The sequence below is a fragment of the Rhinoderma darwinii genome, unplaced genomic scaffold (assembly GCF_050947455.1).
Source record: "Rhinoderma darwinii isolate aRhiDar2 unplaced genomic scaffold, aRhiDar2.hap1 Scaffold_3377, whole genome shotgun sequence".
Classification (NCBI taxonomy): Eukaryota; Metazoa; Chordata; class Amphibia; order Anura; family Rhinodermatidae; genus Rhinoderma; species Rhinoderma darwinii.
The window spans coordinates 34,057-106,145 of NW_027463422.1; the positions used below are offsets into that span (position 1 = coordinate 34,057).

At 44.1% G+C, this 72,089-nt stretch overlaps 2 long non-coding RNA genes and 1 pseudogene across 2 annotated transcripts; all 3 read right to left on the reverse strand.

Moving 5' to 3' along the window:
• Positions 1–3,948: 3,948 nt before the first annotated feature.
• On the reverse strand, positions 3,949–5,233 carry LOC142704768 (uncharacterized). The gene is made up of 3 exons (XR_012868174.1): positions 4,446–5,233; positions 4,253–4,358; positions 3,949–4,164 (listed from the first exon to the last, which is right to left on the reverse strand). It is a non-coding gene; the product is annotated as an uncharacterized LOC142704768 (long non-coding RNA).
• Positions 5,234–7,337: 2,104 nt separating this feature from the next.
• On the reverse strand, positions 7,338–50,115 carry LOC142704766 (Fanconi anemia core complex-associated protein 100-like; annotated as a pseudogene).
• Positions 34,270–35,813, reverse strand: LOC142704767 (uncharacterized). Its single transcript, XR_012868173.1, has 3 exons — positions 34,767–35,813; positions 34,576–34,681; positions 34,270–34,487 (listed from the first exon to the last, which is right to left on the reverse strand). It is a non-coding gene; the product is annotated as an uncharacterized LOC142704767 (long non-coding RNA).
• Positions 50,116–72,089: the final 21,974 nt, after the last annotated feature.

Genomic DNA, 72,089 nt, shown 5'->3' on the forward strand with positions numbered 1-72,089 from the left:
CAGAAGGAGTGAGAGCAGGGCACAATCTAGCAGCAACATATTGTGTGTCACGTACAAGACAAGAGAGATGCCACACCAGTACCCATGTACCTGAACGAGGTACCAGTACAGAGACCCCCAAACCAGACTGCATCCTGGACTACAATAGGTACATGGGAGGGGTGGACTTGTCAGATCAAGTCCTGAAGCCCTACAGCGCCATGTGGTGTGGTATAAGAAGCCGGCCGGGCACCTCATACAGATGGCTTTATACAATGTGTAGGTGCTACGTCGATGTACAGGCCAGAGGGGAACTTTCCTGGAATTTCAAGAGGTGGCACCCAGTACTTCTGGAAGCGAGGCCACACGCATCGTACCAGGGCGGCAACACTTTCCAGGAGAAGTTCCCCAAACTGGCAAGAAGGGAAAAAGTCAAAAGAGGTGCAAAGTCTGCTATAAGAGGGGGATAAGGGAGGACACAATATATCAATGTGACACGTGTCCCAAAAAACCAGGGCTCTGTATGAAAGAGTGTTCAAATTTATCATCCATCCCTTGGTTTATAATCTACCCTGACGCACTCCGCACAGCTTATCCCCCTCATCTTTCCCCTCTGGGCCCTGCTGCGTGCCCAGGCAGCTGATAACAGCCACATGGAGGGTATTGCCGTACCCAGGAGAACCCACATTACAGTTTATGGGGTGTATATCTCCGGTGGCACATGCTGGGCACAATATATCGGACACTGACATGGCATATATGTATAGGAAATTGCAAATCTCACTCTGCACCATCTGCTGCGCATTATCTTTTACACAATACCTGTGGCGTCAAAATGCTCCCTACACCTCTAGATGAATGTCTTAAGGGGTGTAGATATTAAAATGGGGTCACTTCTCGGGGGTTTCAACTGTACTGGTACCTCAGGGGTTCTGCATACATGACCTAGCACCAGAAAAGCTCCAGTAGGCCAAATGGTGGTCCTTCCCTTCTGAGCCCTCCCCATGGGCCCAAACAGCAGATTATCACCACAAATGGGGTATTGCTGCACTCAGGAGAAATTGGGCAACAAAATTAGAAATGTTATTCTCTGTGAAAATAAGAAATTGTGGTAAAAAATGACATCTTATTGAAACAAATGTCATTTTTTTTATTTCACAGCCCAATTCAAATACGTGCTGTGAAAAAACTGTGGGGTCTAAATGGTAACAACAACCATAAATTAATTCCTTGAGGGGTGCAGTTTCCAAAATGGGGTCACTTCTGGGGGATTCCTACTGTTTTGGCACCTCAACACCTCTTCAAACCTGGCATGCTGCCTAAACTATATTCTAATAAAAAAGAGGCCCCAAAATCCTCTAGGTCCTTCTTTGCTTCTGGGGCTTGTGTTTTGGTCCATGAGCGCACTAGAGCCACATGTGGGACATTTCTAAAAACTGCAGAATCTGGACAATACATATTTAGTCGTGTTTCTCTGGTAAAACCTTCCGTGTTACAGAAAAAAATTAACAAAATTGAAATGCAGCAAGAAAAATGAAATTTGCAATTTCACCTCCACTTTGCTTTAATTCCTGTAAAATGCCTAAAGGGTTAAAAAACTTTCTAAATGCTGTTTTGAATACTTTGAGGGGTCTAGTTTTTAAAATGGGGTGTTTTATGGGGGTTTCTAATACATAGGCCCCTCAAAGCCACTTCAGAACTGAACAGGCACCTTAAAAAAAGGCTTTTGACATTTTAAAAATATGAGAAATTGCTGTTTATGTTCTAAGCCTTGTAACGTCCAAGAAAAAGAAAAGAATGTTCAAAAAACGAAGCCAATCTAAAGTAGACATATGGTAAATCTGAACTAGTAACTATTTTGGGGGGTATAACCATCTGCCTTACGAGCAGGTCAATTTAAATTCAGAAAAATGCTATTTTTTTCAAATGTTCTCTAAATGTTGCTATTTTTCACAAATATACACTGAATATATCGACCAAATTTTACCACTAACATAAAGCCCAATGTGTCACGAGAAAACAATCTCAGAACCGCTTGGATAGGTTTAAGCATTCCGAAGTTATTACCACATAAAGTGAAATATGTCAGATTTGAAAAATGGGCTCTGAGCCTTAAGGCCCAAACTAGGCTGCGTCCTTAAGGGGTTAATAAAATGTACCGTTAAAAACAAACTTAAAAAAATGCAGACCCCTAGACCACTGACCTCTCCAGATCTGCAGATCATTGCTCTGTCCTCTGTACCTCCTGACAGATACATAGTGATATATTCTGCAGATTATTACACCACTGACCTCTCCAGATCTGCAGATCATTGCTCTGTCCTCTCTACCTCCTGACAGATACATAGTGATATATTCTGCAGATTATTACACCTCGGACCTCTATAGAGATCTGCAGAATATTGCTCTGTCCTCTCTACCTCCTGACAGATACATAGTGATATATTCTGCAGATCATTACACCACTGACCTCTCTAGAGATCTGCAGAACATTGCTCTGTCCTCTCTACCTGCTGATAGATACATAGTGATATATTCTGCAGATTATTACACCTCGGACCTCTATAGAGATCTGCACATTGCTCTGTCCTCTCTACCTCGTGACAGATACATAGTGATATATTCTGCAGATTATTACACCTCGGACCTCTCTAGATCTGCAGAACATTGCTCTGTCCTCTCTACCTCCTGATAGATACATAGTGATATATTCTGCAGATTATTACACCTCGGACCTCTATAGAGATCTGCAGAACATTGCTCTGTCCTCTCTACCTCCTGACAGATACATAGTGATATATTCTGCAGATTATTACACCACTGACCTCTCTAGAGATCTGCAGAACATTGCTCTGTCCTCTCTACCTCCTGACAGATACATAGTGATATATTCTGCAGATTATTACACCACTGACCTCTCTAGATCTGCAGAACATTGCTCTGTCCTCTCTACCTCCTGACAGATACATAGTGATATATTCTGCAGATTATTACACCTCGGACCTCTATAGAGATCTGCAGAACATTGCTCTGTCCTCTCTACCTGCTGATAGATACATAGTGATATATTCTGCAGATTATTACACCACTGACGTCTCTAGAGCTGCTGAATATTGCTCTGTCCTCTCTACCTCCTGACAGATACATGATATATTCTGCAGATTATTACACCTCGGACCTCTATAGAGATCTGCAGAACATTGCTCTGTCCTCTCTACCTCCTGACAGATACATAGTGATATATTCTGCAGATTATTACACCTCGGACCTCTATAGAGATCTGCAGATCATTGCTCTGTCCTCTCTACCTCGTGACAGATACATAGTGATATATTCTGCAGATTATTACACCACAGACCTCTCTAGAGATCTGCAGAACATTGCTCTGTCCTCTCTACCTCGTGACAGATACAGTGATATATTCTGCAGATTATTACACCACGGACCTCTATAGAGATCTGCACATTGCTCTGTCCTCTCTACCTCGTGACAGATACAGTGATATATTCTGCAGATTATTACACCACGGACCTCTCTAGAGATCTGCAGAACATTGCTCTGTCCTCTCTACCGCCTGACAGATACATAGTGATATATTCTGCAGATTATTACACCACTGACCTCTCTAGAGATCTGCAGAACATTGCTCTGTCCTCTCTACCTCCTGACAGATACATAGTGATATATTCTGCAGATTATTACACCACTGACCTCTCTAGAGATCTGCAGAACATTGCTCTGTCCTCTCTACCTCGTGACAGATACATAGTGATATATTCTGCAGATTATTACACCACGGACCTCTATAGAGATCTGCAGAACATTGCTCTGTCCTCTCTACCTCGTGACAGATACAGTGATATATTCTGCAGATTATTACACCTATGGCTTTTCTACACCCTTATGTTCCCCGTAGAAGAAAGGTTCCCTGGATAAATTCTCCAATATAAAAATGAAAGCACAAAAATGTGTAAAACAAATATATTTATTGTAGAATGTGGTAGAGTTGCTGCGATGTCTTCTGTGGCTCCGGCCCCTTAACAAGCGGTGATTGGTGAGATGAAGAGGGGGAGGGTCCTTCTTCACACGTGGATATGGCCGTCAGTCCACCTTTACACAGCTCAGTCCTGGATCAGAAGAGACCGGGACGTTTTTCATGTTTCTCACATTTTTCATAGTCGAATCCTAGAAAAGAAAAATCCAATAAGCAAAAAACATTCAAAAAACCTTCACCACCAGAAGATGAAGACGGAGCAGAGAACGTCAGACTTACCGGATCTCGCTTCTGTTCTGCTCGTCACTGCTTCTCAGCACTGGAGGAGTCTTCATGGGAATTTCAGATGGTTTAGGTGGTAAAGGCCACGATGTTGGGGTGACAACTGCGAAAAAAAAATATCAGAAATTCAGTGCCGAGGCGGCTGTAGAAGAGATGTGAGGGGAGAAGATCATCAGTGGACGGCACTTACCTCACCTAAAGATGGTGAATGGGCCCTAAGTAAAGGATGGAATTAAGATGGCCGTTTTCTCTCCCAGGAATTTCGGGACCCTGATGGTAAATGGGCCCCAAGCGACAGATGAAATTAAGATGGCCGCTTTCTCTCCCGGGGGTTTGGGGCCCTGATGGTAAATGGGCCCCGAGTGGCAGATGGGACTAAAATGGCCGCTTTCTCTTCCGGGGGTTTGAGGCCCTGATGATAACCGTAGCCCCCAAAAGGTCCTCCATCTCCACATCATCAGGAAATTGGCATTCACCAATTTCCATTTTGTCACCCTCATCCTCCACGTCCTCCATCTCCACATCATCCGGAAACTGGCGTCCGCCAACCTCCATTTTTTCGTCTTTGTCCTCCACGTCCACCATCTCCACATCATCCGGAAGCCGGCGTCCGCCAACCTCCATTTTCTCTACAGTACTCATCGTGGGAAACGTCTTCACCAACATCCTCTTCTTATGCGACACCTCCATGATGAGAGCCAGCAAGAGAAACTGACACCGTGGTCAATGTGTGACCCCAATTTATAAACTTTCTGATGTCATAACTGGTTGGCCATTATGTGGAAACGGAACACGTCCAGATTACAGACCACGCCCCTCATGACATCACGCTCAGGTTCTTCACAGTGCAGAGAAATAGAATCTGCCCACATTCTGGATGACATCACAAGAAGCGTATCCCAGTGAACCGTTACACCCGAGCGGCCATATAAAATGTAATATGGTACAAGAATACAGGCAGGAGGGTCACACTACACCCTCTGGGGAGGTTTCTATCACCTCAAAGAATTCCCAAATCAATGTGGTCAATTCCAGACTTTCTAAAATGTAGAATCGCACCCATAAAACATACAACACAGGCATTTACATACGTGTTCATGGACTCTCACCCAAAATTGCGTTCATGCCAAGGCCAATGGTGTAATATATGACCCCAGAGAAGAATCGCTCAATGTTTTCACAGCTAATGTAATCGCCACATGGGAAACACCCTGCACCATGGGTTATGGGTGCCAAGTGGAGAGGTGTCACATGGTCGCAGCTATGTCATGAGACGTGTCATCATCAAATTTACCAGAATGGGGTCAGATATCAAAAACATGCCATGGGAGTTGTAGTTTTGCAACAGCTGAAGACTACTGATGTGCTGAACCGTGTCTGAATCCTAGATGAGGACATCACTGGAAGTTTCAGTATCGGCAGGGGCCCAAAAGGACCCACCAGCAGAATGTATCAGAGCGTCGCCCTGTCTGCGGCCTCTAAACAATAATATGGCGCAATATACAGCACACAATACTGCACAATATGGAGCACAATACAGCTTCATATCACACACTAATCGCGGATATTGATAGTATACACCACAAATGCTTGATTAGAGGAGCCTGACTGCAGGTATAACCACTAATCATGAAAATGGGGGTGTCTGATCCCCCACTGTACACATTAGAGCAGATAGTTAAAAACCAGATAGCTGGCTGCACTTCACTCTCTATTATAGTCTATGGGAAGTAAGGAGTGAGTGTGCTCCTGTATAATCTAGGAGAGGTAAGGAGTGAGCGTGCTCCTGTATAGTCTATGGGAGGTATGGAGAGAGCGTGCTCCTGTATAGTCTATGGGAGGTATGGAGTGAGCGTGCTCCTGTATAGTCTATGGGAGGTATGGAGAGAGCGTACCCCTGTATAGTCTATGGGAGGTATGGAGAGAGCGTACCCCTGTATAGTCTATGGGAGGTATGGATTGAGTGTGTTCCTGTACAGTCTATGGGAGGTATGGATCGAGCGTGCTCCTGTATAGTCTATGGGAGGTATGGAGAGAGCTTACCCCTGTATAGTCTATGGGAGGTATGGAGAGAGCGTACCCCTGTATAGTCTATGGGAGGTATGGATTGAGTGTGTTCCTGTACAGTCTATGGGAGGTATGGATCGAGCGTGCTCCTGTATAGTCTATGGGAGGTATGGAGAGAGCGTACCCCTGTATAGTCTATGGGAGGTATGGATTGAGCGTGTTCCTGTATAGTCTATGGGAGGTATGTAGTGAGCGTGCTCCTATATAGTCTATGGGAGGTATGTAGTGAGCGTGCTCCTGTATAGACTATGGGAGGTATGGAGTGAGCATGCTCCTGTATGGTCTTTGGGAGGTATTGAGTGAGCGTGCTCCTGTATGGTCTTTGGGAGGTATGTAGTGAGCGTGCTCCTATATAGTCTATGGGAGGTATGTAGTGAGCATGCTGCTGTATAGTCTATGGGAGGTATGGAGTGAGCGTGCTCCTGTATGGTCTTTGGGAGGTATGTAATGAGCGTGTTCCTATATAGTCTATGGGAGGTATGGAGTGAGCATGCTCCTGTATAGTCTATGGGAGGTATGGTGTGAGCGTGCTCCTATATAGTCTATGGGAGGTATGGTGTGAGCGTGCTTCTGTATAGTCTATGGGAGGTATGTAGTGAGAATGCTCCTGTATAGTCTATGGGAGGTATGGATTGGGCGTGCTCCTGTATAGTCTTTGAGAGGTATGTAGTGTGCGTGCTCCATGTACTTCATAGGATGTCCCAGAATTAGAGCACTAGGGTAAAAAGTAAGACCCCTAAATTATTCAGACCTCCTAAATTAATCAGACCCCAAACCAGACCCTAGAAAAAGTACAGACCCCAGCTTAGACCCATGCTATGACCACCGGAGGCCTAACAATGCCCCCCTGGTCTACTATGTACGGTAGCCTACTAGGCCCTGCCAGAGGCACAATGCAGTGTATTATACCAGCGATCAAAACGCTAGACAACACTGAGGACAAGGACGGGCGCGTTTCTTCAATAAGAAGCTGCTTGTCTTTTTATAACATTGTCATATTTAATAGAAACGTCTCCATACTGTCAGGCGGCGCTCAGGAACGTGTCTGATCCTGACAGATCTCTGGCGGCCGCTTCCATCCTCAGCGTAGGAATGAAGATCACAGACTCAAATGAAGAGCAGTCCTGGATCACGTAAGTCTCTATAGATGTGGAGAAGTCTCTGGGCAGCTGCACTGGAGATGATGTCTTCACCACACCCAGGCGCTCTCTCAGGTTCTTCACTTCTTTTAGTAAAAGCTGAGAATATAGAACGATCTCTCATTAGAAGACGTGTAAACTGAATATTGACCTTCAATTTCTAAATCCAACAAGCAAACCTGACTAAACGCATCTACTTCTTAGGTCTTGTTCACACAGTGCAGATTTGACCTTACAATGTTCCTCTGTTTATTATAAAATGCAGATGCAAATTAAAAACGTTATCCAAGAGTCGGACAAATCACCTCAAAAGCGCCAACCTGTGTGTAAGTTAATGTACCCTAGGACTTAATGGGGTTGTCAACTACTGGACAATTGATGACCGACACCCAGACCCCACACCGTTAAGCCGCTCCGGCTGCCTCCGAAAAAAACTTTCTAAATGCTGTTGTGAATACTTTGAGGGGTCTAGTTTTTAAAATGGGGTGTTTTATGGGGGTTTCTAATACATAGGCTCCTCAAAGCCACTTCAGAACTGAACAGGCACCTTAAAAAAAAGGCTTTTGACATTTTCTTAAAAATATGAGAAATTGCTGTTTATGTTCTAAGCCTTGTAACGTCCAAGAAAAATAAAAGAATGTTCAAAAAACGAAGCCAATCTAAAGTAGACATATGGGAAATGTGAACTAGTAACTATTTTGGGGGGTATAACCATCTGCCTTACGAGCAGGTCAATTTAAATTCAGAAAAATGCTATTTTTTAAAAATTTTCTCTAAATGTTGCTATTTTTCACAAATAAACACTGAATATATTGACCAAATTTTACCACTAATATAAAGCCCAATGTGTCATGAGAAAACCATCTCAGAATTGCTTAGATAGGTTTAAGCATTCCGAAGTTATTACCACATAAAGTGAAATATGTCAGATTTGCAAAATGGGCTCTGAGCCTTAAGGCCAAAACAAGGATGCGTCCTTAACCCCTTCCCGCTCCTGGACGTACTATTAGGTCATGGCAGCTGTATCGTTCACGCTCCATGACCTAATAGTACGTCTAGGGAGTAACGGCCGTTTCGGCCGTCCTCCCGACTCATACAGGAGCTGTGACAGCTGCTGTCTCGTACAGCAGCTGCCGCAGCTCCTACAGCGGGGACCGATCGCTGTGTCCACATTGCTTAACTCCTTAAAAGCCGCGTTCAATAGAGATCGCTGCTTTTTAGGGGTTAAGCTACCATCGCCGGCCTGCTACACGATAGCGGCCGGCGATGGTGACTATGGCAACCGGACACCAAACAATGGCGTCCGGCTATGCCATCGACGGAAGCCTAGTGGGTCCTGACAATGTCAGGACCCACTATGCTTGCTGTCAGTGAGTAGCTGACAGCTCTGATACACTGCACTACGCATGTAGTGCAGTGTATTAGAATAGAAATCAGGGCCTCCTGCCCTCATGTCCCCTAGTGGGACAAAGTAATAAAGTAAAAAAAAGGTAAAAAAATATTGTGTAAAAAAGAGAAAATAAAAGTTTTAAAAGTAATAAAAGTAAAAATCCCCCTTTTACTCCTATCAGTCCTTTATTATTAATAAAAATAGATAAACAAATAAACTATACATAATTGGTATCGCCGCATCCGTAACGGCCTGAACTACAAAACTTTTCGTTATTTATCTCGCACGGTGAACGCCGTAAAAAAAATAATAACAAACCGTACCAGAATCACAATTGTTTGGTCACTTCACATCCAAAAAAATGGAATAAAAAGAGATCAAAAAGTCGCCTGTACCTAAAAATGGTCCTGATCGAAACTGCAGTTCGTTACGCAAAAAATAAGTCCTCGCACGGCTTTATTGATGGAAAAATAAAAAAGTTCTGGCTCTTAGAATAAGGCAACACAAAAAGTGAATGATTGTTTACAAAACGTATTTTATTGTGCAAACGCCATAAGACATAAAAACTATAAACATCTGGTATCGCCGTAATCGTATCGCCCCGCAGAATAAAGTGAATATGTCATTTATAGCGCACGGGGAACGCTGTGAAAAAAATAAAAAATAGAATAAAAACTGATCAAAAAGCTGCATGCACCCCAAGAAAACTGCAATGGATTCCTCAAGGGGTCTAGTTTACAAAATGGGGTCACTTTTGGGGGTTTTCCACTGTTTTGGCACCACAAGACCTCTTCAAACCGGACATGGTGCCTAATAAAAAGGAGGCCTCAAAATCCACTAGGTGCTCCTTTGCTTCGGAGGTCGGTGCTTCAGTCCATTACCGCACTAGGGCCACATGTCGGATATTTCTCTAAACTGCAGAATCTGGGCAATAAGTATTGAGTTGCGTTTCTCTGATAAATCCTTTTGTGTTATAAAAAAAAAATGGTATAAAAAGAATTTTCTGACAAAAATAAATATGTAAATTTCACCTCTACTTTGCTCTAAATTTCTGTGAAACACCTAAAGGGTTCATAAACTTTCTAAATGCTGTTGTGAATACTTTGAGGGATCTAGTTTCTAAAATGGGGTGTTTGATGGGGGTTTCTAATATATGGGCCCCTCAAACCAACTTCAGAACTGAACTGGAACCTAAAAAAAATCAGGCAATACTTCGCTTCTCCTAATGAGCAGCGCCCACTCCAAGACGACCCCAGTTTTGACCATTTGTATAAACGGAGACCCCTATTAGATCGTTTCAGTGCCCGGTTTTTCCAAGCAAACACCCCCGAGACGTGTATTTCTATTGATGAGTCCTTGGTAGATTTTAAAGGGAGGCTTCAATTCCGCCAGTACCTGCCGGGTAAGAGGGCAAGGTATGGTGTGAAGATGTATGAGCTGTGCGAGAGGGCATCAGGGTATACCTACAGATTTAGGATACATGAAGAGAAGGACACCAGTGCTCAGCCCCCAGAATGCCCCCCCCCCCCTTACTGGGAGTTAATGCAAAAATTGTGTGTGATTTGGTGCACCCACTGCTGGACCAGGGTTACCACCTCTACCTGGATAATTTTTATACCAGCGTCCCACTCTTCAACTGCCTCGCTTCCAGTCCTGCGGCATGCAGCACTGCTAGAGGATCTGAGAGGCCTCCCTAAGACTCTGCAGGGCAAACAAGAAGGGGTGAGCGCAGGGCACAATCTAGCAGCAACATATTGTGTGTCACGTACAAGACAAGAGAGATGCCACACCAGTACCCATGTACCTGTACGAGGTACCAGTACAGAGACCCCCAAACCAGACTGCATCCTGGACTACAATAGGTACATGGGAGGGGTGGACTTGTCAGATCAAGTCCTGAAGCCCTACAGCGCCATGCGGTGTGGTATAAGAAGCTGGCCGGGCACCTCATACAGTTGGCATTATACAATGTGTAGGTGCAATGTCGATGTGCAGGCCAGAGGGGTACTTTCCTGGAATTTCAAGAGGTGGTTATCAAGAAACTAATTTTTAGGGACCAAGAAGGGGGGGCACCCAGTACTTCTGGAAGCGAGGCCACACGCATCGTACCAGGGCAACACTTTCCAGGAGAAGTTCCCCAAACTGGCAAGAAGGGAAAAAGTCAAAGATGTACAAAGTCTGCTATAAGAGGGGGATAAGGGAGGACACAATACATCAATGTGACACGTGTCCCGAATAACCAGAGCTCTGTATGAAAAAGAGCTCTGTGTTATAAAATTTATCATACATCCCTTGGTTTTTAATCTACCCCAGTTTTACTTACCCTGACGCACTCCGCACAGCTTATCCCCCCTCGTCTTTCCCTTCTGAGCCCTGCTATGCCCAGGCAGCTGATAACAGCCACATTGAGGGTATTGCCGTACCCGGGAGAACCCACATTACAGTTTATGGGGTGTATGTCTTCGGTCAAAATGCTCACTACATCTCTAGATGAATGCCTTAAAGGAACAGTGTCATCACAAATTATTTTTTTTATATGTTAAAGATGTTAGTGCTTTATTAAAAACGTTTATATTCATTTGTGTGTTTGTGTTTTACTTTTTCTTATTTTTACACTTTTTCTTCCCTATGGGGGCTGCCATTTTTTGTTCCATTTCTGTATGTGTCGATTAACGACACATACAGACATGGAATACGGCAGCCACAGTCCCATAGGGACTGCGAACGGCTCCCGTCCCATTGACTTCAGTGTACGGCGTCTGTGTGGGAACTGCGCATGCGCCGCTCCCACACAGTCCAATTCGAAATTGGCGCCGTCCGGCGCCATTTTCCTGTGGACCGGAAGTCGCGGCCGGACAGTAATATTACTACTTACGGTCGCGGCTTCCGGATTTGTGCACTTGGACCAGCGGCAGCAAACGGAGCGGACAGGCCGGAGGGAGCCGCGGCGGCAGGAGCAGGTAAGAGATTTCAATGTATGTTCGTGTTTGTGTGTGTTTACTACTGTATGTAAACCTACTACACTGTGTGTTAGCTCAAAAAATGGTGACACACAGTGTAGGAGGTTACACCGTTCAAACCCCTCGTTTATCCCGGCACTAGCCAGGATAAAGGAGGGGGGGATGCTGAGAGCTCACTAGAGCGAGGGCTTTTTACCCAATTTTGCAAAGCTGCAATTTTGGGAATAGCTCCATCTAGTGACCAAAAATGGGTAGTATTATAAATTAGAATTAATTTATAATATTTCCTGACTCGTGAAAAAAATAAAAAAAATTTGAACAATGTTTAATCACCCACACACTAAATGTTTAATTAAAAAAAAAACAACATGTTTTTCTGGCAACACATTGCCTTTAAGGGGTGTAGTTTTTAAAACGGGGTCACTTCTTGGGGGTTTCAACTGTACTGGTACCTCAGGGGCTTCTGCATACATGACTTCGCACCAGAAAATCCCCAAATGGTGGTCCTTTCCTTCTGAGCCCTCCCATGGGCCCGAACGGCAGTTTATCACCACAAATTGGGCATTGCCGCACTCAGGACAAATTGGGCAACAAAATGGGGTATTTTATTTCTTGTGAAAATAAGAAATTTTCAGCCAAAACTACATATTATTGGAAAAAAATTATTTTGTTTGAATTCCCAGCCCAATTCAAATACGTTATGTGAAAAAACTATGGGGTCAAAATGGTCACAACACCAATAAATTAATTCCTTGAGGGGTGTAGTTTCCAAAATGGGGTCAATTCTGGTGGGTTTCCATTGCTCTGATACCTCTGGGGCTCTGCAAATGCGACATGGCACCCGAAAACCAATCCAGCAAAATCTGCACTCCAAAGAACATGTAGCGTCCATGGCCGCGGGCCGTCGGGTTTACTCACCTCCCGACGCCCGCAGCCATGGATCCGTGAGCGCTGGCCCCTGTCTCCTTCCTAGGAGATACCAGCGCTCACTTCCGCTCCGTCCTGCTGTGTCCCGTAGTGTCTTAAAGGGCCAGCACGCGCACAAAATGATCGTCATCATCATGAACTGCCATGGCTTCCTGGTCTATAAGAAGGCCCCAGGCCTTCTGATCCTTGCCTGAGCGTTGTTAGTCTATCCCAGTCTGTCTCGCAAATGGTCCCTTAGTGTTTCCCCATTCCAGTTGTTACCCGTGCCCTGTTACCCGTTCCTGTTTTCCGTATTGTTCTAGTTCCTGTGCCTACCAGCGTTGGAGTCGTGTCTACTGCACCTGCTGTCGTTTACCACGTCCAGTGTCTTCTGCCACGTCCAGTGTCTTCTGCTACATCGGATACTGCCCGGCAACATCCGGCGCCACTTGTCGCACCAGCCTCCATCCGTGCTGAAGCCACAGCCACCGTCTGGACTATTGCAGGTACCCAAGCATTACTGTCTGCCATTGACTTTCGCATAGACTGTGACCTGGTTAGCTGCCTCCCCGCTATGGCGGAGCGGCCTAGTGGGTCCACATAACCTGTGCCCGTGACAGTACGCTCAGGCCATGGAACCCGCTGGCCAGCCCAAGACCGCAGTCCAGAAGATTCAGACAGAGATGCATGACCTACGCACACGTTAGGATCAACTCCTTGAGGCAGTGAATTCTATCATGGTCCGCCTGAATCGACTCGCTGTTCCACCTCCGGTTCTTCCTTCTGAAGCGGTTGCTGTGCCACTGCCCGTTGCTCCTCCCGTTTGTTCCGGATCCACAGTTCCTCTGCCTCTTCCTCCTCGCTACGACGGTGATCCCAGAGCATGTAGAGGATTTCTCAATCAATGCACGGTTAATTTTAGGCTACGGCCTCATCTCTTCCCCTCCGAGGAGGCCAAAGTGGCATTTATTATCTCCCTCCTCGCTGGCAAGGCCCTGGCATGGGCGAACCCAATCTCGGATCAACAAGGACCCTTTATCCGCGGACCTAGCCTTGTTCCTGCAGTCCTTTCGTGCCGTGTTCGAGGAGCCGGGTCGAACATCCTCTGCCGCAGCCACTCTGTTGACCCTCAAGCAAGAAGGCTCCACAGTAGGGGAGTATGCTATCTCCTTCCATACCCTAGCAGCCGAGCTGGCATGGAACAATGAGGCACTGGTGGCGACCTTCTGGCAGGAACTGTCCTCTAACATCAAGGACGAACTGGCGGCCCGCGACCTTTCTTCTACCTTGGATGCCCTCATCCTGTTAGCCACCCGGGTTGATATGAGAATCCGGGAGTGCTCTCTAGAGGTTGGACAGGAGAGCCGGGTCCACAGACCAGCACCCTCGGTCCAGAGACCACTATTGTCCTCTCCTAGCGCTACCTGAAGAACCCATGCAGGTAGACAGAGTCCGGTTATCTGAACAGGAGAAGCAGCACTATGTATGTATTGTGGCCTCAAAGGTCATTATGTGCGCCAATGCCCACAGAGACCGGGAAACTCCAGTACCTAGGGTTGATTGGAGAGGCAACTCAAGGTGGAAAGTCTCCAAACGTTAAAACGTGGGCGCATGCGCGCAGCTGAACATGGTGGACGCGTTCTAGCCAGGCTCCGCACCTCGTGAAGGCATCCCAGCATATATATCGCTAACAGCAGACATCGAGACCCATAAAAGATAGGAGAAGTACCTTAGATGCCCGGGCATCCACCTATGGCCAGAGGGAGCGGCAGACGGGGTAAGCAAACCCAGGCTCAGAGGTCCGTGGCAGACATGCTGATGGCGGCGCCGAACATGGCGGAGCAAGGCCTGCTGCAGCAGCAGCAGGAGATACAGCCCAGCACAGCGGTGTTATCACAGGACTATCCTGTGCTCCTGCGGGAGCACGGCAGTGCATCACCATCGCAGGCAAAGGAGGATTTACAGGCAGAGGGCCCGATCCCGGACCTGGGAATGCCGCAGCCAACGCCCGTTCATGTACCACAGCACCCGCTCATGCCGCCGGCCATTACTTCCAGATTGACAGAGGACGCCATCTTTTCATGCATATCAAGAGCCATGCAAGCTCAGATGGGGGAAATAAGCTCCAAGATTTCCGCTGTACACCAAGATCTACATAAAGTGGGGGCTCATATGCAGGCTATTGAAACCAAAATGACCTCCATCACTGCAAGGGTCAATCAGAATACCAGATTTATGGAGGACCTGCAGGAGTAATTGGAGGAGGCGAACACCAGAATTGAGGACCTGGAAAACAGATCCCGACGCTATAATTTCAGAATCAGAGGGGTCCCGGAATCTCAGACGGCGGTACCGGCGGTGGTTCGTATGCTACTCACTACCTTGATACCTGATATATCGGAATTACATATGGAAATTGACCGGGCCCATAGAGCACTGACGGCCATGAGGCGGGATGGAGAGATATTATAGTGAAACTCCACTATTACTCGGTTAAGGAGAAAGTGATGGAAAGAGCTAGGAAGCTTCCGGTGATCACCATTTGTAATACAGCGGTTCAGATATTTGCTGATCTGGCTCTCCAAACCATTCAAAAAAGGCGGATGCTTCGTCCTATCCTGCAGACCCTCAAACACCATGCTATCCCATACCGGTGGGCATTCCCATTTTGTCTCCTTTTCATGCGCAACAACAGGCAATATGGCTTCTCCACGCTACAGGAAGGGGAAGATCTGCTGAGGGACTTACATATTCTACCATCCCAGGATAAGTCCAGTTCTCCCCGACTCCCCATACAAGATCCCCCGTTGTCACCACTATGCCGCACCCAGGGAGGCCATCCAGAGGTGCCTAGGGAACAGAGGGTGGACTCTCGTCGGCAACAATTGAATCCTCCATGACGGGTAGAGGGCCGAATATAGAAGCACTCATTTTATTTTTCTTTATTCTTCATATCGGCCGGAGATGTCTTCAAACAACACTGATGTTGAGTTTCAGCCTGATACCGCCAGTTGCAGTTCTCAGCGGACTGGGAGCCGTGGCCCCATACGTTGGGGTAGTTATGGGGATTTTTGATTCCCACTTATAGTAATGAAAGTTTGTTTATAGGCTGGCCCGAACAAGGCGAGGACGGTTCTTGATGTGTCGAGGTCGCAGTGAGTTGATATCCCGGACATAGATATGTTCGGTTCAAAATGTGAAGTTTGCTTTACCTTATTATTAACATGTGAATGTCTATTACGCTCAGGGATGATATAGGTTAAGGGGTTGAATGTCTGAGTACATATTTACGGAAATGCTGTGCCTTCACGACGGTCTGCTGCCCCCATTTTGCAGTCTTTTCTTGACTGCCTAGTCGGTAGACTATGTTCGGTATTACTGATATTTTGTGTCTGTCCTATTTTTGTTCTGTCTCTCACTCCCTTCCCTTTCCCTTCTTTCCTATTTTTGACCTTTGTCTCTATGGCTGGATCCCAATCAGCACATGGTTCTACCTCCTGCTCTATGATGGCGGTCCTGGAATCTGCTAAGTCCTATAGTTTACTCACACATAATGTGCAGGGCCTTAACTCCCCGATCAAGCGTCGAAAAGCTTTCTTGTACTATAAATCTTCTCATGTTGATATACTATTTTTACAGGAAACGCATTTCTCTACCTCCTCTGCTCCATCGTACTTCCATAGACACTACTCACAAAATTTTTGGGCTAGTGCCTCTACTAAGCACAGGGGAGTGGGCATATGGCTGTCTCGGTCGGTCCCGTTTACATCTCACAAAGCGATCTCTGATCCAGATGGCAGGTACATCTTGGTCACGGGTCTGTTACACGAATCTCCAATAACCTTTATTAACTACTATGCCCCGAACTCTAACCAACCGGCGTTCTTCCAAGGCATGTGGCGCAAGCTCCACTCATCGATAGAGGGCCCGATAATTAATGGGGGGGATTCTAATATAGCTTTAGACCCGTCCATGGATAAATCCCACGCATCCAGGGTGCGACTTATTCCTCCTACGTCAACCAGCATACAAGTAGCACGTTTCTTCAATTCGGTGGATGTCAGATGTCTGGCGGGATTTTAATCCCACAGCAAGGGATTATACTTATTTCTCCTCAGCCCATAATATTCACACCCGCATTGATCATGTTATGTTGTCAACTAGCTTACTCCCTAAGGTCACGGATGCTAGGATTTTGGCTACACCCTGGACTGACCATGACCCGATTGTGGTTCGGCTGTCAGATTTATGCGGGAGACCTCCTATCTCCTCTTGGAGATTGAATGAGTCACTACTATCGGATCAGGAGATGGTCAAAGAAATCCAAAGGGAATTGGACACATATTTCCTACTTAATAAGGTACCAGACACCTCGATTATGTCCAATTGAGCGGCACACAAAGCAGTGATTAGGGGAAAATTCATTCAGATAGCCTCGCGTAATAAGAAACGGTCGAAAGAGGTACTTGCGTTAAAGGAAAGGAAGTTTGCGGATCTGTCCAAGCAATTCAAAACAGACCCATCGGCAGATATTAAAGCGAAATTGGCGGAAGCTAGAACAGAATTAAATTTATGTCTGACAAGCTGGGCGGAAAAGAGCCTGCGATGGTCACAACATAAGTTTTTTTCACAAGGGGACAAACCGGGAACATTACTCTCCAGACGCCTAACGCCCAGATTTAACGCCTCAACACCACCGAAATTGCGCTTGGCGGATGGATCTCTATCACAGAACCCCACAAAAGTTTTAAAGGCCTTTCAGAATTTTTATTCAGCTTTGTACTCGGCACCACCTCAGTTTGATAAAAATAAGGCTAAGGTCTTGCTGGAAACAGCATTCCCTACTAAACTTTCCCAAGGGGATAGAGAAACACTGGATGCTGAATTTAGCTTGGAAGAGGTATTGGATGTTATTAAAAATCTGAAGGCTCACAAAGCCCCGGGGCCAGATGGGTTTTCCTCAGGTTATTACAAACACTTTAGGGAGGTCTTGGCCCCACACATGGTTGAACTGTTCAATGCCTATCGGGAGGGTAGTAACTTGCCTCCTTTTTCGAATTTAGCTTACATACATCTCATTCCCAAGCCTCATAAGGATCATACAGATCAGGCCAATTACCGCCCGATATCCCTTCTTGATGTCTTAAGATTATGACAAAAATTCTGGCGGTTAGATTGAATTCGTTCCTCGCCACATACAGTGAAGGAAATAAGTATTTGATCCCTTGCTGATTTTGTAAGTTTGCCCACTGTCAAAGACATGAACAGTCTAGAATTTTTAGGCTAGGTTAATTTTACCAGTGAGAGATAGATTATATATAAAAAAAAAAAAAAATCACATTGTCAAAATTATATATATTTATTTGCATTGTGCACAGAGAAATAAGTATTTGATCCCTTTGGCAAACAAGACGTAATACTTGGTGGCAAAACCCTTGTTGGCACGCACAGCAGTCAGACATTTTTAGTAGTTGATGATGAGGTTTGCACACATGTTAGATGGAATTTTGGCCCACTCCTCTTTGCAGATCATCTGTAAATCATTAAGATTGAGGCTGTCGCTTGGCAACTCGGATCTTCAGCTCCCTCCATAAGTTTTCGATGGGATTAAGGTCTGGAGACTGGCTAGGCCACTCCATGACCTTAATGTGCTTATTTTTGAGCCACTCCTTTGTTGCCTTGGCTGTATGTTTCGGGTAATTGTCGTGCTGGAAGACCCAGCCACGAGCCATTTTTAATGTCCTGGTGGAGGGAACGAGGTTGTCACTCAGGATTTGACGGTACATGGCTCCATCCATTCTCCCATTGATGCGGTGAAGTAGTCCTGTGCCCTTAGCAGAGAAACACCCCCAAAACATAATGTTTCCACCTCCATGCTTGACAGTGGGGACGGTGTTCTTTGGGTCATAGGCAGCATTTCTCTTCCTCTAAAAACGGCGAGTTGAGTTAATGCCAAAGAGCTCAATTTTAGTCTCATCTGACCACAGCACCTTCTCCCAATCACTCTCAGAATCATCCAGATGTTAATTTGCAAACTTCAGACGGGCCTGTACATGTGCCTTCTTGAGCAGGGGGACCTTGCGGACACTGCAGGATTTTAATCCATTACGGCGTAATGTGTTACCAATGGTTTTCTTGGTGACTGTGGTCCCAGCTGCCTTGAGATCATTAACAAGTTCCCCCGTGTAGTTTTCGGCTGAGCTCTCACCTTCCTCAGGATCAAGGATACCCCACGAGGTGAGATTTTGCATGGAGCCCCAGATCGATGTCGATTGACAGTCAATTTGTATGTCTTCCATTTTCTTACTATTGCACCAACAGTTGTCTCCTTCTCACCCAGCGTCTTACTTATAGTTTTGTAGCCCATTCCAGCCTTGTGCAGGTCTATGATCTTGTCCCTGACATCCTTAGAAAGCTCTTTGGTCTTGCCCATGTTGTAGAGGTTAGAGTCAGACTGATTAATTGAGTCTGTGGACAGGAGTCATTTATACAGGTGACCATTTAAGACAGCTGTCTTTAATGCAGGCACCAAGTTGATTTGGAGCGTGTATCTGGTCTGGAGGAGGCTGAACTCTTAATGGTTGGTAGGGGATCAAATACTTATTTCTCTGTGCACAATGCAAATAAATATATATAATTTTGACAATGTGATTTTCTTTTTTTTTTTTTATATATATATATATATATATAATCTATTTTTCACTGGTAAAATTAACCTAGCCTAAAAATTCTAGACTGTTCATGACTTTGACACTGGGCAAACTTACAAAATCAGCAAGGGATCAAATACTTATTTCCCCCACTGTATATACATAAGGACAAGGCGGGGTTTATACCCTTCCGCCAGGCAGAGGATCAGACAAGACGGGCTGTGGATATTATCTCAGCAGTTCGCTCGGGGTGGGATGGTACATTCGTACGTCAAAGTATGTTATTAAGCCTTGACCTACAGAAAGCCTTTGACTCGTTATCCTGGGAATACTTGTTTTATGTCCTAGAAAGGATGGGCTTTGGCTCCAGCTTTTTGTCTATTCTTAAGATCTTATATTGTCTCCCTACAGCAAAAATAAACTCTAGGGGATTTATGTCGGGAGCCTTTCCAATATGCAGAGGAACGCGACAGGGGTGCCCGCTATCGCCTTCCCTGTTTGCGCTGGCTATTGAGCCACTGGCCAATCTCATATGAAATTCTCCCGACATTAGGGGAGTGAAGGTGGGAGGAGTAGAACATAAATGTGCATTGTTTGCGGATGACATTCTGCTTTTCATATCGACACCTCTCACATCCTTGCCGAATCTCTTTCATATTCTTGATCAGTTTGGCAAGCTGTCTGGGCAAGTCGGTGGCAATGAATCTTACATTGCCAATTGGGGTAGTAAAGCTCTTAAAACTTAATTTTGATTTTCATTGGGATGCACGCAGACTGACGTATTTAGGTATCAAATTGACGCCCACCATAGAGTCCCTCTACAAGGACAACTTCCCTCCACTTTTTCAACAAATAGCTACAGATCTCACTAGATGGTCCCCTCTTAATCTCTCATGGTTTGGTCGCATTGCCTCCATCAAAATGACGATTTTGCCCAGATTGCTCTACTATTTTCGCACGCTCCCTATCGTGATCCCTCAGAAGGCGCTTAGACAAATCCAAGGGCTGATTATGTCGTTTATTTGGGGTTCTAAAAGACCGAGAATACAGAGACAAACTTTATTCACCCCTAAAAGTTTGGGGGGGGTCTGGGGGTTCCCAATATCCAACATTACTACCATGCAGCACGTCTGGCGCAGCTTACAGATATTTATGTGAGACCATACTGCCCTCAGTGGACGCAAATTGAAACGGCCGCATGTACCCGTTTCCCGCTGGAAACGCTATTGTGGATGGAGTCCTCGGACAGACCACCGGTTCTCTCCCCTGTGCTTTCTCAGATGTTACAGCTGTGGGACTTGCTTAGAAAGAGATTCCATATTAAATCACCCCATAATCCGGTTATGACTATCACGGGTAATTCTGCCTTTCCTCCGGGTTTGCGTAGAATGGACTTCCGGTGGTGGCTCAATAAGGGGTTTTACAGGATTAAGGACTTCTCTATAGGGGGGGACATTAGAACTTTGGACTACTTTAAGGACTCACACTCGATGCCCCCATCGGAGCATTTTAGATACATTCAGATACACCATTTCTTGCTGGACTGGAAATCCAGGCAGGGTGACATCAGTACATTGACCACTTTTCAAAGGCTTTGCTGGCTCTCTGGCCTACGACGTAAAATATCCACGATATATTCCGATCTGGTTACTCCGGAAGGTAAACTCCCTTACGTGACTCGATGGGAACACGATTTAGGTACGGGGGTGGAATTGGAGCAGTGGCGGGAGATGGCATGCATGACCTCGAAATTATCTATCAATACATCCTTGGTGGAAGCGGGTTATAAGGTATTAATGAGATGGTATATGGTCCCCACTCGTATAGCTCGATTTAATCCATCTGTGGATTCGCACCGCTTTAGGCAGTGTGGGGCGGAGGGCACGCTAATGCATATTCTATGGGAGTGTCCAGTGGTTGCCGCCTTTTGGAACCAGGTACACCAGCTCATTAACACAGTGATCCAAGTCAAACCCCCCAATGATGTGATTACGGCACTGCTATGCGGTCCTATTCCGGAGGTTCGGGCCCCCGCACGTAAATTTCTCCGATATGTGTTCCTGGCAGCTAAAATAACTATTGCTAGGGCTTGGCGATCACCTACGTTGTCTATGGATATGTTGATCGCTAAGATCTAATGGATAATGGTCAATGACCGCCTAACACATCTTCTGGCTAGTACATTAGACAAATTTGATGCCATTTGGGACCCATGGAGGAATCGCACACTTTCGTGAATACATAGAGATGGTTACGAAACCCTTCTACCCTACACCTTTCCTCCCCCCCCCCCTCCTTACCCTTCTTTTGGTTATTATGTGTGTCTTTTTCTTTCTCTCCCATAGAACCCACGTTATGGTACTCTATAAAGCAATGTGATGTCAAGGGTAGTTACCTATGTTAGCAATGAATATATTTATATGCTCTATATTTTGCAAAAGTTGTGACATCATGACAGATATGTAATGTGAGATTTATTGTAGGCCATGTTGGTCTAATACTTTGTTTAATTGTATTACTGAAATGCAAAAGCTGAGACTCTGCGAGTCTGAGTTATTACTATATTATTATTGTACAAAACTGCTTAATAAAAAACTATTCAAAACAAACGTTAAAACGTCTTCCAGATTATCGATTCCTGTGGCCATCGTCCCCGGAGAGACATCACATCTTTCCTCCGCCTATCTTGACTCTGGAATGGCTGCTAATTTCATCCAGCAGGATCTAATGGATCGTTTTAGTCTACCCACAATCCCTCTGGAGAGACCCCTGGCAGTTGCCTCTGTGAATGGTCTACCATTGCCTGATCCGATCATGCTCATCACTGAGCCATTGACACTACAGGTCGGAGCTCTTAATTCAGAACAGATCACCTTCCTGGTACTACCTAAGGCTATCAATCCTATCCTGCTGGGTCTGCCATGGCTCCGTCTACACGCCCCGACCCTTGACTGGAATTCTGGAGAGGTTCTTCAATGGGGTTCCAGACGCCATAGCCATTGCCTGTCACATGTTCGTCCTATTGTGCCCCCTCTGCCTCAGTCACTTTCCGGGCTACCATCTCAGTATGCCAGTTTTGCGGATGTCTTTTGCAAACGTGAGGCTGAGACGTTGCCTCCACATCGGAATTATGACTGTCCCATTGAACTGGTTCCTAATGCTTCTCTTCCCCATGGACGAGTGTATCCTCTCTCCTTGCCAGAGACTTTATCGATGTCAGCCTATATCAAGGAGAACTTGGAGAGGGGTTTTATTCGAAAATCTTCCTCCCCGGCTGGGGCAGGCTTCTTCTTCGTTAAGAAGAGAGATGGATCTCTTCGACCCTGCATGGACTACCGTGGTCTCAATCAGATCACGGTCAAGAACAAATATTCCGGGGTGACGAATGGAAGACGGTATTTAACACCCGCGATGGGCACTACGAATACCTAGTGATGCCCTTCGGACTGTGTAACGCTCCCGCAGTATTTCAGGAGTTCGTTAATGATATCTTCCGAGATCTCCTCTATATGTGTGTTGTAGTTTATCTCGATGATATTTCAATTTTCTCCCCAGATCTGGTGACCCATCTGAGGCATGTTCGTCAAGTTCTTCTGCGACTAAGAGAGAATCGCTTATATGCCAAGTTGGAGAAGTGCACCTTTGAGAAGAGGTCTTTGCCCTTCCTGGGCTACGTCATATCGGATCAAGGCCTTAAGATGGACCCTGAGAAACTAAAGTCTATCCTGGAATGGCCACGTCCTCAAGGCCTAAGGGCCATACAACGGTTCCTGGGATTCGCCAATTTCTACCGGCAGTTAATTCCGAACTTTTCTTCCCTGACGGCTCCCATCTCTACCCTTACCAAGAAGGGCGTAAACGCCAAGGTGTGGACTCCAGAGGCAGAGTCCGCATTCATTAGCCTCAAGAAAGCCTTCACTTCAGCTTCAATCCTCCATCACCCTGACGTATCTCGGCAGTTCTCACTGGAGGTGGACGCCTCTTCTATTGGTGCTGGTGCACTCCTGTTCCAGAGGAGCTCCAAAGGAAAGGCAGTGGTATGTGGCTACTACTCAAGACTTTTTTCTTCTGCTGAGCGCAATTACTCCATTGGAGATCGGGAGCTACTGGCTATCAAATTGGCCCTGGAGGAGTGGAGACATCTTCTAGAAGGCGCAGCTCACCCCCATCCTGATCTTCACCGACCACAAGAACCTCACCTACCTTCAGTCCGCTCAAAGACTGAATCCTCGTCAAGCCAAGTGGTCGCTGTTCTTCACCCGTTTCCAGTTTCTGCTCCACTACTGTCCCGTTGACAAGAATGTGAGGGCCGATGCCCTGTCCAGATCATTTGAGACGGAGGACACCGTGGAGTCCCTTCAGACTATCATAGACCCATATTCTTCGGGTGGCAGACAGAAAAAGAATTCTCCGCTGGGGACACAGTTCTAAACTGGCTGGACACGCTGGTGTCCGTAAAACCCAAGACCTGATTGCTCGTCACTTTTGGTGGCCCACGCTACCTAAAGATGTTCTGGACTTTGTCTCTTCTTGCACGATGTGTGCCTTTAACAAAGTGACTCACTCCAAGCCTGCCGGCCTGCTTCAACCTCTGCCTGTACCCAGTGCCCCTTGGCAGCACATTGCGATGGACTTCGTCACAGACCTTCCTCCCTCTGCAGGATGCAACACCATCTCGGTGGTGGTGGACCGGTTGTCTAAGATGGCTCATTTTAGCCCGCTGACCGGCCTACCTTCTGCTCCCCGACTGCCGAGTCTCTTCATTCTACACATCTTTCGCTTGCATGGCTTGCCTCTTCACATTGTGTCCGACCGGGGGGTTCAGTTTACCTCTAAGTTCTGGAGAGCCCTCTGTAAACTCCTGGATGTGAGTTTGGAATTTTCCTCTGCCTATCACCCCCAATCCAATGGGCAAGTTGAGAGGATCAACCAGATCATGGAAAATTATCTCCGCCACTTCATCTCTTCACAGCACGATAACTGGGCACAGCTTCTTCCATGGGCCGAGTTCTCATACAACAACCACACAAGTGAGTCCACCACTTCCACTCCGTTCCACATTTTGTACAGTCAACATCCTAGAGTCCCTCTTCCGGTGTCGACTTCATCTCAGGTACCCGCTGAGGACTCTGCATATGGGGACTTCCTGCAAATCTGGCAACAGACCCGGTCCTCTATTTTACTGGCAGTAGATCGCATGAAGCGAAAGGCGGATACTAAGAGAAGAGAGCCGCCTCAGTATCTTCCGGGGACTAAAGTCTGGCTGTCGCTTGAGGGTACCCTCATACCAGTTTGCTCCCAGGTTCCTTGGCCCTTTCGAGATTCTGCAACAGATCAACCCTGTCTCCTATAAACTGCGGCTGCCTCCTACCCTCAGAATCCCTAGCTCCTTCCATGTGTCCCTCCTGAAACCAGTGGTCCTGAACTGCTACAGCAAGACTTCTAGTTCCACAGTTGCTCCCAGCGGTCCCTCTGATGTATTTTATTGTTTATTCACCTCCCGACGCCCGCAGCCATGGATCCGTGAGCGCTGGCCTGTCTCCTTCCTAGGAGACGCCAGCGCTCACTACCGCTCCGTCCTGCTGTGTCCCGTAGGGTGCGCGCGCTCGCGCACAGCCTTAAAGGGCCAGCGCGCGCACAAAAGGATCGTCATCATTAGAGATGAGCAAACTTATCAAAAGTTTGGTTCGGCTAGTTCGCCGAATTTCACAAAAAAAGTTCGGTTCGTACCGAACCTGTCAATTCCGTGCGCCGAGCATGCTACTGTCCGGGGTGCTGATAGAGTTAATGGGCTGCACTAACTCTTTCAGCAACCTTGACAGTACATGCTCGGCGCGCGGAAAATACAATTTAAATGTAATAAAAAAATAAAAATTATACGTTCGTACTTACTTTCCTCCTGTCCGGCCTCCAGCGATGACGTTTCATCCCTTTCGCCGCTGCAGCCAATCACAGGCTGTAGTGGCGGTCACGCACGTCAGGATGACGCTTCATCCCACGTGACCGCCTCTGCAGCCAATCACAGGCTGCAGCGGCGACATGGATGAAACGTCATCGCTGGAGGCCGGACAGGAGGAAAGTAAGTATGAAAGTATTATTTTATTTTTTTGGCATGTATGTATGTTGGCATGTATGTATGTATGTATGTTGGCATGTATGTATATCTGTGCATGTATGTTGGCATGTATGTATATATGTGCATGTTTGTATGTATATTTGCATGTATATATTTGCATGTATGTATGTATGTTTGCATGTGTGTATGTTTGCATGTATGTATTTTTGCATGTATGTTGTCATGTATGTATGTATGTTCTCATGTATGTATGTATATATGTGCATGTGTGTATGTATATTTGTATGTATGTATGTATGTTTGCATGAATGTATGTATGTATGTATGTTTGCATGTATGTGTGTTTGCATGAATGTATGTTTGCATGTATGTATGTATGTATGCATGTTTGTATGTATATTTGCATGTGTGTATATGTATGTATGTATGTATGTTGTCATGTATGTATGTATGTATGTATGTATGTATGTATGTTGTCATGTATGTATATATGTGCATGTATGTTGGCATGTATGTATATATGTGCATGTGTGTATGTATGTATATTTGCATGTATATATTTGCATGTATGTATGTTGTCATGTATGTATGTATGTATATATGTGCATGCATGTTTGCATGTATGTTGGCATGTATGTATACATGTGCATGTTTGTATGTATATTTTCATGTATATATGTTTGCATGTGTGTATGTATGTTTGCGTGTATGTATGTATTTTTGCATGTATGTATGTTGTCATGTATGTTTGTATGTATGTTGTCATGTATGTATGTATATATGTGCATGTATGTATGTTTGCATGTTTTTATTTTTGCATGTATGTTTATATATATGTGCATGTATGTAATTATGTTTGCATGTATTTATGTTTGCATGTATATATGTGCATGCTTGTATATATGTATGTATGTATCTTTGCATGTTTGTTTGTATGTATGTATGTTTTCATGTGTGTGTGTATGCATGTATGTATGATAGTTTGCATGTATATATGTGTGTATGTTTGCATGTATGTATATTTGCATGTATATATGTGCATGCTTGTATGTATGTTTGTATATATGTATGTATGGCCATGTATGATACTGTCTGCTGGCGCCCTGTATCTAAGTCAACTTCGCGGCAGGCTTCTATACATGGTATAACAGTCAGTATCACACATTAAACTGAATCTAAGCCTACGACATGTTTTATTTCATTTTTTTTTTTTTTTTTACAGGTTTGGTGTTTGGACTACGTCGGTTTCGAGGACTACTTAGATGACGTTTTTTTTTCTACAATAAAATGGTTAATGAGGGTTGTGTTGGGGGTGCTTTATTTCAATAAAATATTTTATCTATATCTTTGTCTTTTTCTTTTCAAATTTTATTACTACCACTTTAGTAATGGCCGCTGTCTGAGTGACAACATCCATTACTAAGGCGAGGCTTAGTGTTAGCCGGTGCAGAGGCTAACACTAACCACCATTATTACCCCGGTACCCACCACCACCAGGGGTGCCGGGAAGAGCCAGGTACGATCCAGTACCCGACCATCTGTTGTGATGGTCGGGCTCTGGGGCGGCCGTAGGCTGGTATTATGAGGCTGGGAAGGGCCAAAAACAGTGGACCTTCCCACCCTTGTAATGCTAGGCTGCTGCTGCTGTGTTGTATCGGGCTGGTTATAAAAGTGGGGGGGACCCCACGTCATTTTTTTTAAATTTATTTATTTAAATATTTTTTAAAAAAAAGACATGGGGTTCCACCCAATTTATCATAACCAGCCACATACAACAGTGTTATTAGCCTGGGAATGGACAAAACCAGTGGCCCTTCCCACCCATGTAATGCCAGACTGCTGCGGCCTTGTATATGGCTGGTTATTAAAAATGTGGGGGACCCGTCTATTGTTAAATTAAAAAAAAAAAACGACGTGGGGGTCCCTCCACTTTTATAACCAGCCCGATACAACACAGCAGCAGCAGCCTAGCATTACAAGGGTGGGAAGGTCCACTGTTTTTGGCCCTTCCCAGCCTCATAATACCAGCCTACGGCCGCCCCAGTACCCGACCATCACAACAGATGGTCGGGTACTGGATCGTACCAAGCTCTTCCCGGCACCCCTGGTGGTGGTGGGTACCGGGGTAATAATGGGTGGTTAGTGCTAGCCTCTGCACCGGCTAACACTAAGCCCCGCCTTAATAATGGACGCTGTCAATCAGCCAACTGCCATTATCTAGGCACTAATAAAGTTTAAAATAAAACACAAAGACAATTCTTTTTTATTGAAATAAGAAATCCCCAACAAAACCCTCGTTAACCATTTTATTAAAATTTGAAAAAACGTAGATCTACGCAGTAGTCCAACGAATCGAAGACGTAGTCCAATCGGTACATCAAAATCTGCAACAACATAAAAAAACAGTTATCAATGTGAACAATACCAATACTTCTACTTACCTACACACATATATACACGCACACACACACAACCATACACAAACACACACATATACACAAACACACATAAACACACACCCATATACACAAACACACACACACACACACACAAACAACCATACACACACTCACATATATACACAAACACAACAAGATATACACACACACACACACACACACACACACACAAACAACCATACACAAACACTCACATATATACACAAACACAACAAGATACACACACACACACACATAAACAGACAAACACACACACACATATACACGAACTCACACATATACAAACAAAAACACACATATCCAAACTCACACACACACAGTTATACACACACATACACGAACACATATACACAAACACATATACAAACAAAAACACACATACCCAAACACACATATACACAAACACATATACACAAACACACCCATATATACACACAAACACACACCCATATACACAAACACACACATATACAAAAACACTCACAAACATCTACACACAAACATATACACAAATACACCCATATATACACAAACATATACACAAACACATATACACAAACACACCCATATATACACACACACACACATATACACAAACACACATATAAAAACAAAAACAGACAAAGACACATACCCAAACACACATATATACACAAACACACACATACACAAACACGGTTTCTTTTAAATGCTGCTGGGGAACCCGCTCGATCCACTATATAAGGCTGCGCTATAGTGCAGCATTTAAAAGAAACAGGATCCTGACCTGTCCATAGAGTTTAAGGCAGCACAGAGTATTTCAGGAGATGAGCGTGCAGATTCAGTGCTGCTGTGAACTCTGTTCTTACCATTACGTAGCTCTCAGTCTGTTACCTCTCCTCCACTCCTGTCCTCCAGAACACCTTCACATGATTGGCAAGTCACCACGTAATGGTAAGAGCAGAGTTCACAGCAGCACAGAGTATTTCAGGAGATGAGCGTGCGGATCTTGTGCGGGGTGGTGACTTGCCAATCATGTGAAGGTGTTATTGAGGACAGGAGTCGAGGAGAGGTAACAGACTGAGCTACGTAATGGTAAGAGCAGAGTTCACAGCAGCACTGAATCTGCACGCTCCTCTCCTGAAATACTCTGTGCTGCTGTGAACTCTGTTCTTACCATTACGTAGCTCAGTCTGTTACATCTCCTCCACTCCTGTCCTCTATAACACGTTCACATGATTGGCAAGTCACCACCACGCACAAGATCCGCACGCTCATCTCCTGAAATACTCTGTGCTGCTGTGAACTCTGCTCTTACCATTACGTGGTGACTTGCCAATCATGTGAAGGTGTTCTTGAGGACAGGAGTGGAGGAGAGGTAACAGACTGAGAGCTACGTAATGGTAAGAGCAGAGTTCACAGCAGCACTGAATCTGCACGCTCATCTCCTGAAATACTCTGTGCTGCCTTAAACTCTGTGGACAGGTCAGGATCCTGTTTCTTTTAAATGCTGCACTGTAGCGCAGCCTTATATAGTGGATCGAGCGGGTTCCCTAGCAGCATTTAAAAGAAACAGGATCCTGACCTGTCCACAGAGTTTAAGGCAGCACAGAGTATTTCAGGAGATGAGCACGGGCAGCCGTTTGTTTTTCCGAGCCGTGCTCCCATTATGCACACGACCGTAAAAACACCCGTTATTGCGGGTAATTACGACCCGCAATAACGGGCTCATAGACTTCTGTTACCCACGGGTACCTTTCCGTTTTCTCACGGGAAGGTGCCCGTGCCGTTAAAAAAATAGAACATGTTCTATTTTTCTATTTTACGGGCCGTGCTGCTATAATTATAATGACAGCACGGTTCGCAAAAGCGGCCGGCTGCCCGTGGCGGGCCGGCCGTGCTCGTAATTACGAGTCGTAATTACGAGCACGGCCCGTAAAATAAAAAAATAGAACATGTTCTATCTTTTTAACGGCACGGGCACCTTCCCACGAGAAAACGGGAAAACGGGAAGGTACCCGTGGCTAACAGAAGTCTATGGGCCCGCTATTTCGGGTCGTAATTACGACCCGTGATAACGGGTGTTTTTATGGTCGTGTGCATGAGGCCCCGTAATGACGGGTGGCTACATGTGTGCACCCGTCATTACGGCAGCGTTGCTAGGCGACGTCAGTAAGGGTATGTGCACACACACTAATTACGTCCGTAATTGACGGACGTATTTCGGCCGCAAGTACCGGACCGAACACAGTGCAGGGAGCCGGGCTCCTAGCATCATATTTATGTACGATGCTAGGAGTCCCTGCCTCTCCGTGGAACTACTGTCCCGTACTGAAAACATGATTACAGTACGGGACAGTTGTCCTGCAGAGAGGCAGGGACTCCTAGCATCGTACATAACTATGATGCTAGGAGCCCGGCTCCCTGCACTGTGTTCGGTCCGGTACTTGCGGCCGAAATACGTCCGTCAATTACGGACGTAATTAGTGTGTGTGCACATACCCTAAATAGTCACTGTCCAGGGTGCTGAAAGAGTTAACTGATCGGCAGTAACTGTTTCAGTACCCTGGACAGTGACTACCGATCACAGTACCTGTAAAAAAAAAGACGTTCATACTTACCGGGAACTCCCTGCTTCCTCCAGTCTGGTCTCCTGGCCGTTGCCTTGGTGACGCGTCCCTCTCGACATCCGGCCCGACATTCCTTGATGACGATGCAGCCCATGTGAGCGCTGCAGCCAATCACGGGCTGCAGAGGCCTCTGCAGCCAATCACAGGCTGCAGAGGCCTCTGCAGCCAATCACAGGCTGCCGCGTCAGAAAAGGTCGGACTGGAGGAAGAAGAGGGACTCGTCACCAAGACAACGACCGGGTACCTATGAAATGCTTTTTATTTTATTTTTAATCAGCAGCCTCTTTTCTCTATCAGTGATTGATAGAGATAAGTGGCTGCCGATTTGTATAATGTTTTTGACCGGGTTCGGTCAAAACGGGTTCGGCCGAACCCGGTGAAGTTCGGATTCGCTGCGAACCGAACTTTTCCGGAAGTTCGGACCGAAACCGGGTTCGGTTGTCCCGGTTCGCTCATCTCTAGTCATCATCATCAACTGCCATGACTTCCTGGTTTATAAGAAGGCCCCAGGCCTTCTGATCCTTGCCTGAGCGTTGTTAGTCTATCACAGTCTGTCTCGCAAATGGTCCCTTAGTGTTTCCCCGTTCCAGTTGTTACCCGTGCCCTGTTACCCGTTCCTGTATTAAGTATTGTTCTAGTTCCTGTGCCTACCAGCGTTGGAGTCGTGTCTACTGCACCTGCTGTCGTTTGCCACGTCCAGTGTCTTCTGCCACGTCCAGTGTCTTCTGCTACATCGGATACTGCCCGCCATGTCTGGCGCCACTTGCCGCACCAGCCTCCATCCGTGCTGAAGCCACAGCCACCGCCCGGACTATTGCAGGTACCCAAGCATTACTGTCTGCCATTGACTTTCGCTTAGACTGTGACCTGGTCAGCTGCCTCTCCACTACGGCAGAGCGGCCTAGTGGGTCCACATACCCTGTGCCCGTGACAGAACACACAGCGCTCCTTCCCTTCTGAGGCCTCCCATGGGCTCAAACGGCAGTTTATCGCCACAAATGGGGTATTGCTGCACTCAGGACAAATTGGGCAACAAAATGGGGTATTTTGTTCCCTGTGAAAATAAGACATTTTTATCAAAAATGACATCTTATTGGAAAAAATGTCATTTTTTAAATTTCACAGCCCAATTCAAATAGGTGCTGTGAAAAAACAGTGCGTTAAAAATGGTAATAACAACCATAAATGAATTTCTTGAGGGGTCTAGTTTCCAAAATGGGGTCATTTCTGGTGGATTTCTATTGCTTTGATACCTCTGGGGCTCTGCAAATACGACATGGCACCCGAAAACCAATCCAGCAAAATCTGCTCTCCAAAGAACACACAGCGCTCCTTCCCTTCTGAGGCCACCCATGGGCCCAAACGGCAGTTTATCACCACAAATGGGGTATTGCTGCACTCAGGACAAATTGGGCAACAAAATGGGGTATTTTGTTCCCTGTGAAAATACGACATTTTTATCAAAAATGACATCTTATTGGAATAAATGTCATTTTTTTTATTTCACAGCCCAATTCAAATACGTGTTGTGTAAAAACTGTGGGGTCAAAATGGTAATAACAACCCTAAATTAATTCCTTAAAGGGTGTAGTTTCGGAAATGGGGTCACTTTTGTGAAATTTCTACTGCTTTGGCACCTCAACACCTCTTCAAACCTGGCATGCTGCCTAAAATATATTCTAATAAAAAAGAGGCCTCAGAATGCACTAGGTGCTTCTTTGCTTCTGGGGCTTGTGTTTTAGTCCACGAGAACACTAGAGCCACGTGTGGGACATTTGTAAAAACTGCAGAATCTGGACAATACATATTTAGCAGTGATTCTCTGGTAAAACCTTCCGTGTTACAGAAAAAAAATAACCGTCTGTTTCACAAGCAGATGCATTTAAATTCTGAAAAATGCTATTTTTTATAAATTTTCTCTAAATTTTGCTCTGTCCTCTCTACCTCCTGACAGATACATAGTGATATATTCTGCAGATTATTACACCACTGACCTCTCTAGATCTGCAGAACATTGCTCTGTCCTCTCTACCTCCTGACAGATACATAGTGATATATTCTGCAGATTATTACACCACGGACCTCTATAGAGATCTGCAGAACATTGCTCTGTCCTCTCTACCTCCTGACAGATACATAGTGATATATTCTGCAGATTATTACACCACTGACCTCTCTAGAGATCTGCAGAACATTGCTCTGTCCTCTCTACCTCCTGATAGATACATAGTGATATATTCTGCAGATTATTACACCACTGACCTCTCTAGAGATCTGCAGAACATTGCTCTGTCCTCTCTACCTCCTGACAGATACATAGTGATATATTCTGCAGATTATTACACCTCGGACCTCTATAGAGATCTGCACATTGCTCTGTCCTCTCTACCTCCTGACAGATACATAGTGATATATTCTGCAGATTATTACACCACTGACTTCTATAGAGATCTGCAGAACATTGCTCTGTCCTCTCTACCTCGTGACAGATACATAGTGATACATTCTGCAGATCATTACACCACTGACCTCTCTAGATCTGCAGAATATTGCTCTGTGCTCTCTACCTCCTGAAAGATACATAGTGATATATTCTGCAGCTCATTACACCACTGACCTCTCTAGATCTGCAGATCATTGCTCTGTCCTCTCTACCTCCTGACAGATACATAGTGATATATTCTGCAGCTCATTACACCACTGACCTCTCTAGATCTGCAGAATATTGCTCTGTGCTCTCTACCTCCTGACAGATACATAGTGATATATTCTGCAGATCATTACACCACGGACCTCTATAGAGATCTGCAGAACATTGCTCTGTCCTCTCTACCTCGTGACAGATACATAGTGATACATTCTGCAGATTATTACACCACTGACCTCTATAGAGATCTGCAGAACATTGCTCTGTCCTCTCTACCTCGTGACAGATACATAGTGATACATTCTGCAGATTATTACACCACTGACCTCTATAGAGATCTGCAGAACATTGCTCTGTCCTCTCTACCTCCTGACAGATACATAGTGATACATTCTGCAGATTATTACACCACTGACGTCTCTAGATCTGCAGAACATTGCTCTGTCCTCTCTACCTCCTGACAGATACATAGTGATATATTCTGCAGATCATTACACCACTGACCTCTATAGAGATCTGCAGAACATTGCTCTGTCCTCTCTACCTCCTGACAGATACATAGTGATATATTCTGCAGATTATTACACCACTGACCTCTCTAGATCTGCAGAACATTGCTCTGTCCTCTCTACCGCCTGACAGATACATAGTGATATATTCTGCAGATTATTACACCACGGACCTCTCTAGAGATCTGCAGAACATTGCTCTGTCCTCTCTACCGCCTGACAGATACATAGTGATATATTCTGCAGATTATTACACCACTGACCTCTCTAGAGATCTGCACATTTCTCTGTCCTCTCTACCTCGTGACAGGTACATAGTGATACATTCTGCAGATTATTACACCACTGACCTCTCTAGATCTGCAGAACATTGCTCTGTCCTCTCTACCTCCTGACAGGTACATAGTGATATATTCTGCAGATTATTACACCACTGACCTCTCTAGATCTGCAGAACATTGCTCTGTCCTCTCTACCTCGTGACAGATACAGTGATATATTCTGCAGATTATTACACCTATGACTTTTCTACACCCTTATGTTCCCCGTAGAAGAAAGGTTCCCTGGATAAATTCTCCAATATAAAAATAAAAGCACAAAAATGTGTAAAACAAATATATTTATTGTAGAATGTGGTAGAGTTGCTGCGATGTCTTCTGTGGCTCCGGCCCCTTAACAAGCGGTGATTGGTGAGATGAAGAGGGGGAGGGTCCGTCTTCACACGTGGATATGGCCGTCAGTCCACCTTTACACAGCTCAGTCCTGGATCAGAAGAGACCGGGACGTTTTTCATGTTTCTCACATTTTTCATAGTCGAATCCTAGAAAAGAAAAATCCAATAAGCAAAAAACATTCACAAAACCTTCACCAGCAGAAGATGAAGACGGAGCAGAGGACGTCAGACTTACCGGATCTCGCTTCTGTTCTGCTCGTCACTGCTTCTCAGCACTGGAGGAGTCTTCATGGGAATTTCAGATGGTTTAGGTGGTAAAGGCCACGATGTTGGGGTGACAACTGCAAAATAAATATCAGAAATTGAGTGCCCAGGCGGCTGTAGAAGAGATGTGAGGGGAGAAGATCATCAGTGGACGGCACTTACCTCACCTAAAGATGGTGAATGGGCCCTAAGTAAAGGATGGAATTAAGATGGCCGCTTTCTCTCCCAGGAATTTCGGGACCCTGATGGTAAATGGGCCCCAAGCGACAGATGGAATTAAGATGGCCGCTTTCTCTCCCGGGGGTTTGGGGCCCTGATGGTAAATGGGCCCCAAGCGACAGATGGAATTAAGATGGCCGCTTTCTCTCCCGGGTGTTTGGGGCCCTGATGGTAAATGGGCCCCGAGTGGCAGATGGTACTAAAATGGCCGCTTTCTCTTCCGGGGGTTTGAGGCCCTGATGATAACCGTAGCCCCCGAAAGGTCCTCCATCTCCACATCATCAGGAAATTGGCGTCCGCCAATTTCCATTTTGTCACCCTCATCCTCCACGTCCTCCATCTCCACATCATCCGGAAACTGGCGTCCGCCAACCTCCATTTTTTCGTCTTTGTCCTCCACGTCCACCATCTCCACATCATCCGGAAGCCGGCGTCCGCCAACCTCCATTTTCTCTACAGTACTCATCGTGGGAAACGTCTTCACCAACATCCTCTTCTTATGCGACACCTCCATGATGAGAGCCAGCAAGAGAAACTGACACCGTGGTCAATGTGTGACCCCAATTTATAAACTTTCTGATGTCATAACCGGTTGGCCATTATGTGGAAACGGAACACGTCCAGATTACAGGCCACGCCCCTCATGACATCACGCTCAGGTTCTTCACAGTGCAGAGAAATAGAATCTGCCCACATTCTGGATGACATCACAAGAAGCGTATCCCAGTGAACCGTTACACCCGAGCGGCCATATAAAATGTAATATGGTACAAGAATACAGGCAGGAGGGTCACACTACACCCTCTGGGGAGGTTTCTATCACCTCAAAGAATTCCCAAATCAATGTGGTCAATTCCACAGACTTTCTAAAATGTAGAATCGCACCCATAAAACATACAACACAGGCATTTACATACGGGTTCATGGACTCTCACCCAAAATTGCGTTCATGCCAAGGCCAATGGTGTAATATATGACCCCAGAGAAGAATCGCTCAATGTTTTCACAGCTAATGTAATCGCCACATGGGAAACACCCTCCACCATGGATTATGGGTGCCAAGCGGAGAGGTGTCACATGGTCGCAGCTATGTCATGAGACGTGTCATCATCAAATTTACCAGAATGGGGTCAGATATCAAAAACATGCCCTGGGAGTTGTAGTTTTGCAACAGCTGAAGACTACTGATGTGCTGAACCGTGTCTGAATCCTAGATGAGGACATCACTGGAAGTTTCAGTATCGGCAGGGCCCAAAAGGACCCACCAGCAGAATGTATCAGAGCGTCGCCCTGTCTGCGGCCTCTAAACAATAATATGGCGCAATATACAGCACACAATACTGCACAACATGGGGCACAATACAGCTTCATATCACACACTAATCGCGGATATTGATAGTATACACCACAAATGCTTGATTAGAGGAGCCTGACTGCAGGTATAACCACTAATCATGAAAATGGGGGTGTCTGATCCCCCACTGTACACATTAGAGCCGATAGTTAAAAACCAGATAGCTGGCTGCACTTCACCCTCTATTATAGTCTATGGGAGGTATGGAGTGAGCGAGCTCCTGTATAGTCTATGGGAGGTATGGAGTGAGTGTGCTCCTGTATGGTCTATGGGAGGTATGGATCGAGTGTGCTCCTGTATAGTCTATGGGAGGTATTGAATGAGCGTGCTCCTGTATAATCTATGGGAGGTATGGAGTGAGCGTGCTCCTGTATGGTCTATGGGAGGTATGGAGTGAGCGTGCTCCTGTATAGTCTATGGGAGGTACAAGTGAGCGTGCTCCTGTATAGTCTATGGGAAGTATGGAGTGAGCGTGCTCCTGTATAATCTAGGGGAGGTATGGATCGAGTGTGCTCCTGTATGGTCTATGGGAGGTATGGAGTGAGCGTGCTCCTGTATAGTCTATGGGAGGTATGGAGAGAGCGTACCCCTGTATAGTCTATGGGAGGTACAAGTGAGCGTGCTCCTGTATAGTCTATGGGAGGTATGGATTGAGCGTGCTCCTGTATAGACTATGGGAGGTATGGAGTGAGCGTGCTCCTGTATAGTCTATGGGAGGTATGGAGTGAGCGTGCTCCTGTATGGTCTATGGGAGGTATGGAGTGAGCGTGCTCCTGTATAGTCTATGGGAGTTATGGATTGAGCATGCTCCTGTATAGTCTATGGGAGGTAAGGAGTGAGCGTGCTCCTGTATGGTCTATGGGAGGTATGTAGTGAGAATGCTCCTGTAGTCTATGGGAGGTATGGAGTGAGCGAGCTCCTGTATAGTCTATGGGAGGTATGTAGTGAGCATGCTCCTGTATAGTCTATGGGAGGTATGGTGTGAGCGTGCTCCTATATAGTCTATGGGAGGTATGGTGTGAGCGTGCTTCTGTATAGTCTATGGGAGGTATGTAGTGAGAATGCTCCTGTATAGTCTATGGGAGGTATGGAGTGAGCGTGCTCCTATATAGTCTATGGGAGGTATGGTGTGAGCGTGCTTCTGTATAGTCTTTGGCAGGTATGGAGTGAGCATGCTCCTGTATAGTCTATGGGAGGTATGGTGTGAGCGTGCTCATATATAGTCTATGGGAGGTATGGTGTGAGCGTGCTTCTGTATAGTCTATGGGAGGTATGTAGTGAGAATGCTCCTGTATAGTATATGGGAGGTATGGATTGGGCGTGCTCCTGTATAGTCTATGAGAGGTATGTAGTGTGCGTGCTCCATATACTTCATAGGATGTCCCAGAATGAGAGAACTCGGGTAAAAAGTAAGACCCCTAAATTATTCAGACCTCCCAAATTAATCAGACTCCAAACCAGACCCTAGAAAAAGAACACACCCCAGCTTAGACCCATTCTATGACCACCGGAGGCCTAACAATGTCCCCCTGGTCTACTATGTACGGTAGCCTACTAGGCCCTGCCAGAGGCACAATGCAGTGTATTATACCAGCGGTCAAAACGCTAGACAACACTGAGGACAAGGACGGGCGCGTTTCTTCAATAAGAAGCTGCTGGTCTTTTTATAACATTGTCATATTTAATAGAAACGTCTCCATACTGTCAGGCGGCGCTCATGTTTGTAGACTGGAATTCTCATCTAACCTCAGGACGGAACCTGATTTCGATCAGCCGTTTGAAGGGGCCGCAGCAGTACGGTGAGCGCCGCCTCCCCTTCATTGTTTACCAGGCACAGCGGCGTACTTTTATTAGCGGCTGTGCCTGGTATTACGGATCACTACAGCTCCATCACATTCAAGTAAACGGGACAGATGTAATCCCAGGCACAGTCACCTCTAAAAATACAGAGCAGTGTAAACAATGAAGGGGGTGTAGCACTCACCGGAGCACTGCAGACCCTTCATACAGCTGATAGAGAATCCGACGCCTACCAATCTTATTATGATGGCTTATCCGAAGATGAGACCAATTTAACAAAAATTTAAAAAACCTTTAAAGGGTATGTTCACACTAATCAGATCGGCTGAGGAAAATTCTGCAGCAAATCCGATCCAGATTTTGCAGGGAATTCCGTAGGAAAGTCTGCACTAAATCGTGTTTCATTTGGTGCAAATTTTTGCCTGGAATTACCGCTGCGGAGAACAGCAGAGAGATAAAAAAGAAAACCATGATGACGACAAAACTCCCCCCTCTGGCGCTGCAGCCATTGACGACACCCTACTTCCCCGGCCGGTCTCCATGCAGCCATTGACGACACCCTACTCCCCCGGCCGGTCTCCATGCAGCCATTGACGACACCCTACTCCCCCCTCTGGAGCTGCAGCCATTGATGACACCCTACTCCCCCGGCCGGTCTCCATGCAGCCATTGACGACACCCTACTCCCCCCTCTGGAGCTGCAGCCATTGACGACACCCTACTCCCCGGCCGGTCTCCATGCAGCCATTGACGACACCCTACTCCCCCGGCTGGTCTCCATGCAGCCATTGACGACACCCTACTCCCCCGGCCGCTCTCCATGCAGCCATTGATGACACCCTACACCCCCGGCCGGTCTCCATGCAGCCGGCCTCCTGGTATAATGTTTCGTCCCATGTGGATTTTTTTAAGTGGAAATGGGGTTGTTGGTTTTTTTTCTCTACTTTTTGTTGCCTGTACCCAACATTTGGTGTTTGTTGCAGATATTCATTTCTCCTTTGAACTCAATCAGGAAAATCTGCAACAATCACGTAACCATTCTGCAGCATAAGTTGACATGTTGTGAATTTCAAAATCCGCACTGCAAGTCAATAGCTGCAAATCCTGTAAAATCTGCAGCAAATCCGCTACGTGTGAACGTAGCCTAAGGCTGCCGCGGAATGTTACAGCGCTATGAAGGTAATGTCACTGAATCCTGGGATGTACATGAAGATCTGATCACCTACTTATCAGGTACTTGGGTAAAGCTGCATCTGACAAGTAATTGGGGACTCCTCTATGCCGAGCCCCCACCTATATAGACATTGTTTCTTACATGAAAAGAGGTGACCCCCCCCCCCACTATTGTCTATGTTTATTTTACACGCATTGGAGTATACGCTGATTATTCCAGATACATTTCTTTACACTTTATTTTTACCCTCAATGATCTGCCTTATGTTATATGTTTCATTTAAATGTCATGAATTTGATATAAATTTACAGCCTTAAAACCGCAACAAAGAGCGAATGACTTACCTCATGAGCACTGAACAGCGGCTGAATCTTCCCCAAACTCAAATCAGGGGAACGACTGTCGGTGTTCGGATTATTTTGTTGCAGTAAAATCTAGGAAACAAAATGAGATAAAATGAGGGTGGAAGAAGAATGAGACATTGTGCACAGAAACATTTTCCTTCTGGTAAGATGTAAGAACTGAGCATGTGCAGCGCTGCCGGTTACATCTATAGCATCTGTCATCATGATGTTCCTGACCATTCATCTCAGACACCACGTCTGCATAAAGTCACTGACTGAGTGTGAGCGCCCCCTGTAGGATTGATTAGTCAGGTCTGCTCTGATATAAACAGGATTCCCTGGATGTCACCCATTCATTGGACAGGAGACTGGTAACTGGATCGTGCAGCGAGCACATGTAGACAAGTGATGGCTCCTCGCACCAGAGATCGCCATTTAGGAAGATACACTGAACAGCCACCGATCCTTACACCATTGGAGCTTCCCTGTATGGAAATTAGACACGTGACCCCGGAGTGAACGCTTTCTGTCGATCAGTTTCAGTGTGAATCCACATTCAAATTGGAAAATCAAGTGATCTGAGCGACTTCGAACAAAGAATGGTCATCGGTGTTAGACGAGCCTGGACCAGTGATTTAACAACGGACGACCTTGTGCGGTTTTCTCATGCAACGGTGTGGAGAGTTTACAGATAATGGTGTGATCTAGGAAAACATCCAGCGACAGTGGATCCGGTGAACGTCAACAACTTGTCGACAAAAGGGGTCAGAGGAGGATGTCAGGAATCGTTCTGAAGAACAGAAAAACGTGTCCGAACACACAACTCATGGTTCCTCAGCACGGAGGAGTTATAACAGCAGACAACCAGTTCTGGTGCCATTGCTCTCTAAGGGAAACACAATGACAAGACTCTAGTGGGCAAAAGAGCGCACAAATTGTACCACTGAGCAGTGGCAGAACATCGCCGGGTCAGATGATCCAGATTCTGGTTGCTCCGTGCAGAGGAGAGGTTCAGAATTTGGCTAAAGCAGCATGAATGGATGAACCCGTCCTGTCAGGTGTGAACAGGTCAGGCTGGTGGAGTAATATTGCCGTTTCTTTGGCACACCCCGAGTCCTCTGTGGCGGACGCTTGAACAGTACGGCTTACATAAGCTTTGTGACGACCAAATCCATCCCTTCATGGCAGTGTTCACCCTATGGCAGGACACTTTAGCGATAACTGTGAGAAGCGATCCTGTCCGCATCGCCCAATATTCCTGCAGAACGATTCCAACACCAAGTGACATTTATTACACAAGGAATTGCTGCGGTTCTGAAGGCCAAAGGAGGTCCAACCCGCTACTAGATGGGTCTCTCTAATGACGTGGCCAGTCAGTGAATATTAGTGGCAATGCCATACACAATCACATTGTCTCCTATTGGAGTATAAATAATTATGTGTGGCGTTATTACAATGTTACCTTGTAACGGCTGATAACTGCGAGATGTAGAGAAGCCACAACATGTAAGTGGGAGCTCAGGATCTGCATCTCCACAGCTGGGATGGATCCATGGGAGGAACGTTCCTCCACAGACACCTAAAGGAAGAAGGAGCACATATATAAGAGGACCTATGTCTGGCCTGGATTTGGCTGTAGAAAATAAAGAATCCTCTGTCTTTAGATCTGATACTTGGGTGATAATAGGGGAGTAACCGGTAACACAAACATTTCTACACATCAGGTGATTTACATCACAAACGTCAGCGCAGTGAACACAATCCATGACGATTTCCAACATAAAAGTGATGGCTGAACATCCGTAAAATAGGAAGACGATCTCTCAATACTAAATCCAAGTTACACTGGATCTGGTCTTTGTTTTCATTCTAAAGGATGGACAATTAGTTATTCAATACTTTCTTACTACCGATGAGAATGTCACAAGGACAACACTTGTGGCGAGGATTTGTTGAATTGTCCGGCTCATAGAACGTTCAGCCATAACAATAAAACCACTAACAGTGGAAGTGAATGACATTGATGATCTGGTTACAATGGCGTCTGACAAGGGGTGGGATATTTTAGGCTGGATTCACACGAGCATGTTCGGTCCGTAATGGACGGAACGTATTTCAGCCGCAAGTCCCGGACCGAACACAGTGCAGGGAGCCGGGCTCCTAGCATCATAGTCATGTACGACGCTAGGAGTCCCTGCCTCGCTGCCGGACACTGTCCCATACTGTAATCATGTTTTCAATACGGGACACTAGTTCCACGGCGAGGCAGGGACTCCTAGCATCATAGTGATGTACGACGCTAGGAGTCCCTGCCTCGCTGCCGGACACTGTCCCGTACTGTAATCATCTTTTCAATACGGGACAGTAGTTCCACGGCGAGGCAGGGACTCCTAGCATCATAGTTATGTAGGACGCTAGGAGTCCCTGCCTCGCTGCCGGACACTGTCCCGTACTGTAATCATGTTTTCAATACGGGACAGTAGTTCCACGGCGAGGCAGGGACTCCTAGCATCATAGTTATGTAGGACGCTAGGAGTCCCTGCCTCGCTGCCGGACACTGTCCCGTACTGTAATCATGTTTTCAATACGGGACAGTAGTTCCACGGCGAGGCAGGGACTCCTAGCATCATAGTTATGTAGGACGCTAGGAGTCCCTGCCTCGCTGCCGGACACTGTCCCGTACTGTAATCATGTTTTCAATACGGGACAGTAGTTCCACGGCGAGGCAGGGACTCCTAGCATCATAGTTATGTACGACGCTAGGAGTCCCTGCCTCGCTGCCGGACACTGTCCCGTACTGTAATCATGTTTTCAGTAGTTCCACGGCGAGGCAGGGACTCCTAGCGTCGTACATAACTATGATGCTAGGAGCCCGGCTCCCTGCAGGGTGTTCGGTCCGGGACTTGCGGCCGAAATACGTTCCGTCCTTTACGGACCGAACATGCTCTTGTGAATCCAGCCTTAGGCAGTGAGTGATCAGTCAGGTCTTGAAGTTGATGTTGGAAGCAGGAAAAATGGACTAGTGTAAGGAGCTGAGCAAATTTGACAAGGGCCAAATTGGACCTCCTTTGGCCTTCAGAACCGCAGCAATTCGTTGTGTAATAAATGTCACTTGGTATTGGAATGGTTCTGCAGGAATATTGGCCGATGCGGACAGGATCGCTTCTCACAGTTATCACTAAAGTGTATACAGAATGACTGACCTCTAGAAGCCGAATACAAAGCTCCTTTCCATCTGGGGTCACACCTTGCACCTCCTGTACATCTTCCTGGTTTACCAGCACCTCTGGCAGCAGCCAGTGCAGCACAGCAGAGCAGAGGGATCTCCCTGAAACATATCCTACATATTCATCATAAAACTAAGTCTTTTATACCCTGTTCACACGCTCAGGAAAAGATCTGCACCGAATAATGAACACGCTGCAGATTATAAAATCCACAGAATGTGCTCAAAATTGCTGCAATGGACTATTTTATAGGAAGCCATCAGTATGTGGGAGGAAAGCAGAATATCTGGAGCAAACCCACCCAAATACAGGGGGGACATACAAACACCTTGTCCTTGGTCAGATTTGAACCCAGGACCACAGAGCGGCAAGGTAAGTGCTGACCACTGAGCCACCCTGTGCACCAGAGGAAGACGAAGAGGGATATTTATGGGAAGATGTGCATTGGAAAAGTGGAGTCGTTGACCTTGACAACCAATCAGGCTGCTGCTTTCATTTTCCAAAGGGCCTCTGAAAAAGGAAAGTTGGATTCTGATTGGTTTGCGATGGGAAACTACTCCCCTTTACCTTTGCACTGGTTTTCATAAATCTCCCCCTAAATGTGCGTAATACAGATATAATACACAGCAGTCGCTCACCTGATTGTTTATTCTGTAAGGAACAATCCAACAGCACGGCCGACAATCGAACTGAAGCTTTAAAAGGCGTTGTAGAATGAAGTCTCTGGTTACAGTCGCAGAGGATTTCCCCCATTGGTCACTTTCCGGAGATGTTTTCCAAATCGCTCTCACTGCGTCCTCAGGCAGAGTATGTGATGCTGCAGAGCAATAGGCAGCCCGGGGGATTGTACGCAGGCATTGCAATATGTCAATGATGTGCTCCTGTAGAGGTCGGCAGACCCCATGATTGTGTGAGGAAGACACGGAGGGCTCTGAAGAGTCACCACCGTCTGCAGAAAACCCATTTACACTGTCAAATAAGGAGCACCACATCTTATAGGGAAATCCAGGCTGTTACATCCAAGTCCAGGTAATGGGAATGCTAATTCCTTGGTCTCCCCAGGAAAAGAATAAGAGGTGATTGGGTCAGTACTTATGAGGAGACATAAGGTCCATCCATGTTCCAAGATGTAGTCGCTCTGGTTTTCCAAATTGCAGTATACGGTCATATAGGCTTCCTGAAGAATGTGGGTCCAGGACACCCTGATGGCACATCTGACGGGACAGATCGTCCCCTGCCCGGACAGCAGCTCCCGGCTCAATGACATCACTTGGTTGAGTCTTGTTAAGGACCTGCTCTTCTCATCCGCTACAGTCTTCAATGCAGAGAACCTGAAAAATAGAGGGAAAAGTAACACGCATGGATATAGCGTTACACTATGTATGTATTGAGTAGCAAATCTACAATTCAAGGGGTTGTCCAGCTTAGAAAAACCCTATTCATGCACCCTATTATTAGAGGGGGGTCCTGTGTTCAGGAGCCTCATCTCTTGGCCAGAGTGGGGGGCGGTAATGAAGATCGTCTCTCGCATGACTCCCACCAATCAGCTGTTTTGAAGGGGCAGTGGCGCTTGTACTGTGAATCACCAACACACGTAGCGGTGGTTCACAGTAGTGCAGCCTTCTCCCATTCATTCGCGGCCCCTTCAAGATAGTTGATCGTCGGGGGTGCTGAGAGTTGGACCCCTAACTGATCTGGTATTGATGGGCTGTCCTGAGGATAGGCCAGCAATTTCTTAGGACTGGAAAACCACATTCTCTACGGGTCCCTCACAGATTACACAGGCGCTGCATCATCCCAGTCAGCCAATCACAAAGCCTCTATCATTGTGTGAGAGCTGATAATGCAGATTCTGTATACCGGAGCCGTCTACAGCCACAGATGGAGTAGAAAGAGGAGGGAATCTCACTGGGTTCAGTACACGGAGTTAACCCTTCACTACCCCTAGCCCACTAGGGAACTTCTCATCAACCCCATTCACTGCACCAGCCCACCAGGGATGTTACCCATCATTGTAGAGGAAATCAAGAGACGACCTGAACATCTTCCAGAGATTTATTTTCTTATACAATCGTTTATTTTAAAAATATAAGAAGATGCAGGTTTGATGGCGAAATGCCCCCCCCCCCCCATGCTGCATTGCACAGGGCCCTCTGTCATCTGTGGACACTCTTTATACAAAACACATAACATTACAATGAAGTGCCCCCGTGCTAAACAAAGAAGAACTGTGTATCGTGGGCATGATTGCAGATGGCTGTGATATAAAACGCCATCCACGTCCATACTGTGAATTGTGTGCTCAGAAAATACTATTCTGAACTTCTTCAATGCAGCCACATTCATTGGTGTCTCTCAGCAGTACACATTACACACAGCAGGGGGCGGAATAGTCACGACTGACAACTTCCATCCAATTCCACACAAGGAGAATCTATAGGTATTTCTACGTTCCCCTCGGTTACAGCGGGTTCTCTCCATGCTCTGGTACTTTACTAGTTAAATGTCTTCCCAGAGAAGAGAGAATAAATGTGAGTGATTCTCTATGGATGATTCATGAGGATGAGAGGAGAGTGAATCGTCTGTGCTGTCTCCACTATATAGGACAGCACAGCGGGCAGCGGGGGTAGAGGAAATGTTCAGGCAGCCATTCCGAGTATTACAATTGGGAGACATGACTCTTCATAAACGGCCCATTTTCTTCTCTTGGCTTCGCAGCCGTCTAGTAGTTTTGCTTAGAGACAGAAATGACTAAAGAGGAGACTTGTTTTATCCACGGCAGCAATAGTGGCTGTAACTCCACGACAGGCAGAACTCGTGACCCTAGAAATCTGAATGGCACCTACTAATATTGTATCTGACATTAAAGTCAAACTCCACACCATAATATTACATGAAGTTAAATTCCCTAAACCCAGAGTCCTAGGCTGGCCATACTCTTACCATAGCGGACGGCCGACAGCTTTCCTATGGCGCAGCCGAGTGTCCACGTCTTGTCAATAGGGAGAAAGCTGCTGCGAGACTTCTCTGGAAGCGGCTGATCTGCTACCAGCACAAAGGATCGGGGAGGTTGAAATTCAACGTGCCTGACCCTTCTCTCCCCCGACATCTGCCGTCAGGGGTGGTTCGGGACGCTGCCATGCACATTAGATGGTCGGCCGATCCTGCTGAAATCGGCGGGTTAAGCCGACGTACATCTAATGTGTATGACCTGCTTTCTACTTACCTGGGCTCGATAGACAGACAGACAGACGACGGCCACTCATTAGTGCCCCAAGCAACAAGGGAGAGGGAACCCAACAGCAGAACCAGGAGACACTTTACAGGGAATGTTTGTTTTTGGCCATCTCTATGGGCAGCGGAGGGGACGTATTTAGCAGTAAATTCAGAGTAAACAGTTAGGAGGGGAGAATGGGAAAGGAAAGAAGCCGGATTCTCCAATCTGATATATGACAAGATTATTATATTCACTTGTACTATCCATTTATACAATGTTTGGTGAAAAGTGAGTGACCACTGAAGCCTAAACTTGCAGCAAATATTATACAAATACACCGATCATTTAACACTTTTATTTTCCCATTAAAAGTCTTGATCTTTTTCCCACCTTTCTGACACGGAGCCAATTCCAGACAACATCTCTTTGATCCTCTGTCCGGCGATCACGCAGCTCAATCCATGCCGCTGATCTTTGCTTTCATTCTGATGTAACTTGCAGAGAACAAGACGTCCCCTCTTAGACAAGGCAACGAGCCGAGTAGCTTTACAGAAAATACCAAAAATAAATAAATACATGATCTTAAAAAGAGATTGACTCTGTGGAAAGTGGACGTGCACCTTCATAGATGTCACCTGCACTGGTCACCGTCATCGTAGACCATGACGTCATATTATCTGGGAGTCTCCCACTACACACAACGCTGGATGACGTGAACATCACAGACACAAAAAGGGCAATTTATTAAGACTGGTGTAAACCTGTCCCCCCCTAGTATCGGGATTCTCTGGGACTTCAGTCTGATCCTGAAGAGCTGCTCTTGCTGCTTGCAGCTTCTCTATGTCAGGGCTGGATGAACTCGATGAATTAATGCCCCCACAAAACTACAACTGGCTGCCAAATGGTTTATTCTATTGAAGTCTATAAAATACAAGATATGCCATAAATGTCTGATGGGTGGGCGTCCAGACTGTGGGACCCGCACCCATCTCACCCACAAGCACCAACACCACCCCAGTTATTCTCCACCTGAATGCCACAAACGGGGGACGCTGCTTCACCAGCTGGGACAGGGTTCAGGTGACCCCCATTCTGGAGATAGATGCGGGTCCCAGAGCTGGGTCTCGCATCTATCAGACATTTATGACATATATAATGAATAGGTGGGAATGTCCCTTTAAGGACCACCTGAAACAACCAAAGAGGTTGCTCCTAATTAGAAAAAAGGGTCTGAGTTGTGTCTCCAGAAACAGTGCCACTTTTATCTACGGGCTGTGTGTGGTATTGCAGTATTCACTTGAATGTGGATGAGTTGCAGTCCCAGGAGAGGGAGTATTTTCTATGCAGTGGCATCTGATGAGAAGAAGCAATGGAAGAGAAGCCTGTAATGGGGGGATCCGGGTACACGACACGTCAGTTATCTCACGTCTCGTCATTGACATATTGAGGTGCGTTATTTCTCAGGGAAATCTGCATAAAAGGAGACTCCTAAAACCTGACACGTCATTCAGTTCCACTACATGTAAGTGTGTTATGACCGGACAATCCAGCACAGAAGGGGTCACCCAATGTAAACCCCTCTGAAGTTGGGAAATCTCCCGGTGACCTCATAGCAATTCTCCTCCACAACACATATACATATAATATATGTACATAATCTACAAGTAGAACAATTTTTAGTAACTTACCATGTAATGAGGACACCTGTGACAAGGCCACGATCATGGGTATATTGTGACGGAGGGAGGACACTGTGGAGCAGGCGGTATTGTTGCTTGCGGTTTCTTTACCCCGGTGTGATGGGGTCACATAGATGAGATCGCTGGACGTGGAGTAGAAAGTGCAGATCACTGAGGAGGGTAATCTGTCATCTTTATATGCACAGGACACGGCATCTGGATTATCACCACTTGTCACCGACACGATCAGACCCTTCTGGCCAACAACCAGTAAACAGTCACACGCTGTATTTTCGGCCGGGGGCTGCTCAGTATTGAGGTCACATGATCGCATCCTTATAGAAACGACAGGCTGCTCCAAGTGGTAAAGAAGCTTCATTGAGCCGTGGGTTGGGTTGTGATTTGCAGAGTGACGCACCCCAGCACTCTCTACTGGAAAGCTCACTACCTGACCATCAGGGAACCCACAGAGGATCATGGGAGATTCCAATATTGCAAGATCAACCCCAAAGAGTCTAGTGAATAAGGCAGCCTGCAGCGCTGAGTGACGTGGAGAATCAGCGCTCATTGCTTCTTCTTTCCACAGAGAAACACAGCACAGGACGGGCTGCAGGTCACAGCGGTCCAGCCCATATTTATGAGAAAACGTCACTTCTCTGGATGGGGCTGTGGACGGCTCTTCATGTTTTAGGGATTCCAGTTGAAACACTGAGATCTTCCATTTGTCCTGCAGAGCTAATACAACAACAAGAACCTCATGGGCCACCATGAAAGAGCAGATAGACGGATCCAGCACACGACCAAAAGTGGGGCCTATCTGGTCCACGGTCACGTCTCCTTTATTGATGGCAGAACTGGGTTCCATCAACAACCTGAATAGAAACAAATAACAAAACAAATTGTGTTCAATAGTGACTGGAACGTTACAAGTTGTGCATCCCAAAGACAACAAATACAAGGTCATTCAGATAAATGGTAGAGACGTAGGAGGTCCCGGTATTGTAGCTGAATCATGGCCGTCTGAAACCAGCGTACAAGGACTTCTCAGCCTCTGATCGCCTATTCTCACAGACTCTGTTCTGAACTTCTGACTTAATAGAGGGGAGTCCTGATCTATTTCCCTGAGCAGAAAATTGCTAGAAAGAGCATCAGAGGACCCGGCAAGCCATCACAGAGAGCACATTGATTTAGATGGGAATCATGTAATGCTTCATTTCTCCTGTGGTGGCGCTGTAGTGGAATTGAACACTCAATGATCTGTCTCACCTTCCTTGTTCATCCCACTCTAGAAGGTATAATCCATTCTGGGCACAAAGGACATAGAGCTGGCGTGAACTTGTAGGAAATTCTATGTGCCAAACGTTGGAGGGAAATAGATAGACAGCCTGGAAAACATCAACATATTAGGTTTTCAATAAAGTCCACCACTTTGTGTATACAGCTCCTATGTATTCCTATGTGTCTCCATGGTTACAGAGTAGAAATACACCCTGTGTAGTCTGATTCTGCCGCCTCTTCTACTGTAGGTTGAGAAGTAGCAGCGACCGAGGGAGTGGAGTAACACATGACTGCAGAATCAGACTATACATAGGGCTTGTTCGTACTCTGTAGTCATGGCGACACATAGGTCTGCATAGGAGCTGTAGACACAAAATAGTAGGATGCATTAGAGCAAATAAAAATTGGTTGCAGGAGCGGGCACATCTTTGACAGCGTATATCCATCTTGAAACAACTTTGCAAAAATAGTCTTGATTCAAAATCTTCCACCGTTTTGTGTATACAGCTCCTATGCAGACCTACAGATTACAAACAACTCCTGTGTGCAGTCTGATCCTACAGTAGGATGAAGCAGGGAGTGGAGTAAAGATGGTCATAAACACGAGGTTAAAGTCTGCAGAAATGGGTGATTTTTATTTGCAAAAATAACAGAAAGGAACGCTCGTGGTGGCCGATGGTAGACGTCTGTCCTCCAGAGATGTGATCCACCAGGTTGGAAAAAATCGCCGTGGTCCGCCAAATTACGTATGTAAGGTCTGATCAGCCGAATTTGGCCAATCCAATGCCCCTTTACGCAGGCACCAGATAGGCACGGACTACCTGATTGGCCAGTTTAGGGTTACGCTGCTAGTGGGATCGTTCATGTGTTGGCTGCCCTACACACGACCGTAACATCAGACTACACAGGATTTGTAGTCTATAACCATGAGGACACATAAGTCTACATAGGAGCTGTATACATAAAAGGATGAGATTTTAGTGAAAGTTGGCGCCTCTTTTAGTATAAAGATGGTTGCCGTGGTGTGAACACCCTCCAAGCTCCAATAGTTCTGAATATAAACAGAATATAAAGCATCTCCCCGTCACTTGCTTCTTCTCCGTGCTGAAGACATACACACACCTGGTGCCATTGCAGATATAGACCTGCGTGTTCCGGGATATGATACGGCCTTTAGATTTGGACTCTGTAACGTAACCAAGTGCTGGATCTGAGACATTCTGCAATCACTTCAAGCCCAAAACAAGACCTAAAAGAAACCGACAACAATAAGATCAGCAAGTAACTACAATCCATACATTATGGGCTACGTCGCCCGTTGTAAAGAAAGTTGTATACCGCGAGGTATACGTTTATTTACTGCGCCCCACTGCAGACCACGCTATTCTATACAGCCAAAAAATATATGCGGACACGTACCAGCCCAGCGTATGCCCAAAGAACACTCCCTTGGCATACGCTGGGCGCACGGGATGCTACGTTGGAGTATTCCTCTGACGTGCCTAAAAAACTACATGTGAACGGAGCCCAACTTAAAGGGGCTCTCTGGGGTCGTTTCCGGTAACGCTTCCGATGCAAATTGTTTCCATTCTGTAAGGTTTCAGTTTTTTTGGCAGAATCAATAGCGCAGTCTAAATCAATGGGGATACAAACGTAAAGCTGTGGTTTCCGTTCATGGGTCCGACTATTGGAAAGGTCTGACGTAACGGACCCCCGACGCAGATGTGAACGAAGCCTAAATTCATAACTTCCATGTGATGGATAACAGGTGGCTCCTAGATGTCAGAGACACGCAGGACCCGCTGCCACTGAACCCGTCCGTCCCGCCGACCTTGACAGATTCAGGTTTCAGCGCTAGATACAGCCGCTCTGTATACAGGATACAAAGCAGCTGTATCTCAGAAAGTCAAAATAGTTTTTAATAAAAATGAATTAGAAAATTTGCAGCAAATACACATTTTATATAAATAGAAAATGGAAGAAGGAACTCGAGATAATCCAAAGAAGTGGATGTGATTTATTCACCAGCCATAACAACACTTGCAACGTTTCCACCCATGAAATCCTCGATAAAGACCCAAAACGTTGCAAGTGTTGTTATGGCTGGTGAATAAATCACATCCACTTCTTTGGATTATCTTGAGCGCTGCAGTTCCTTCTTCCATTGCATATTGATGGTCTCCCCTGGACCTGGGATTCTTGGCTGCGGCACCACCCATGTTTGGGGAGATCTCCTTTCACACTGAACATTTTGTGCTGCTGTTTTCCCCAATATATATATAGGTGTACATAGCCTTTAACCCCTTCCCAACATGTCACGTCGGGTAGGGGAAGTATGGAGCGGACTCACGCAGTGAACCCGCTCCATACGATGACGGTGTCGGCTGTATGTTACAGCCGACACTTCAGAGTAACTAGCGGCATCGAGCTCGAGCGCGATCCCGCTAGATTAACTCGTTAAATGCTGTGATCATTACTGACCGCAGCATCTAAATCGTCAGAAAGAGGGGGGCGACCCGCGGGGGGGCGATGGTTGCTATGGCTGCCTGGGGGCTTAGTGAACGCCCCCAGGTCCGCCATCTTTGTACACCTATTAAGCCTTGCCTCCGGCAGGGCTTAATAGCAGCCTGTCAGAGCCCCGATATACTGCAATACAATACATTAGGATCTAACGATCGCTGGTTGAAGTCTCCTAGGGGGACTAATAAAAAAAGTAAAAATGAGTCAAATAAAGGTTTTTTTGGTGTAAAAAAAATATAATTAAAAATTAAAAGTTCAAAAACCCCCCTTTTCCCATTTCCCCCCTAGAGCATAGTAAAAAAATAAAGATAATTGGTATCGCCGCGTCCGCAAACGTCTGAACTATCACAATATATCATTATTTAACCCACACGGTGAACGCCGTAAAAAACAAAAACATTGTAAACGCCAGAATCTCTATTTTTTGGTCACCTAATCTCCCACAAAAAATGTCATAAAAAGTGATCAAACCGTCTCATGTACCCCGAAATGATATTATTAAAAACTGCAGCTTATCCCGCAAAAAACAAGCCGTCACACCAAATAATCAACGGAAAAATAGAAAAGTAACGGCTCTCGGGATTTGGCGACACAAAATACATTTTCTTTTTTACACTTAGGTTTTTACTTGTAAAAGTAGTAAAATATAGAAAAACGACACATATTTGGTATCGCCGTAATCGTATTGACCCGCAGAATAAAGGTAACATGTTGTTTTAATTGCACAGTGAATTCTGTAAAAACGGCGCGAAAAAAACCATGGAGGAATCGCTGTTTTTTTCATTTTCTACCACACAAATATTTTTTTCCCGTTTCTTATTACATTATATGGCAAAATAAATAGTGATACGAAAAACGACAACTCGTCCCGAAAAAATTAAGCCCTCATTGGACTATATAGACGGAAACATAAAGACGTTATGGCTTCTGGAATGTGGGGAGGAAAAAACGAAAATGAAAATCTGAAAGTTGTTTACGACGGGAAGGGGTTAATCTTTTCTGACATCGGACAGAGGCGTTTGCATTAGAAAGTGTTGCAGACCTCTCTGAAAGTGAATGGAAGAGGATAAAACCCCCATCATCCCTCTATATACCAGCCATCATCCCTGTTACTATATATACCTGCCATCATCCCTGTTACTATATATACCTGCCATCATCCCTGTTACTATATATAACAGTCATCATCCCTGTTACTATATATACCAGCCATCATCCCTGTTACTATATATACCAGCCATCATCCCTGTTACTATATATACCAGCCATCATCCCTGTTACTATATATACCAGCCATCATCCCTGTTACTATATATACCAGCCATCATCCCTGTTACTATATATACCAGCCATCATCCCTGTTACTATATATACCTGCCATCATCCCTGTTACTATATATACCAGCCATCATCCCTGTTACTATATATACCAGCCATCATCCCTGTTACTATATATACCAGCCATCATCCCTGTTACTATATATACCTGTCATCATCCCTGTTACTATATATACCTGCCATCATCCCTGTTACTATATATACCTGCCATCATCCCTGTTACTATATATACCTGCCATCATCCCTGTTACTATATATACCAGCCATCATCCCTGTTACTATATATACACCTGCCATCATCCCTGTTACTATATATACCTGCCATCATCCCTGTTACTATATATACCAGCCATCATCCCTGTTACTATATATACACCAGCCATCATCCCTGTTACTATATATACCAGCCATGTTACTATATATACCAGCCATCATCCCTGTTACTATATATACACCAGCCATCATCCCTGTTACTATATATACCAGCCATGTTACTATATATACCAGCCATCATCCCTGTTACTATATATACACCAGCCATCATCCCTGTTACTATATATACCAGCCATGTTACTATATATACCAGCCATCATCCCTGTTACTATATATACCTGCCATCATCCCTGTTACTATATATACCTGCCATCATCCCTGTTACTATATATACCTGCCATCATCCCTGTTACTATATATACCAGCCATCATCCCCGTTACTATATATACCTGCCATCATCCCTGTTACTATATATACCTGCCATCATCCCTGTTACTATATATACCTGCCATCATCCCTGTTACTATATATACCAGCCATCATCCCTGTTACTATATATACCAGCCATCATCCCTGTTACTATATATACCAGCCATCATCCCTGTTACTATATATACCTGCCATCATCCCTGTTACTATATATACCAGCCATCATCCCTGTTACTATATATACCAGCCATCATCCCTGTTACTATATATACCAGCCATCATCGCTGTTACTATATACACCAGCCATCATCCCTGTTACTATATATACCAGCCATCATCCCTGTTACTATATATACCAGCCATCATCGCTGTTACTATATACACCAGCCATCATCCCTGTTACTATATATACCAGCCATCATCCCTGTTACTATATATACCAGCCATCATCCCTGTTACTATATATACCAGCCATCATCCATGTTACTATATATACCAGCCATCATCCCTGTTACTATATATACCAGCCATCATCCATGTTACTATATATACCTGCCATCATCCCTGTTACTATATATACCTGCCATCATCCATGTTACTATATATACCAGCCATCATCCCTGTTACTATATATACACCTGCCATCATCCCTGTTACTATATATACCTGCCATCATCCCTGTTACTATATATACCAGCCCTCATCCCTGTTACTATATATACCTGCCATCATCCCTGTTACTATATATACCAGCCATCATCCCTGTTACTATATATACCTGCCATCATCCCTGTTACTATATATACCAGCCATCATCCCTGTTACTATATACGCCTGCCATCATCCCTGTTACTATATATACCAGCCATCATCCCTGTTACTATATATACCAGCCATCATCCCTGTTACTATATATACCAGCCATCATCCCTGTTACTATATATACCAGCCATCATCCCTGTTACTATATATACCTGCCATCATCCCTGTTACTATATATACCAGCCATCATCCCTGTTACTATATATACCAGCCATCATCCCTGTTACTATATATACCAGCCATCATCCCTGTTACTATATATACCAGCCATCATCCCTGTTACTATATATACCTGCCATCATCCCTGTTACTATATATACCAGCCATCATCCCTGTTACTATATATACCTGCCATCATCCCTGTTACTATATATACCAGCCATCATCCCTGTTACTATATATACCAGCCATCATCCCTGTTACTATATATACCTGCCATCATCCCTGTTACTATATATACCTGCCATCATCCCTGTTACTATATATATACCAGCCATCATCCCTGTTACTATATATAGCTTCCATCATCCCTGTTACTATATATACCAGCCATCATCCCTGTTACTATATATACCAGCCATCATCCATGTTACTATATATACCAGCCATCATCCATGTTACTATATATACCTGCCATCATCCCTGTTACTATATATACCTGCCATCATCCCTGTTACTATATATACCAGCCATCATCCCTGTTACTATATATACCTGCCATCATCCCTGTTACTATATATACCTGCCATCATCCCTGTTACTATATATATACCAGCCATCATCCCTGTTACTATATATACCTGCCATCATCCCTGTTACTATATATACCAGCCATCATCCCTGTTACTATATATACCAGCCATCATCCCTGTTACTATATATACCAGCCATCATCCCTGTTACTATATATACCAGCCATCATCCCTGTTACTATATATACCTGCCATCATCCATGTTACTATATATACCAGCCATCATCCCTGTTACTATATATACCAGCCATCATCCCTGTTACTATATATACCTGCCATCATCCCTGTTACTATATATACCTGCCATCATCCCTGTTACTATATATACCTGCCATCATCCCTGTTACTATATATACCTGTCATCATCCCTGCTACTATATATACCAGCCATCATCCCTGTTACTATATATACCAGCCATCATCCCCGTTACTATATATATACCAGCCATCATCCCCGTTACTATATATACCAGCCATCATCCATGTTACTATATATACCTGCCATCATCCGTTACTATATATACCAGCCATCATCCCTGTTACTATATATACCAGCCATCATCCATGTTACTATATATACCAGCCATCATCCCTGTTACTATATATACCAGCCATCATCCCTGTTACTATATATACCAGCCATCATCCCTGTTACTATATATACCAGCCATCATCCCTGTTACTATATATACCAGCCATCATCCCTGTTACTATATATACCAGCCATCATCCCTGTTACTATATATACCTGCCATCATCCATGTTACTATATATACCAGCCATCATCCCTGTTACTATATATACCAGCCATCATCCCTGTTACTATATATACCTGCCATCATCCCTGTTACTATATATACCTGCCATCATCCCTGTTACTATATATACCTGCCATCATCCCTGTTACTATATATACCTGCCATCATCCCTGTTACTATATATACCAGCCATCATCCCTGTTACTATATATACCTGCCATCATCCCTGCTACTATATATACCAGCCATCATCCATGTTACTATATATACCAGCCATCATCCATGTTACTATATATACCAGCCATCATCCCTGTTACTATATATACCTGCCATCATCCCTGTTACTATATATACCAGCCATCATCCCTGTTACTATATATACCAGCCATCATCCCCTATACTATATATACCAGCCATCATCCCTGTTACTATATATACCAGCCATCATCCGTTACTATATATACCAGCCATCATCCCTGTTACTATATATACCAGCCATCATCCCTGTTACTATATATACCAGCCATCATCCCTGTTACTATATATACCTGCCATCATCCCTGTTACTATATATACCAGCCATCATCCCTGTTACTATATATACCTGCCATCATCCCTGCTACTATATATACCTGCCATCATCCCTGTTACTATATATACCAGCCATCATCCGTGTTACTATATATACCTGCCATCATCCCTGTTACTATATATACCTGCCATCATCCCTGTTACTATATATACCAGCCATCATCCCTGTTACTATATATACCAGCCATTATCCCTGTTACTATATATACCTGCCATCATCCCTGTTACTATATATACCAGCCATCATCCCTGTTACTATATATACACCTACCATCATCCCTGTTACTATATATACCAGCCATCATCCCTGTTACTATATATACCTGCCATCATCCCTGCTACTATATATACCAGCCATCATCCCTGTTACTATATATACCTGCCATCATCCCTGTTACTATATATACCTGCCATCATCCCTGTTACTATATATACCTGCCATCATCCCTGTTACTATATATACCAGCCATCATCCCTGTTACTATATATACCAGCCATCATCCCTGTTACTATATATACCTGCCATCATCCCTGTTACTATATATACCAGCCATCATCCCTGTTACTATATATACCAGCCATCATCCCTGTTACTATGTATACCAGCCATCATTCCTGTTACTATATATACCTGCCATCATCCCTGTTACTATATATACCAGCCATCATCCCTGTTACTATATATACCTGCCATCATCCCTGTTACTATATATACCTGCCATCATCCCTGTTACTATATATACCAGCCATCATCCCTGTTACTATATATACCAGCCATCATCCCTGTTACTATATATACCAGCCATCATCCCTGTTACTACATATACCAGCCATCATCCCTGTTACTACATATACCAGCCATCATCCCTGTTACTATATATACCTGCCATCATCCCTGTTACTATATATACCTGCCATCATCCCTGTTACTATATATACCAGCCATCATCCCTGTTACTATATATACAAGCCATCATCCCTGTTACTATATATACCTGCCATCATCCCTGTTACTATATATACCTGCCATCATCCCTGTTACTATATATACCAGCCATCATCCCTGTTACTATATATACCAGCCATCATCCCTGTTACTATATATACCAGCCATCATCCCTGTTACTATATATACCAGCCATCATCCCTGTTACTATATATACCTGCCATCATCCCTGTTACTATATATACCAGCCATCATCCCTGTTACTATATATACCTGCCATCATCCCTGTTACTATATATACCAGCCATCATCCCCGTTACTATATATACCAGCCATCATCCCCGTTACTATATATACCTGCCATCATCCCTGTTACTATATATACCAGCCATCATCCCCGTTACTATATATACCTGCCATCATCCCCATTACTATATATACCTGCCATCATCCCTGTTACTATATATACCAGCCATCATCCCCGTTACTATATATACCAGCCATCATCCCTGTTACTATATATACCTGCCATCATCCCTGTTACTATATATACCTGCCATCATCCCTGTTACTATATATACCAGCCATCATCCCCATTACTATATATACCTGCCATCATCCCTGTTACTATAATACCAGCCATCATCCCTGTTACTATATATACCAGCCATTATCCCTGTTACTATATATACCTGCCATCATCCATGTTACTATATATACCAGCCATCATCCCTGTTACTATATATACCTGCCATCATCCCTGTTACTATATATACCTGCCATCATCCCTGTTACTATATATACCAGCCATCATCCCTGTTACTATATATACCAGCCATCATCCCTGTTACTATATATACCAGCCATCATCCCTGTTACTATATATACCAGCCATCATCCCTGTTACTATATATACCTGCCATCATCCCTGTTACTATATATACCAGCCATCATCCCTGTTACTATATATACCTGCCATCATCCCTGTTACTATATATACCAGCCATCATCCCCGTTACTATATATACCAGCCATCATCCCTGTTACTATATATACCTGCCATCATCCCTGTTACTATATATACCAGCCATCATCCCTGTTACTATATATACCTGCCATCATCCCCATTCCTATATATACCTGCCATCATCCCTGTTACTATATACCAGCCATCATCCCCGTTACTATATATACCAGCCATCATCCCTGTTACTATATATACCTGCCATCATCCCTGTTACTATATATACCAGCCATCATCCCTGTTACTATATATACCTGCCATCATCCCCATTACTATATATACCTGCCATCATCCTCGTTACTATATATATCAGTCATCATCCCCGTTACTATATATACCAGCCATCATCCCCGTTACTATATATACCAGCCATCATCCCTGTTACTATATATACCTGCCATCATCCCTGTTACTGTATATACCAGCCATCATCCCTGTTACTGTATATACCAACCATCATCCCTGTTACTATATATACCTGCCATCATCCCTGTTACTATATATACCTGCCATCATCCCTGTTACTATATATACCAGCCATAATCCGTTACTATATATACCTGCCATCATCCCTGTTACTATAAATACCAGCCATCATCCCTGTTACTATATATACATGCCATCATCCCTGTTACTATATATACCAGCCATCATCCATGTTACTATATATACCAGCCATCATCCCTGTTACTATATATACCTGCCATCATCCCTGTTACTATATATACCAGCCATCATCCGTTACTATATATACCTGCCATCATCCCTGTTACTATAAATACCAGCCATCATCCCTGTTGCTATATATACCTGCCATCATCCCTGTTACTATATATACCAGCCATCATCCGTTACTATATATACCTGCCATCATCCCTGTTACTATAAATACCAGCCATCATCCCTGTTACTATATATACCTGCCATCATCCCTGTTACTATATATACCAGCCATCATCCCTGTTACTATATATACCAGCCATCATCCCTGTTACTATATACACCAGCCATCATGCCTGTTACTATATATACCAGCCATCATCCCTGTTACTATATATACCAGCCATCATCCCTGTTACTATATATACCAGCCATCATCCCTGTTACTATATATACCTGCCATCATCCCTGTTACTATATATACCAGCCATCATCCCTGTTACTATATATACCAGCCATCATCCCTGTTACTATATATACCAGCCATCATCCATGTTACTATATATACCAGCCATCATCCCTGTTACTATATATACCAGCCATCATCCATGTTACTATATATACCTGCCATCATCCCTGTTACTATATATACCAGCCATCATCCCTGTTACTATATATACCTGCCATCATCCCTGTTACTATATATACCTGCCATCATCCCTGTTACTATATATATACCAGCCATCATCCCGGTTACTATATATAGCTTCCATCATCCCTGTTACTATATATACCAGCCATCATCCCTGTTACTATATATACCAGCCATCATCCATGTTACTATATATACCAGCCATCATCCCTGTTACTATATATACCAGCCATCATCCATGTTACTATATATACCTGCCATCATCCCTGTTACTATATATACCTGCCATCATCCCTGTTACTATATATACCAGCCATCATCCCTGTTACTATATATACCTGCCATCATCCCTGTTACTATATATACCTGCCATCATCCCTGTTACTATATATATACCAGCCATCATCCCTGTTACTATATATACCTGCCATCATCCCTGTTACTATATATACCAGCCATCATCCCTGTTACTATATATACCAGCCATCATCCCTGTTACTATATATACCAGCCATCATCCCTGTTACTATATATACCAGCCATCATCCCTGTTACTATATATACCTGCCATCATCCATGTTACTATATATACCAGCCATCATCCCTGTTACTATATATACCAGCCATCATCCCTGTTACTATATATACCTGCCATCATCCCTGTTACTATATATACCTGCCATCATCCCTGTTACTATATATACCTGCCATCATCCCTGTTACTATATATACCTGCCATCATCCCTGCTACTATATATACCAGCCATCATCCCTGTTACTATATATACCAGCCATCATCCCCGTTACTATATATATATACCAGCCATCATCCCTGTTACTATATATACCAGCCATCATCCATGTTACTATATATACCTGCCATCATCCGTTACTATATATACCAGCCATCATCCCTGTTACTATATATACCAGCCATCATCCATGTTACTATATATACCAGCCATCATCCCTGTTACTATATATACCAGCCATCATCCCTGTTACTATATATACCAGCCATCATCCCTGTTACTATATATACCAGCCATCATCCCTGTTACTATATATACCAGCCATCATCCCTGTTACTATATATACCAGCCATCATCCCTGTTACTATATATACCAGCCATCATCCCTGTTACTATATATACCTGCCATCATCCATGTTACTATATATACCAGCCATCATCCCTGTTACTATATATACCAGCCATCATCCCTGTTACTATATATACCTGCCATCATCCCTGTTACTATATATACCTGCCATCATCCCTGTTACTATATATACCTGCCATCATCCCTGTTACTATATATACCTGCCATCATCCCTGCTACTATATATACCAGCCATCATCCATTTACTATATATACCAGCCATCATCCATGTTACTATATATACCAGCCATCATCCCTGTTACTATATATACCTGCCATCATCCCTGTTACTATATATACCAGCCATCATCCCTGTTACTATATATACCAGCCATCATCCCCTATACTATATATACCAGCCATCATCCCTGTTACTATATATACCAGCCATCATCCGTTACTATATATACCAGCCATCATCCCTGTTACTATATATACCAGCCATCATCCCTGTTACTATATATACCAGCCATCATCCCTGTTACTATATATACCTGCCATCATCCCTGTTACTATATATACCAGCCATCATCCCTGTTACTATATATACCTGCCATCATCCCTGCTACTATATATACCTGCCATCATCCCTGTTACTATATATACCAGCCATCATCCGTGTTACTATATATACCTGCCATCATCCCTGTTACTATATATACCTGCCATCATCCCTGTTACTATATATACCAGCCATCATCCCTGTTACTATATATACCAGCCATTATCCCTGTTACTATATATACCTGCCATCATCCCTGTTACTATATATACCAGCCATCATCCCTGTTACTATATATACCTGCCATCATCCCTGTTACTATATATACCAGCCATCATCCCTGTTACTATATATACCAGCCATCATCCCTGTTACTATATATACCTGCCATCATCCCTGTTACTATATATACCTGCCATCATCCCTGTTACTATATATACCAGCCATCATCCCTGTTACTATATATACCAGCCATTATCCCTGTTACTATATATACCTGCCATCATCCCTGTTACTATATATACCAGCCATCATCCCTGTTACTATATATACCTGCCATCATCCCTGTTACTATATATACCAGCCATCATCCCTGTTACTATATATACCAGCCATCATCCCTGTTACTATATATACCTGCCATCATCCCTGTTACTATATATACCAGCCATCATTCCTGTTACTATATATACCAGCCATCATCCCTGTTACTATGTATACCAGCCATCATCCCTGTTACTATATATACCTGCCATCATCCCTGTTACTATATATACCAGCCATCATCCCTGTTACTATATATACCTGCCATCATCCCTGTTACTATATATACCTGCCATCATCCCTGTTACTATATATACCAGCCATCATCCCTGTTACTATATATACCAGCCATCATCCCTGTTACTATATATACCAGCCATCATCCCTGTTACTACATATACCAGCCATCATCCCTGTTACTACATATACCAGCCATCATCCCTGTTACTATATATACCTGCCATCATCCCTGTTACTATATATACCAGCCATCATCCCTGTTACTATATATACCTGCCATCATCCCTGTTACTATATATACCTGCCATCATCCCTGTTACTATATATACCAGCCATCATCCCTGTTACTATATATACCAGCCATCATCCCTGTTACTATATATACCAGCCATCATCCCTGTTACTACATATACCAGCCATCATCCCTGTTACTACATATACCAGCCATCATCCCTGTTACTATATATACCTGCCATCATCCCTGTTACTATATATACCTTCCATCATCCCTGTTACTATATATACCAGCCATCATCCCTGTTACTATATATACAAGCCATCATCCCTGTTACTATATATACCTGCCATCATCCCTGTTACTATATATACCTGCCATCATCCCTGTTACTATATATACCAGCCATCATCCCTGTTACTATATATACCAGCCATCATCCCTGTTACTATATATACCAGCCATCATCCCTGTTACTATATATACCAGCCATCATCCCTGTTACTATATATACCTGCCATCATCCCTGTTACTATATATACCAGCCATCATCCCTGTTACTATATATACCTGCCATCATCCCTGTTACTATATATACCAGCCATCATCCCCGTTACTATATATACCAGCCATCATCCCTGTTACTATATATACCTGCCATCATCCCTGTTACTATATATACCAGCCATCATCCCCGTTACTATATATACCTGCCATCATCCCCATTACTATATATACCTGCCATCATCCCCGTTACTATATATACCAGCCATCATCCCCGTTACTATATATACCAGCCATCATCCCTGTTACTATATATACCTGCCATCATCCCTGTTACTATATATACCTGCCATCATCCCTGTTACTATATATACCAGCCATCATCCCCATTACTATATATACCTGCCATCATCCCTGTTACTATATATACCAGCCATCATCCCTGTTACTATATATACCAGCCATTATCCCTGTTACTATATATACCTGCCATCATCCCTGTTACTATATATACCAGCCATCATCCCTGTTACTATATATACCTGCCATCATCCCTGTTACTATATATACCTGCCATCATCCCTGTTACTATATATACCAGCCATCATCCCTGTTACTATATATACCAGCCATCATCCCTGTTACTATATATACCAGCCATCATCCCTGTTACTATATATACCAGCCATCATCCCTGTTACTATATATACCTGCCATCATCCCTGTTACTATATATACCAGCCATCATCCGTTACTATATATACCTGCCATCATCCCTGTTACTATATATACCAGCCATCATCCCCGTTACTATATATACCAGCCATCATCCCTGTTACTATATATACCTGCCATCATCCCTGTTACTATATATACCAGCCATCATCCCTGTTACTATATATACCAGCCATCATCCCTGTTACTATATACACCAGCCATCATGCCTGTTACTATATATATCAGCCATCATCCCTGTTACTATATATACCAGCCATCATCCCTGTTACTATATATACCAGCCATCATCCCTGTTACTATATATACCTGCCATCATCCCTGTTACTATATATACCAGCCATCATCCCTGTTACTATATATACCAGCCATCATCCCTGTTACTATATATACCAGCCATCATCCCTGTTACTATATATACCAGCCATCATCCCTGTTACTATATATACCAGCCATCATCCATGTTACTATATATACCTGCCATCATCCCTGTTACTATATATACCTGCCATCATCCCTGTTACTATATATACCAGCCATCATCCCTGTTACTATATATACCTGCCATCATCCCTGTTACTATATATACCTGCCATCATCCCTGTTACTATATATATACCAGCCATCATCCCTGTTACTATATATAGCTTCCATCATCCCTGTTACAATATATACCAGCCATCATCCCTGTTACTATATATACCAGCCATCATCCATGTTACTATATATACCAGCCATCATCCCTGTTACTATATATACCAGCCATCATCCATGTTACTATATATACCTGCCATCATCCCTGTTACTATATATACCTGCCATCATCCCTGTTACTATATATACCAGCCATCATCCCTGTTACTATATATACCTGCCATCATCCCTGTTACTATATATACCTGCCATCATCCCTGTTACTATATATATACCAGCCATCATCCCTGTTACTATATATACCTGCCATCATCCCTGTTACTATATATACCAGCCATCATCCCTGTTACTATATATACCAGCCATCATCCCTGTTACTATATATACCAGCCATCATCCCTGTTACTATATATACCAGCCATCATCCCTGTTACTATATATACCTGCCATCATCCATGTTACTATATATACCAGCCATCATCCCTGTTACTATATATACCAGCCATCATCCCTGTTACTATATATACCTGCCATCATCCCTGTTACTATATATACCTGCCATCATCCCTGTTACTATATATACCTGCCATCATCCCTGTTACTATATATACCTGCCATCATCCCTGCTACTATATATACCAGCCATCATCCCTGTTACTATATATACCAGCCATCATCCCCGTTACTATATATATACCAGCCATCATCCCTGTTACTATATATACCAGCCATCATCCATGTTACTATATATACCTGCCATCATCCGTTACTATATATACCAGCCATCATCCCTGTTACTATATATACCAGCCATCATCCATGTTACTATATATACCAGCCATCATCCCTGTTACTATATATACCAGCCATCATCCCTGTTACTATATATACCAGCCATCATCCCTGTTACTATATATACCAGCCATCATCCCTGTTACTATATATACCAGCCATCATCCCTGTTACTATATATACCAGCCATCATCCCTGTTACTATATATACCAGCCATCATCCCTGTTACTATATATACCAGCCATCATCCCTGTTACTATATATACCTGCCATCATCCATGTTACTATATATACCAGCCATCATCCCTGTTACTATATATACCAGCCATCATCCCTGTTACTATATATACCTGCCATCATCCGTTACTATATATACCTGCCATCATCCCTGTTACTATAAATACCAGCCATCATCCCTGTTACTATATATACATGCCATCATCCCTGTTACTATATATACCAGCCATCATCCATGTTACTATATATACCAGCCATCATCCCTGTTACTATATATACCTGCCATCATCCCTGTTACTATATATACCAGCCATCATCCGTTACTATATATACCTGCCATCATCCCTGTTACTATAAATACCAGCCATCATCCCTGTTGCTATATATACCTGCCATCATCCCTGTTACTATATATACACCAGCCATCATCCGTTACTATATATACCTGCCATCATCCCTGTTACTATAAATACCAGCCATCATCCCTGTTACTATATATACCTGCCATCATCCCTGTTACTATATATACCAGCCATCATCCCTGTTACTATATATACCAGCCATCATCCCTGTTACTATATATACCAGCCATCATCCCTGTTACTATATATACCAGCCATCATCCCTGTTACTATATATACCAGCCATCATCCATGTTACTATATATACCTGCCATCATCCCTGTTACTATATATACCTGCCATCATCCCTGTTACTATATATACCAGCCATCATCCCTGTTACTATATATACCTGCCATCATCCCTGTTACTATATATACCTGCCATCATCCCTGTTACTATATATATACCAGCCATCATCCCGGTTACTATATATAGCTTCCATCATCCCTGTTACTATATATACCAGCCATCATCCCTGTTACTATATATACCAGCCATCATCCATGTTACTATATATACCAGCCATCATCCCTGTTACTATATATACCAGCCATCATCCATGTTACTATATATACCTGCCATCATCCCTGTTACTATATATACCTGCCATCATCCCTGTTACTATATATACCAGCCATCATCCCTGTTACTATATATACCTGCCATCATCCCTGTTACTATATATACCTGCCATCATCCCTGTTACTATATATATACCAGCCATCATCCCTGTTACTATATATACCTGCCATCATCCCTGTTACTATATATACCAGCCATCATCCCTGTTACTATATATACCAGCCATCATCCCTGTTACTATATATACCAGCCATCATCCCTGTTACTATATATACCAGCCATCATCCCTGTTACTATATATACCTGCCATCATCCATGTTACTATATATACCAGCCATCATCCCTGTTACTATATATACCAGCCATCATCCCTGTTACTATATATACCTGCCATCATCCCTGTTACTATATATACCTGCCATCATCCCTGTTACTATATATACCTGCCATCATCCCTGTTACTATATATACCTGCCATCATCCCTGCTACTATATATACCAGCCATCATCCCTGTTACTATATATACCAGCCATCATCCCCGTTACTATATATATACCAGCCATCATCCCTGTTACTATATATACCAGCCATCATCCATGTTACTATATATACCTGCCATCATCCGTTACTATATATACCAGCCATCATCCCTGTTACTATATATACCAGCCATCATCCATGTTACTATATATACCAGCCATCATCCCTGTTACTATATATACCAGCCATCATCCCTGTTACTATATATACCAGCCATCATCCCTGTTACTATATATACCAGCCATCATCCCTGTTACTATATATACCAGCCATCATCCCTGTTACTATATATACCAGCCATCATCCCTGTTACTATATATACCAGCCATCATCCCTGTTACTATATATACCTGCCATCATCCATGTTACTATATATACCAGCCATCATCCCTGTTACTATATATACCAGCCATCATCCCTGTTACTATATATACCTGCCATCATCCCTGTTACTATATATACCTGCCATCATCCCTGTTACTATATATACCTGCCATCATCCATGTTACTATATATACCTGCCATCATCCCCGTTACTATATATATCAGCCATCATCCCCGTTACTATATATACCAGCCATCATCCCTGTTACTATATATACCTGCCATCATCCCTGTTACTGTATATACCAGCCATCATCCCTGTTACTGTATATACCAGCCATCATCCCTGTTACTATATATACCTGCCATCATCCCTGTTACTATATATACACCTGCCATCATCCCTGTTACTATATATACACCTGCCATCATCCCTGTTACTATATATACCAGCCATCATCCCTGTTACTATATATACCAGCCATCATCCCTGTTACTATATACACCAGCCATCATCCCTGTTACTATATATACCAGCCATCATCCCTGTTACTATATATACCAGCCATCATCCCTGTTACTATATATACCAGCCATCATCCCTGTTACTATATATACCTGCCATCATCCCTGTTACTATATATACCAGCCATCATCCCTGTTACTATATATACCAGCCATCATCCCTGTTACTATATATGCCTGCCATCATCCCTGTTACTATATATACCAGCCATCATCCCTGTTACTATATATACCAGCCATCATCCCTGTTACTATATATACCAGCCATCATCCCTGTTACTATATATACCAGCCATCATCCCTGTTACTATATATACCTGCCATCATCCCTGTTACTATATATACCAGCCATCATCCCTGTTACTATATATACCAGCCATCATCCCTGTTACTATATATACCTGCCATCATCCCTGTTACTACATATACCTGCCATCATCCCTGTTACTATATATACCAGCCATCATCCGTTACTGTATATACCTGCCATCATCCCTGTTACTATATATACCAGCCATCATCCCTGTTACTATATATACCAGCCATCATCCTTGTTACTATATATACCAGCCATTATCCCTGTTACTGTATATACCAGCCATCATCCCTGTTACTATATATACCTGCTATCATCCCTGTTACTATTTATACCTGCCATCATCCCTGTTACTATATATACCAGCCATCATCCCTGCTACTATATATACCTGCCATCATCCCTGTTACTATATATACCAGCCATCATCCCTGTTACTATATATACCAGCCATCATCCCTGTTACTATATATACCAGCCATCATCCCTGTTACTATATATACCTGCCATCATCCCTGTTACTATATATACCAGCCATCATCCCTGTTACTATATATACCAGCCATCATCCCTGTTACTATATATACCTGCCATCATCCCTGTTACTACATATACCTGCCATCATCCCTGTTACTATATATACCAGCCATCATCCCTGTTACTGTATATACCTGCTATCATCCCTGTTACTATATATACCAGCCATCATCCCTGTTACTATATATACCAGCCATCATCCTTGTTACTATATATACCAGCCATCATCCCTGTTACTGTATATACCAGCCATCATCCCTGTTACTATATATACCTGCCATCATCCCTGTTACTATATATACCAGCCATCATACTTGTTACTATATATACCAGCCATCATCCCTGTTACTGTATATACCAGCCATCATCCCCGTTACTATATATACCTGCTATCATCCCCGTTACTATATATACCAGCCATCATCCCCGTTACTATATATACCAGCCATCATCCCCGTTACTATATATACCAGCCATCATCCCCGTTACTATATATACCTGCCATCATCCCCGTTACTATATATACACCAGCCATCATCCCCGTTACTATATATACACCTGCCATCATCCCCGTTACTATATATACCAGCCATCATCCCCGTTACTATATATACCAGCCATCATCCCTGTTACTATATATACCAGCCATCATCCCTGTTACTATATATACCTGCCATCATCCCTGTTACTATATATACCAGCCATCATCCCTGTTACTATATACGCCTGCCATCATCCCTGTTACTATATATACCAGCCATCATCCCTGTTACTATATGTACCTGCCATCATCCCTGTTACTATATATACACCAGCCATCATCCCTGTTACTATATATACCTGCCATCATCCCTGTTACTATATGTACCTGCCATCATCCCTGTTACTATATATACCAACCATCATCCCTGTTACTGTATATACCTGCCATCATCCCTGTTACTATATATACCTGCCATCATCCCTGTTACTATATATACCAGCCATCATCCCTGTTACTATATATACCTGCCATCATCCCTGTTACTATATATACCAGCCATCATCCCTGTTACTATATATACCAGCCATCATCCCTGTTACTATATATACCTGCCATCATCCCTGTTACTATATATACCAGCCATCATCCCTGTTACTATATATACCAGCCATCATCCCTGTTACTATATATACCTGCCATCATCCCTGTTACTATATATACCAGCCATCATCCCTGTTACTATATATACCTGCCATCATCCCTGTTACTATATATACCAGACATCATCCCTGTTACTATATATATACCAGACATCATCCCTGTTACTATATATACCAGCCATCATCCCTGTTACTATATATACCTGCCATCATCCATGTTACTATATATACCAGCCATCATCCCTGTTACTATATATACCAGCCATCATTTATGGTACTATATATACCAGCCATCATCCCTGTTACTATATATACCTGCCATCATCCCTGTTACTATATATACCTGCCATTATCCCCGTTACTATATATACCTGCCATCATCCCCGTTACTATATATACCAGCCATCATCTGTTACTATATATACCTGCCATCATCCCTGTTACTATATATACCAGCCATCATCTGTTACTATATATACCAGCCATCATCCCTGTTACTATATATACCAGCCATCATCCCTGTTGCTATATACACCAGCCATCATCCCTGTTACTATATATACCAGCCATCATCCCTGTTACTATATATGCCTGCCATCATCCCTGTTACTATATATACCAGCCATCATCCCTGTTACTATATATACCAGCCATCATCCCTGTTACTATATATACCAGCCATCATCCCTGTTACTATATATACCAGCCATCATCCCTGTTACTATATACACCAGCCATCATCCCTGTTACTATATATACCAGCCATCATCCCTGTTACTATATATACCAGCCATCATCCCGGTTACTATATATACATGCCTGCCATCATCCATGTTACTATATATACCAGCCATCATCCCTGTTACTATATATACCTGCCATCATCCCTGTTACTATATATACCAGCCATCATCCCTGTTACTATATATACCAGCCATCATCCCTGTTACTATATATACCAGCCATCATCCCTGTTACTATATATACATGCCATCATCCCTGTTACTATATATACCAGCCATCATCCCTGTTACTATATATACCAGCCATCATCCCTGTTACTATATATACCAGCCATCATCCCTGTTACTATATATACCAGCCATCATCCCTGTTACTATATATACCAGCCATCATCCCTGTTACTATATATACCAGCCATCATCCCTGTTACTATATATACCAGCCATCATCCCTGTTACTATATATACCAGCCATCATCCCTGTTACTATATATACCAGCCATCATCCCTGTTACTATATATACCTGCCATCATCCCTGTTACTATATATACCAGTCATCATCCCTGTTACTATATATACCTGCCATCATCCCTGTTACTATATATACCAGCCATCATCCCTGTTACTATATATGCCAGCCATCATCCCTGTTACTATATATACCAGCCATCATCCCTGTTACTATATATACCTGCCATCATCCATGTTACTATATATACCAGCCATCATCCCTGTTACTATATATACCAGCCATCATCCCTGTTACTATATATACCAGCCATCATTTATGGTACTATATATACCAGCCATCATCCCTGTTACTATATATACCTGCCATCATCCCTGTTACTATATATACCAGCCATCATCCCTGTTACTGTATATACCTGCCATCATCCCTGTTACTATATATACCAGCCATCATCCCTGTTACTATATATACCAGCCATCATCCTTGTTACTATATATACCAGCCATCATCCCTGTTACTGTATATACCAGCCATCATCCCTGTTACTATATATACCTGCCATCATCCCTGTTACTATATATACCAGCCATCATACTTGTTACTATATATACCAGCCATCATCCCTGTTACTGTATATACCAGCCATCATCCCCGTTACTATATATATATACCTGCTATCATCCCCGTTACTATATATACCAGCCATCATCCCCGTTACTATATATACCAGCCATCATCCCCGTTACTATATATACCAGCCATCATCCCCGTTACTATATATACCTGCCATCATCCCCGTTACTATATATACCAGCCATCATCCCCGTTACTATATATACCAGCCATCATCCCTGTTACTATATATACCAGCCATCATCCCTGTTACTATATATACCTGCCATCATCCCTGTTACTATATATACCAGCCATCATCCCTGTTACTATATACGCCTGCCATCATCCCTGTTACTATATATACCAGCCATCATCCCTGTTACTATATGTACCTGCCATCATCCCTGTTACTATATATACACCAGCCATCATCCCTGTTACTATATATACCTGCCATCATCCCTGTTACTATATGTACCTGCCATCATCCCTGTTACTATATATACCAACCATCATCCCTGTTACTGTATATACCTGCCATCATCCCTGTTACTATATATACCTGCCATCATCCCTGTTACTATATATACCAGCCATCATCCCTGTTATAATCATCCCTG